The sequence below is a fragment of the Kogia breviceps genome, chromosome 7, assembly GCF_026419965.1.
Source record: "Kogia breviceps isolate mKogBre1 chromosome 7, mKogBre1 haplotype 1, whole genome shotgun sequence".
Taxonomy (NCBI): Eukaryota; Metazoa; Chordata; class Mammalia; order Artiodactyla; family Physeteridae; genus Kogia; species Kogia breviceps.
Window position 1 is genome coordinate 79,237,675 of NC_081316.1, and position 56,080 is coordinate 79,293,754.

At 51.2% G+C, this 56,080-nt stretch overlaps 3 protein-coding genes across 12 annotated transcripts; 2 read left to right on the forward strand and 1 right to left on the reverse strand.

The window, feature by feature from the left end:
• The first annotated feature begins 1,723 nt into the window (after positions 1–1,723).
• On the forward strand, positions 1,724–10,524 carry HPX (hemopexin). Its single transcript, XM_067038766.1, has 10 exons — positions 1,724–1,806; positions 1,955–2,019; positions 2,118–2,189; positions 2,368–2,489; positions 4,102–4,252; positions 4,917–5,129; positions 5,393–5,500; positions 9,690–9,820; positions 9,901–10,063; positions 10,200–10,524. The coding sequence occupies exons 1-10, from the start codon at positions 1,724–1,726 to the stop codon at positions 10,457–10,459; spliced, it is 1,368 nt and encodes a 455-aa protein (XP_066894867.1). The 3' UTR covers positions 10,460–10,524.
• A 4,737-nt stretch (positions 10,525–15,261) lies between these two features.
• APBB1 (amyloid beta precursor protein binding family B member 1) lies at positions 15,262–37,939 on the forward strand. 9 transcript variants are annotated; one of them, XM_059069540.2, is made up of 14 exons: positions 15,272–15,452; positions 22,802–23,533; positions 29,139–29,314; positions 29,410–29,466; positions 29,550–29,635; positions 29,750–29,813; positions 30,251–30,400; positions 30,776–30,903; positions 31,298–31,412; positions 31,561–31,645; positions 31,921–32,004; positions 36,833–36,948; positions 37,092–37,268; positions 37,353–37,939. In XM_059069540.2, the coding sequence occupies exons 2-14, from the start codon at positions 22,816–22,818 to the stop codon at positions 37,518–37,520; spliced, it is 2,124 nt and encodes a 707-aa protein (XP_058925523.1). In that variant the 5' UTR covers positions 15,272–15,452; positions 22,802–22,815; the 3' UTR covers positions 37,521–37,939. The 9 variants fall into 9 exon arrangements, with proteins under 9 accessions (XP_066894862.1, XP_066894861.1, XP_058925523.1 ...); XM_059069539.2 differs by having other exon boundaries at positions 15,273–15,502; XM_059069537.2 differs by lacking the exon at positions 15,272–15,452 and adding an exon at positions 15,784–15,907.
• Positions 37,940–38,071: 132 nt separating this feature from the next.
• On the reverse strand, positions 38,072–42,791 carry SMPD1 (sphingomyelin phosphodiesterase 1). Of its 2 annotated transcripts, none has more exons than XM_059069543.2 (6): positions 42,149–42,791; positions 40,449–41,221; positions 39,745–39,916; positions 39,361–39,437; positions 39,010–39,155; positions 38,072–38,838 (listed from the first exon to the last, which is right to left on the reverse strand). In XM_059069543.2, exons 1-6 carry the CDS (start codon positions 42,440–42,442, stop codon positions 38,429–38,431), a joined length of 1,872 nt encoding a protein of 623 aa, XP_058925526.1. In that variant the 5' UTR covers positions 42,443–42,791; the 3' UTR covers positions 38,072–38,428. The 2 variants fall into 2 exon arrangements, with proteins under 2 accessions (XP_058925526.1, XP_058925527.1); XM_059069544.2 differs by having other exon boundaries at positions 38,072–38,858; positions 42,149–42,722.
• Between the last annotated feature and the right edge of the window lie 13,289 nt (positions 42,792–56,080).

The following is a 56,080-nucleotide window of genomic DNA, read 5'->3' on the forward strand; positions in this document are numbered from 1 at the left end:
TTATTTATTTTATTTTTGGCTGAGTTGAGTCTTTTTTGCTGCACGCGGGCTTTCTCTAGTTGTGGCGAGCGGGGGCTACTCTTCGTTGTGGTGGGCGTGCTTCTCATTGCGGCGGCTTCTCTTGTTGCGGAGCACGGGCTCTAGGCATGTGGGCTTCAGTAGTTGTGGCACGAGGGCTCAGTAGTTGTGGCTCGCAGGCTCTGGAGCGCAGACTCAGTTGTTGTGGCGCACGGGCTTAGTTGCTCCACAGCATGTGGGATCTTCCCGGAACAGAGATTGAACCCGTGTCTCCTGCATTGGCAGGTAGATTCTTAACCACTGTGCCACCAGGGAAGTCCCATGTAAACATAACTTTTATATGCACTGGGAAACCAAAAAATTTGTGTGACTCACTTTATTGCAATATTCACTTTATTGCAAGGGTCTGGAACAAACCTGTGATATCTCTGAGGTATGCCTGTACATGCCAGGTACTAGATGGAGAAAATGTAATGGTACAGGGACTGCCCTGGTGGTCCAGTGGTTAAGACTCTGCCCTTCCGAGGCAAGTGGCACAGGTTCGATCCCTGATTGGGGAACTAAGGTCCCACATGCTGTGTGGTGTGGCAAAAGACCAAAAACATTTTTTAAAAAATGTAATGGTACATAAAACAGGCAAATCAAAACAAGCAAAGAAACAAAGCACAAGCATGCAGAAGCAGAAGCAAAAGCGAAAGCAGACAGACAAAATAATTTCAAGTTTTATTATACTTAATATAAATATATATATAGTATATATAAATAAATTGTATATATATTGTATATATAAATATATACAAAGGAAACAAGTGAGAGTCTGAAATAGCTAGATGGGGTGGTCAAGAAAGTTTTCATTGAGAAGATAACATTTAAGCAAGAATCAGCAGTAAATATTGTGAAACCCCAGTACAGTTCTATTTATTCTGTGATAGGTAAACAAAACACTTTCCCCTTAAGGTGGAAACTATGGAGAAAGTCTAATTACTAGTAGGTCTCTCTGGAAGAGAGACACCTCTTCCTGCACCATTACTTTCACCCCTTCCCTCCCAGGTGATTTTTGCAAAGCTCTGTCAATGGGGGTGGGGGCTAGGGTGGAACTTGGACTTTTGGCAAGTGAAGTATTATTGACCCATCAAGTGCAAAGCTAAAGAGGCTTGGGAATGCCCCCAAAAGGCCCTTGATGGAGCTTGGAAGAAGCTGTTCTCTGAGTATTCTAAGTGTGTTTGTATATGTGTGTGATTACTAAGTATATGTAAGTGTCAGTGTCTTTAGGGGTCTCAGAGCTGGGCATGGCACAGTACACAAAAATGTTACTTTCCTCTTCTCTCCTCCTGCATTGTTGAGGTAAATCCAACCACAGAAAGGTGGTCCTCGATCAATCTACCCCCTTCCCCGACCTTATGGGCACTCAGACCCATCACCAAGGTGAAGAGAGTCACAGTTGAACACCAGTGGGCTGGGCTACTCACTGCTCAAAAGTCACTGAAGGGGGGTGGGCCCTCCTGCTGGGAAGAGTTAGTCTTGGACTCAGATTTCTGTCCAGACCCTGACCTTATTTGCACAGATGGATGTAATCAGCCAATATTGGCATAGTCCTGAGAGATCTCATTCCCAGAAGGCTTGGAGGTGGGGTGGTGCTGCTGCCATGCCTATATAGGGGCTCAGCCAGGTGCCCAGAGCTGTCCGGTGGCCTCTCCAGCTCATCATGGCTCGGGCATGGGGGACACCAGTTGTACTGTGGCTGTTGGGCTTGTGTTGGTCTCTGGCTAACGCCCATCCTCTTTTTCTGTGAGTGAAGCGGGGGCTGGAGGAGGACCGGGCTCCAGATTAGAGTGGGCTAGGGTCAGTTTTTAGGTCTGGGGCAAGTCTGGGGTCAGGAGCTAAAGGAGAGGGATTGGACCCTGTGGAGCCAGACATCTCTGTGTCTTCTCTCTAGGGCTAATGTCCCTAGGCATGGAGCTGAAAGTGGGAATGCAACCAAGTTGGACCCAGATGTGATTGGTGAGACCCTGACTTCCAGAGTCTATCTGTCTAGCTGTGTCTCTGCACTGTATCATTTGACTGGTCTTTTATTTGCTATCTCCCCACCTCCTTCCCAGAACGCTGCTCGGATGGCTGGGGCTTTGATGCTACCATCCTGGATGAGCATGGGACTATGCTGTTTTTTAAAGGTAGGAGGGGCTGGGATTGGGGCATTTGGGACCTCAGACTTGGTCCCCTTCACCGAGGGTGTATCCATCTGCGGGAGATCGTAGGAATTATCTGAGAGTATCACCCATAGCTTCTTTGTAACTAGCTCAGTAGGCCAAACGTTTGTTCCGGGTCCTTCAGTGAGTGTGCGTTTTGCAGGGGAGTTCGTGTGGAAGGGTCAAAATTGGACTCGGGAGTTAATCTCAGAGAGGTGGAAGGATGTCCCCAGCCCCGTGGATGCTGCATTCCGCCATGGTCATGACAGAGTCTTTCTGATCAAGGTACGGCTGGACCAAGGTCAGGGCCAGGCCAGGAAGTGCTGGAATCAACACTAGAGGCCCTCCCCCAAGTGGCCCTGGCATGGAGCCCTTACCAACAGGTTCCAGGTTTCCTCCCCCTGTGCCTTCCTTTTCTGAGAAAGCTCAGACTAGGGGAGTTTGTGTGCATGCAGGCCTGGGAGGCACAACATCCAGTGGCTCTTCTTCAGTCCTAATCTGCATCCACACCTCTCTGCTACTCCTCAATCTGTCGACCACCCTTTCCTTCCGGGAAATTTCTTCCCTTGCTTCCATGACCCTGCATCAAGTCTTCTTCCTATGGTTGCCAGGTTGTTCACAACACGATGGTACCTGGCCGAGGGGCAAGTGGAGGATGAAATCCAGCCTAGTGTGCTCGTCAAGTCCCATGCCTTGGCCCAGCCTGTGTCTGCTCCTTCTGGCACCTTCTCCTGTGACTCGCACAAAGATGCTGTGTGGTCGGAGCGGCCCTCACTGCCAGCTTTGTTTTCCCTCCTGCCTCTTTTCCTGCTCTTTTCAGGCTTCTCATCCTGGGCCACTCCTTGAATGTTTCTTGGGGATACTCCCCAGCCCTTCTATACACCCTGCCTGGGTGATCTCAGCCACTGCCATGGCTCTGAGTTCTCTCCACGTTGTGGACCCCAGATCTGAATCTCTCCCCGGAGCTCCAGACATCTCTTTCCGATTTCTAGGCTGACATCTTCAACTTAGATGTTCTGTAGGCACCTCAGATTCAGCATCCCCCAAACGAAGCTCAATATCTTCTGTACAAATCCACCCCTCTTCCTGAGTTCTCTGTTTCAGCAGATGGCACCACCACATGCTGATTCCTGCAAGCCAGGTGCACATGGGTCTTGAGACCTGGACCTTGGTTATCTTTACAGGTTTATCTCCTCCTCCACCACATTCACTGTGTACCAGCCACATGAGCTTGCTGTGTACATGCTACTCCCTCTGCTGATAACGCCCAGTCCACACTTGTCTACCTGGAATATTCCTGCTCAGTTTTTAACTCTTGGCCCAAATGCCTCCTCCTCTGTGCAGCCTTCCAGGAATTCTCTAGGTTGACTTAGGTATTCCCCCTTTATTCCCAGTGCACTTCACATGCCTCCACCTTGGGGCTCACATGGCTAGGATTGTAGGATCCTTTCTGCTTTTGTACAGTGAACTCCTTGAAGGCAGAGACAGAGTCTTGTCACCCCTTTATCCCCAGTGCCTCTCACAATACCTGGCATACGGTAAGTCATTCAGCAACTGTTTCTTGAGTGAATAAATGAACAAATGAATGTATGAATGGATGGATGATTGCAGGATGACTATTCGTGGATGTGTTTGCCAAAACCAGTGGTATTGCAGACAATTGTGCCATGGGAGTATCTGGTTGTACATAGACAGTTGTGTGTGGTATAGTAACAGTGATGGGATTTGCACAAACTGAAGTTGTGCAAGGGGACAGCACATTGTTGTCCACAGATGGATTGAGAGTGTGTGGGACTGCAGAAGGATATTATGTAAGTGCAATAGATCAAAGATGTGTGGGACGGCAGAGTGGCAGTATCTGGCGTGCATACTAAAAATAGCATGTTTTTGCATGCAGGGGGACAGGGTCTGGGAATACCCTCCTGAGAAGAAGAAGGAATATCCAAAGTTGCTCCAAGAGGAGTTTCCTGGAATCCCATCCCCAGTGGATGCAGCTGTGGAATGTCACAGTGGAGAATGCCTCTTTGAGGGTGTCTTATTCTTCCAAGGTCAGTCCAGGCTGGAATAAGAGCCTGGCGTAGTGGTAGGTTGGTGGTGGTGGTGGAACCACTATATGGTTTCCTGAGGAAGGGAAGGAGTAGAGAAGCCAGTTATGGTCTAGAGGTCAAGTAGGGGAAGGAGGGGAAGTCATCCTGGAGAAGGTAACTGGGTGTAATTCTGCTAAAAGTCCCTCATTGTCCCCCATGACCCTTAGGACAAATCTATGTTCCTTAGTTTTACATACAAGGTTCTCCATGACCAAGTCCCTATTGACCCTCCAGCCTTGAGTCTCACCAAATCCTTACCTTGAATATGAAGCCCCAGAAACTCTGTGCTGTTCCCTGTACACCCAATTTGCTTCATGCTTTAGACTTTTGTTTCTGGAGTTACATCTCCCGCTCTTGTCTGCCTTGTAACTCCTCCTTCAGATTTTAGTTTAAGTATCACCTTCTCTGGGAAGTTTTCCCTGACTCGTCCCACCGCCCTTGCTGAGCTGATCTTGTGTACTTTGCTGCTCCATTTTATTGTATGATTACTTTCCTCAACTGTTTCCCTGCTGGGCTGTGAGCTCCACGTGATGGGGACCATATCTGGTCCATCCTGGGGCCAGTACAAGCACAAGGGAAGGCACTGCCTGGCCTCACTGAATGCTTGTTGGTTGATTGGACAAAGGCAACCACTCGTGGTTCTGGGACTACACTACAAAATCCATAAAGGAACGTTCCTGGCAGGCTGTTAGCAACTGCTCGTCTGCCATGCGATGGCTCAGCCGCTACTACTGCTTCCGGGGTAACCAATTCCTGCGCTTCAACCCTGTCACGGGAGAGGTGCTTCCTATATACCCTCTGGATGTCCGAGACTACTTTATGGTCTGCCCTGGCAGAGGTGAGAAAGCCCAAGCCCTGGGACCTCCTGGAATTTGTCCACCTTCCCTGAGTTCAGGGACCCCATATAACCCAGCTCCTACCTTCACCCTGTGGAAGAACACCTTGGCCCTTGCCCTAGCTCCACTTCCATTCGGGCTCTTCCCAGCTGTCCTCATATGGGGACAGCCTGCACCCCCAATAACCCCAGCCATCTCTTCCACCTCGGAACTCATTCTGACCTCTTGCCTTCCTGTGTTCCCCCTCACCTATTTCTCCCCCAAGGCCATGCACACAGGAATGTGAACCCCAGTGGGGCTAAACGCTGTAGCCCAGATCTAGTCTTGTCTGCACTGCTGTCTGACAAACATGGTGCCACCTATGCCTTCAGTGGTAAGAGATGCCCTCCAACTCCCCCATCTCTGCCCTCCATACCTCCCGTCTCTTTCATGTGTGTCTCGCATCTCTGGCACATTTCCTCCATTTTCATCACTGTGCCCCATATTTTGTCCCATCGGTCCCCATCCTTACACATTATTATGTCCCTTTTCACCCCTCATTTCTTCCGATGCATATGGTTCAACCTGCCTCTCATCGCTGAGGCCTCTAACTTCACCTGTGTGCCTCCCAGCACCATCCGTTCCCAGATCTGTGCCTTCTCTGGACCTCTTGGCCCCTATGACTCCTCATATTCTCTTTGCTCTTGCATGTCTTGCAGGGTCCTCTGGCCCTCCCCACCCTGAGCTTATCATCAGGAGCTCCATCTTGTTCCAGGTGCCTGGTTCCTATGTCCAGGCCTCTGGGCACAGCATTACCTGGGGATGAGATGTTCCCATTGCTGAGAACCAGCCAAGAAGTGTTCAGTCCCTTAGACCTTTAGGCAATAGTTTCAACAGCCTGAAGAGATTTCTCCTCTGAGTGACCAGGAGAAACCCCTCTCCCCAGACCTGCGCCATTAAAAAGCCATCTAATGATACCTAAGAATGTTCTAGGGCTAGTCAGACAGGTAGTGACAAGTCTTGATCTATACTTGAGGACCGCTCCAAGAGAAGGAGTGACCTACCGCCTTACACTCAGCCTAAGATATATGTATGATCAGACACAAATGTAAAATAGTGGTGAGAATACAGAAGAGTGAAAATCCTTTCTTGCTCCTAATCCCTGAATAAATTCTGGTCAGATATGACTACGAAGCTATAATGAAAAATACACAGCCACAAGGAGAGCATATCCCCACAGCAGGAATGCATGCTGTAACGAGAACATGCGTCTGTGATGAAACTCACACCTGTAGTGAAAAGGTAGACCTATGCTGAGAATATATGCCAGAGTAAGAACACATATGTATCAGGAGAACATGCAGCTATGGTGAGAGCAAGGCACCATGGGGAGGACACATACACAAAGTGAAATAGCAGTGGTTATAGAGATAGAGAGAGAAATAGACATAGAGAGATATGGAGATAGAGACACTAAGCAAATAGGGCCACGGGGACCACACAGAGATGTAGAGAAAACACCCAGCCATGGAGAGATTATGGAACCTCAAGACCATGTGTCCATAAATAGAATGCAGCTGAATTCCTAAATCAAGAGTATTAGAGATGTTCTATAGCTGTTGAGAGAATATTGTTATGTTAAAAATACGCAGCTGAGGTGGGAACTCACTATCTTGGTGAAAACACCAGTGTGACCCAGCCACTCAGCACAGTGCTGGTCCTCTCCTCTCCCTTATTGACAAATCTCTTGTCTCTACCTCATAGCCGCTAATCCATTCTTTCTGTTTTGTCACTACTTCAGCTCGCACAGACACCATCATGCCCTCTCTACTTTCTCTCTAGTCAGGATCTTTTAGCCTCAGATCCGACTGATAACTGCCTCGGCTCTCTTTTTCCTACTTGGATTTCCAGAGAGAGAATGGGACTGGCTCAGCCCATATTTTTATTCCAGACCACATTAAAGTGGCTGCTGGTCGGCCTCTTCATCGACTTCTAATGGATTGGGGGCTCAGCACTTACTTCCTCTGCACAAAATGCAGCGCAGCTCTGATTCTCAAAATAGGGACCACGAGCAGGGTAGTTTCAGCAGGAGGGGAAGGTGGATATGTAGTTACTGTGACTTGCCCAGTTAATACCCATAAAGAGAACTTGTGGCTGCATTGGGAATACCAGCTATTTTTCGGGCACCAAAAAATATCGAGCACCTGATAGGCACTGGGCATTTTTCTAGGCACTGAGATACAGTCATGAACATGGCAGATGAGACACCTGCCCTCAAGAGAGCCTGCTAGAGGGACACTAAAAAAGAGAAAATGAAAGAGAATACTTTCAGGCAGTGTTAATAGCTGTGATGTGTTCTGGGAACATCAGAATGCTTCTTATTCTCAAATACCATTTGAGGCTAGAATAAATGAATTTATGAGTCGTTGATGTTTTAAAATATAAAATAAAAAATGTTAAGTGTCCCCAAAAAGCTGTGAAGAAAATAAGACAGGATAATGGGATAGAGGTGAAGAGAATTAGGGGCCCCTTCTCTGAAGAGATGATTTTTGAGCTGAGATTTCAGTGATCAAAAGGAATTAGCCACGTAAAGCACTGGAGGAGAAGCATTTTAGGGAGGGTAGACAGCAAATACTTTGAGGGGTCAAGAAAGGAAGCCAGTGTGGCTGACACGTTGAGAAGGAGCAGGTAAGTGGCTTGAAAAGAGGGAGGCAGGGGCCAGATTACATGGGCCTGGTAAGGATTTTCAACTGCAAAAGGAAGCCAGGAAGGGTTCTTGATCAGAGCTGTGATATGTTCTGGCTTATTTTTTTTAAAGCATCTGTCTTTTTCTCTTTTTAAATTAATTAATTATTTGTTTAATTTATTTATGGCTGCATTGGGTCTTCATTGCTACGCTCTGGCTTTCTCTAGTTGCGGCGAGCGGGGGCTACTCTTCGTTGCGGTGCGCGGGCTTCTCATTGCGGTAGCTTCTCTTGTTGCGGAGCACGGGTCATAGGGTGCGCAGGCTTCAGTAGTTGTGGCACGCTGGCTTCAGTAGTTGTGGCTCGCGTGCTCTAGAGCGCAGGCTCAGTAGTCGTGGTGCACGGGCTTAGTTGCTCCGTGGCATGTGGGATCTCTTCCTGGACCAGGGCTTGAACCCATGTCCCCTGAATTGGCAGGTGGATTCTTAACCACTGCGCCACCAGGGAAGCCCATGGCTTATTTTTTTTAAAAGATCATCCTGGCTTCTTGTGGAATATAAGTCACAGAGGTACAATTGTGTAAGCAGGGAATCCAGCGAGGAGTTCTTGCAGCTGTCTGGATTAGAGGTGATGACAGCTTGGACTGTGATAACAGCAGCAGAGGTGGTGAGGAGTCATCACGATGTATTCTGGAAGTCGGGCCCACAGCATTTAACCAATTCCTTGGATATTGATCGGAGTGGGGAAGGGAAAAGAGAGGTTTCAAGAATGACTTGGCTTTTGGGGACTGGGAAACTAGGTGACTGGTGGTTCCTTTTTCTAAAATTGGAAAAGACTAGGGAAGGAGGTAGGGGTGTGTATGTGTGTGTGTGTGTGTGCATGTGCGTGCGTGCGTGTGTGTGTTTGGTGGGGGCAGAAGTAAGTTTGGACACATTAGGGTTTTGGTGTCTAATGGTCCCAAATGGACAGGTCAGGTAGGCAGCTGAGTTTGAGCCTGACACTCGAAGAAGCAGTCCATCAGATCCAAAGAGAACAGATCAAAAGTCATCAGTATATAGATGGTGTTTAAAGCTCTGGACTAGGTGAAATCACCAAGAGAGTGAGTGTAGATAGAGCAGAGGTCCAAACTGGGGGATTCCAATAATAGCTATCAGGCTGAAGAGGAGTCAGAAACATAAGAAGAACACTGGAAGAGTCTGGAATCTCAGAGCCAAGATCCAAAAAAGATATTTAAAGAAGGGAGCTGTGAGCAGTCAAATGCCACTGAGAGGTAGAGTAAGATGAAGACATTAGATTTGGCAAGTTAGAGGATACTGGTGACCTTGAAAAGAGAAATCTCAATGGAAGAGGGAAACAGGAATGTAAGTGAAGTGGGCTGAGGAAGAAAAGGTAAATGAGAGTTTAGACAATTCCTTTAATAAGTTGTTATGAAAAGGGGAGAGGAAAATTAGGGTGTTGGTCTGGTTACTCCCTCCATCTCCTACCATCTCAAGGGATTAGAGAACACAGCCAGCGTAAGAATGCCCAGTGGAAGCTTGCTGCGGTGCACTTCCCTTTTAACTTCTGGCCACTGTCTCATTGTAGCATCTCTGCACACAGACATCTGAGATGCATAAGGAGACCCCATTGAACACCATGACGTTGGCCTTACCTGGCAACTTGGCCACTCTTCTCCAAGCTCGCCCTTCGGTCAGGCCCCTACTGACTCCAGTTCCAATCAGGTCACAATGCCCAACTTTGCCGACCAAGTCTTGCTCAACTCCTCACATGGCCTCTTCCCTCTTGGCCTCTGGATGCATTCTTTCCTCCCTCTCGAGACTCACCCCTGCCTCTGTCACTTGCCTCTTCACTGCCTGGCCTTTTACCACCAGTACTAGAGGTACCTCTGCTACCCCACAGGATCCCACTACTGGCGTCTAGACACCAGCCGGGACGGGTGGCATAGCTGGCCCATTGAGCATCTGTGGCCCCAGGGTCCTTCAACAGTGGATGCTACCTTTTCCTGGGATGATAAGCTCTATCTGATCCAGGTGTGTGTTGGGAGAGACACTTGAGGTGGAGACTGGGAAAATACCCAGCTCTGTGCTGATTAATGTCCTTTGTCCTCCAGGGAACCCAGGTATATATCTTCCTGACAAAGGGAGGCTATACCCTAGTAGATGGTTATCCAAAGAGGCTGGAGAAGGAATTCGGGAGCCCTCATGGGATCAACCTTGATACTGTGGATGCAGCCTTTACCTGTCCTGGGTCTTCTCGGCTCCACGTCATGGCAGGTGAGGGGTGTCAGGTGCTGAGGGGTGGCTTGTTCTGCTACTTCCCCATGGCACAGATCCCCGTCAGGGCGTGAGAAGAGCCAGGTCAGGATCCCCATGATGTGGAAGCCATGTTATGTCCGGTGTCTCTTCCCAGGACGGCAACTGTGGTGGCGGGACCTGAAGTTAGGAGCTCAAGCCACGTGGACAGAGCTTCCTTGGCCCCATGAAAAGGTTGACGCAGCCCTGTGTACGGACAAGTCTCTGGGCCCCAACTCGTGTTCCGCCAGTGGTCTCGGCTTGTACCTCGTCCAAGGCCCCAATTTGTACTGCTACAGAGACGTGGAGAAATTGAATGTGGCCAAGGCCCTTCCCCAGCCCCAGAGAGTAAACAGCCTCCTGGGCTGCCTTCACTGACAGCACTGCTGATGTGAGTCCGGCCCAGCTCCTTCTCCTGGTTTTCCTTACAATAAAGCTGGAGTGCTTCCTCGCTTGAATCAAAGGGCCCTGGTTGTGGAACAATCCCACTTCTTTCTTTGAGTTGAGAAGCTTGTAACCTCTTTTTTGAGGCTCTTAAATAGGCTGTGGGAGACAAGGGAGGGGAGGGCTCAGGGACAGACCTCATTTCTACACAGGTGATTCCTGAACCCCGGTCATAAACTGACTTCTTCCAGACTACTGAGACAGAGAGGGAAACAGAGGAACAAAAGTAGAGAAAGGAACCCGTGTGTCTACCCAGCACGTGAGAGGCACAGCCGGGACTCTGCCCCCACCTGCTAATAACTGACCACAGCTTGGCCCCAGGACATTGGGAAAATAGGGCTGGAGGCAGCTACGTTTGTGCAAAGTGGGTTGGCTCGGTGCTGCCACGGAGGGCTGCGGGGGCCCTCAAATTGTAGGTCCAGGGGGTTCAGGGAGCATCACTCCAGAAGACAAGTCTTTGGTCGCTATGAGTTAGGCATAACAAGTGGAATGAAAACAGAGTGTTTTCCCTCACCTGAGGCAAGCTGGGGAAAGGGGAGACAGCCTGATTGGGGGAGCTGGCACCATGAAACACATTTGCAAAATGTCACACAGCCCTTTGGTGGGGGGGGGTCCTGCTGGCTAAGTCCCCTGGGTATCTGCACCATCTAGGCCAGTGAATGTCGTCTGGGTGGAGGTTGCAGTGGTTTGTTCTTTTCAGGTCATAAGCCGACCAAGGCTTTAGGCTCCAAACTTACTGACAACCATTTGACTGGGGACTGGTCTGGACTATAGGCAATTGGGTCTCAGGGGAGACCCTTTTCCTCCTCTACGTTTCCAACCCGCCTGAGCTTGAAAGTTTGTTTGTTTTAGGCTCAAAAAAATAGCCTCAGACTCTAGCAGGGGGCCCTTATTCTGAGCTTCCATATCTCAGCCTCAGTGACTTCTTCACTGGGTATAATACTAGACACCTCCCAGTGACAATGAGTATGGACTCAACCCATCTCTTGGATTCACTCTGGAAGGGGCCTGAGAGGATACCCACACTCTGGCCCATGGCCTCTCCTGGTTTAGGGTCAGCCCTTCCTGACCTGGTGGCCCCTTGCTCTGTGGGGCTTTCATGGGTAGAAGAGTAGATGGACAAGCTTTGCACTGGGAGGCCAGGCCACAGAGTGGCTCCCGATAGGCACGAGGTCCCTGCGGTTCAGTTGAACTGCCTCAGGTCCCTTCCCCAGCCTCAACAGCTAGGAAGGGAAGCGGGGGATGAACTTGAGCCCCTTAGATCAGGGTCCACCCAGCACTTGAGGTTCGCTGGGGCTGGGAACTAAGGTAGGGGCCGGGCACCAGGGCTGTGGGGTCCACTTCCAAGGAGTGTCTTGAGCTTTCTCTTCCAACCCAGAAGATGTCTGGATGATTCTCCTCATGGGATTGGCTGCCCCTCCTTCAGTCTGAGGGGTGAGGACAAGGCCACAGTCTCAGTTCTGGGCCTTATTCAGTCCATGTGTCACCTATGGGGCCATCCCTGCATCATGTCAGGGAGGCTAGAGGTGTCTAAACAGTTATCCAGCAACTCTGCTGGATACTCAAGTTTCACTTCCTCCTCTCTATTGAGAAAGGAGAACTTAAGTCTCCTCTTTCTTCTCTTCTCCCATCTGCTCTGTTGCAGGGAAGCCTCTAGCTTGTGTCCAAGGACTGCCAGAAAAGGTCCAACTCATGCTTCTTCCATCCGTGCATTTAGTACCTCCTATGTTCAGGGCAGTGGGTCAGGCAATGGATAAAAAGATGAATCGGACAGTCCCTGCCCCCAAGGCCTGCTACTTTACACAGTCAGGAGGGGGACGCAGACAAGGTATCAGCCAAAGGATACATTTTTGCCTTGACCTTGTTGGAAATCTTTGCTGCATTTGATGCTGTGGACCATGTCTTCCTCCTTGAGTCTTTCCTCCCTTGGATTTCCTGTATGACATTACTCTCTCCTGATCATCTCTTACTCTCTGTTTCTTCTCAGCTTTCCTCTTGGCCTTCTTTTCCTCTGCTGGCTTTGCCAAATGCTGGCATTCCCAGAGTTCAATCCTCCATCCTTTTCTTTTCTCATCCTATATGCTCTTCCTGGGAATGTATTAGAACACTCCTGTTGAAGAAGGGGGTTGAGGAAGTCCTTACCAGGACTAGCAACTGATTTATGAATTCCATTGCGATATAATATGTAGGAAGATTCTACTCCTTATGGACTTCCCAAATGATAACAACCACCCTGAAGAAAGAGGGTTTATTGGATCAACTACAAGAAAAATTATAATATCAGAGCAATATTTACATGTAGTGGTAGAAAAGGCTGCCTTGGCTCCAAAAGTGCCTTTGCTGCTAATTGAGTTGTAAGCTCTATTCTTCCCTACTGGTGATTTGGGTGCCAACTGCCTGGTAATGCAGTTGTCCACCAGGCTGATCTATCAAACCAAATAGCATAAAGCCAGTACTCTTGGTTAATGACTCTGGATGGATTTGCTTCTAATTCAAGTTTTCCCTGATAGGTCCAAGGTGATAATTTTAAAAGTTTGCTGCCTCAGAGGGACCCACATTGGTCAAAACGACACACAGCATCTGAGGTGGCTCATAGGCTATTGGTTGCTCTAGAAAGCATCAGAAGGGGGATGTGATACAATAGAGAAGGGATGGATGAAGGGCACAGGTTGACTCCCCACTGATCAGGAGGCTTTGCAGACCTAGGAGATCAGGGATTCAGGAAGATGGTGTGTGGGTCAAACTGCACTGTGTGCCAACTGTACACTTTACTTTTTTCATCTTAGCTAATCAGACTCCTCTCCCCATCCTCACCATCCTATCTGTGAACATCTGATTACCTGAAGAGACTTTCCTGGATACTGAAGCCATTCTGTTCAATGGGATTGGCAAGACAAGTATTCTGGTGGGCTGTTTGTAAATGAGTGACATTTCTGGATTCTGTTCATTTGCTCAAGCAGAAATCTGGAAGTCATCCTTTCCTTTATACTACCATAGCCAGTCAATCCATTGATCACCAGTTTGTGTGAATTCTACCTCCTGAACGTTTATTAAACCTATGCAATTTTTTCCATCTCTACTTCCACTACTACAGCCATCTCCTACCTAGACTATATCAATTGCTTTCTAACTGGTCCCCACCCTGCCAGTTTTGCTCTCCCCCTATCTATCCTCCACTTAGCAGCCAGAAGGGATCTAAAATGCAAGGGTGAACATGCCCCTCCCCTGCCTCAAAGTCTATGTTGATTTTCCATTGCCCTTAAAATAAAGTCCAAAACCCTAAGCCTAACATACAAGGCCCTCCTTGATTTGGCACCTGTCCACCTTTCCACCTCACCTTATGCCATTCTTCTCCACACCCATACTGGCCACCCATTATTGTCTTCCCCTTTGACTTGGAATCATTTTCTCCTTCACCTTCACCCCTTCCCTTCACATAAGAAAGCCTTCCCAAACCTCCCCAGACCAAATTTAGTCCATTCACATAGCATCATGTACATCTTCAAAATACTCATCACATTTCTAAGCATATGTTTAATATCTCTTTCCCCTGTTATTCAAGCTCCCTGAGGGCAAGGACTCAATCTTGTTTCTTTACAAGTTCCTAGCACCAAGGACAGTGCCTCCCACATGATAATGATTTGTTGAGAGAGAATGATCTAATGAATGAGGACACCTTTCTTCTTCTGGGTAACTCTTATCCATCTTTCAAGGACAAAGGTCACATGTTATACCCTCCAGGTTGGGTGACAGTCAAATCTGATTCATCTTTGGGTCCCTAGGACTTAGCTTGGGACTTGGTACATGGTTCATATATCATAGAAGTTTGTCAATTCATAATAAATTCTTGTCCAGGAGTTGATAATTTTTGAAGCTGAATGATGGGTATATGAGGGTTCATTATACTGTTCTGTCTCCTACTGTTATATATATTTGAAATTTTCCCTAACAAAAAGTTAAAACATTTATATTCACCTCAAATCAAGTGAAAGTGTAGTCAAAGATGATCTTGAGGCTTCTGGCTTAGGCAAGCAGTGAATGGTGGTACCACTCACTGGGATGGATAAAGTGGAGCTGCATCCAGTCGTGTGTGTGTGTGTGTGTGTATGTGTGTGTGTTCGTGTTCATGCACACATGCACTGGGGAGGGTTCTTTTTCACCCCAGTGAAACTTCTTAGAAGGTCAATAAAGGGGATGAGACAATGAATTTAGATTTGGACATTTTTAGTTTTAGGTACTTTGAGGGCATCTTGAGTCAGCTGCTCAGTAGTTAGTAGTTACAATAAATTAAAACGTCTGCCTTAGAGGAACGAGCCAGGAGAGGGTTTCTGGATGGTTATATTCCCCCTCACTTCTTTGAAAGCCTCTGTGCTGCTGACCTGACCACTGGGAACTATCTCACTATCCAGGGAGTCTGTGCAATATTGGGCCCCATCATTCCTTCCTTCACACTTTTCATCCACATTCCCCCTTCTTCCTTCCCTCCTGTGAATCTCCACCAGGGAGCGATTCATTCTTCACACCTGCAAGGCCTTGGTGTCACAGTTTCATGTTCAGCAGCAGTGGTAGGGTGTTAAGAAACATCTGGGTTCCAGTTTGTTTCCCCCACTTACCTGTGACTGCAGGCAAGTCGCTTTACCTTTCTGAACCTCAGCATCTGCCTCTGAAAACAGGATGATCATAGTGGCAACTTCACAGGGCTGACGTGAGGACGAATGCATATAACGGGTTTAACACAGAGCCTGGCACCGTGTAAGCGGCCACTAAATAAGAGCTATTATTATCACCAACGCTGTGCCCTCATCGCTTCTCCACCAGGACGTCACGGAGTGTTGCCGCAAGAGCAGAGCAGGCTGCCTCCTTGGAGCCCCTCCCCGCGCGGCCGCGGCCCTGGCACTGCCACAGCCGCTCCCGCTCCAACCCCTTGGTGAGTCGCCCCGCCGGGGTGCGGGGCCAGGGCCCTGTGGGCCGCACAGGGTGAGTCCAAGGCCTCGTGGTGGAGGGCGGTGCCGGGCTGGGCGGGGGTCGTTGGAGGCTGGGGCAGCGCTCTGGAACCCTGGGACCAGGGCGCAGGGATGGCGGCCGGCGAGGGGCTTTGGGCCGCTGGACTCATCGAGGCCCGAGGGTCCCGTAGGGAGGGGCCCTCCGCTCGGCTGCCACCAGTGACGCCCCCGAGGGGCTCCCGCTTCCCGGCCCGCGCCCGGCCCAAGATGGCGCCCCTCCCCCACCCCCTGCCCCGCGCGCGCCTCCGCTGCTCCGGGCGCGGCCCCGCGGCCCGCGCGCTCCTGGGCGGGGGATGTTGTGATGGAGAAGCCGCCGCGGAGCCCGAGCCCTGCAGCCTGAGCCACCTCCGCCACCTGGGCCTGGGGCCTCCCCGCGCAGGTAGGAGCTTCCCCTGCCGGGACCCAGCCCGGGCGGTCGGATCCCGGCCCCCAGTGGCCGGCGGACCCCGCAGCCCGAGCTCCGCGGCGGCCCGCGTCCCCCCGCCAGGCCCCATCTCCGCGCGCGGCCCTCCCACCGCGTATTCCGACTACCCCCTCCTGTTCTCCCCCTTACAAGGTCGGACTCTACTTAGGTCCTCACACCGTCCCCTCCCCGACCTTTAACTCCTGCCTCTCCGGGATGAATAGGGAGCGAGAAGAGGGGAAGGGAAGCGAGGGGCTGTGGGGGGGATGGGGCATGGGGACTAGGGGATGGGGGAGGGGAGGTCAAGGACTGGGAAGAGGACGTGTGGTGAGGTAAGCTCAGAGGCTGCACGGATTCCTGCAGGGTCCCAGGCCTGGAATCTGTCAAGCCGCATTCTGTTGCCTTCGGCGACCGAGGGGTGTGCCCTGGGGCCGGCTGTGTCCCTCCTCGGCCAGGAGGCCTAGCGCTGGCAGGAGCACCCATTAGGAGCAGCTTCCCCATTGCCAATTCAAAGGATATTTCGAACCTATTGAATCTGCCTGTGCGTTTCTTGCTTTCCCAGTACCTCAGAGTCCCAGCTCTCTCCACTCCTTAAAGCCAGAACCTCGTCTACACTTGATGTCTTTATTTCCTCACTTGCCATTCATTCACTTCACTCGGTGTTCTGTCTCTGGAACCCACGGAAACTGCTCGAGCCAAGGTCACTGGAGATGTCCATGTGGCCAACTCCAATGGATACTTTCCTATTACCCCCTTTCCATTTTCTAGTATTAGTGGTGTGTGTCAACTTTCCTTGAAACATTTTCCTGGTTTCTGTCCTGCAGCACTGTCTGCTTCTCAGTTTCATTTGCTACCTCCTTCCGCTCTTTTTAGATGCTGGTGGGGCTCTTGGGCCATCTTCACTCATTCTGCACTTTCTCCTCGGGTCCTTTATTCACTCTCAAGGCTTCAAATTTCATATATATATGTGTGTGTGTGTGTGTGTGTGTGTGTGTGTGTGTGTGTGATTCTCGGATTTATACATCTTGCCCAGATCTCTTTCCTGAACTCCAGACACAATATCCAACTGGCCTCATGACATCCCCTTGGAAATCCAACAGGAATTCCGGACTTACTGATCCCAAGCTGTATTATCTTTCCTATGTTCCCTCTCTAGCCCTTCTTTCAAATCTGTTCCTCCTTCAACTCTCAGAAATGGATACTTTCCAATCAGCTACCCAAGCTGGAATCCTGGGCAACATTCTAGATTAATCGCTCTCTCTCTCTCACTCTGTACATCTTATGTCACCAAGTTCTGTTACATCCACTACCTAAGTATTTTACAAATCCATTCATTTCACTCCATCTCACCCACTGCTGCCAAACTTAATCTGGGCCACACACCCCCTTTTTTCCTTGATTGCTCTGATAACATACCCTCTTGCCTACCTCTTCTTAATACTCTAACGTAGTGTTTTCCTTAAAAAAAAAAACAACTATCTGATCATTTATTCATTCAACAAGGGTGCTTTGAGCACCTAATATATACCAGGTACTGTCAGGCACTGGATATATAATTACGAGCAAAATAGACTGTGTCCTTGTCCCCATGGAGCTGACAGTCTAAGGGGAAAATCAGATAAGAATAAAATTACGAATGTAATAAATACCATGAAGGGAAAGGTGAATGGTGCCTTGAGAACACACAAGAGCACCAACTAAACCGGACTAGGAGGCAGGGAGAGAGGGTCAAGGAAGGCATCTCTGAGAACAGGACATTTGACCTAAGAGGCAAAGGAGTTAGACTGAGAGGGTAGGGGAAGGAGGGTCCAGGCAGAAGGGGAATCACGTGCAGACACCTTATGGAAAGAGAGAGCACGATGTCTTCGAGGACTCAAAAGAAGGCCAGTGATGCCTGTCAGCAGAGCGCCAAAGCTGGAGAGGAAGGCTGAGCCGGACAATTTAGGGCATGTTAAGAATTTTGATCTTAAAGTCTTTGTCCTTGGTGTGGACTGTTGACGGTAGTGGATGCTGAGAGTCAATCAAGTCCAAAAATTTTTCTTGGATAGAAAATCGTCAGTACTTGGGGATGGATTGAATGTGGGGAGTGAGGGAGAAGGTGGTATCAAGAATGGTATTGCTACTTCTGGTTTACAGAACAGAACTGATGGTCATGTCATTCCATGAGCCGGGATCCTGAAAGGACCAGTTAGGGTGTGGGAGAGAGAAACATGAGTGGATATGTTGGTTTGAGAGGCCTTTGAGACATCCAAGTGGAGTAGAAAGTTGAATGTATGTGTCTGGAGCTCAGATGAGAGGTCTGAAATGAAGGTGTACTTTTGGAAAGCATCAGTTTGTAGGGGGCACCTGAAGCTATGGGCATGAATGAATACCTGTGTCAAATATCGGGTGAGAAAGAGAAAAGGGCATAAGAACAAGCTGTGAGAAACTCCAGCGTGTAACGTCTGGCAGAGGATGAAGAGCCAGCAAAGGAGTGTAGAAACCACCAGGCAGTAATGAGTGTAGGAAGAAAACCAGGAGATGTAGTGTGTGGAAGCCATGGATTTTTGAAAGCTGGATGAGAGGCCCATGGTGTCAGATGCTGCTGAGAGTACAACCAGGATGAGGATTCCAAGTGTCTGTTGGATCACATGACACAGGGGTCCTGTTGACCTTGGTAGGAGCTGTTACTGAGGCATGTTGAGAGTGGGAAGCAGAACTGGGAAGAGTGGAAGAGTGAGACCCAGGTGAGGATATGGCAACCATGAGTAAAGATAGCTCTTTTAAGAAGTTTGTGGGTGTGGGGGAGAAAAGAGAGTAGCAGGTGGCACTGGAAGAATGTCAGGTCAAGAAAGATTCTGTGTTTAAGTTGGGGGATAGTGGATCCCACTGAGGAGTGGTTGATTAGGTAGAAGAAAAAAATGGATGAACAGTGGCATACAATTCCTGGAAAGGCATGAAAGGAAGGATTTAAATGACAGGTGAAGCAACTGGTTTTAGGAAAAAGGAGAGAAAAGAATTGGTGCTGAGTCAGTAAGTTTGTAGGTTTGAGGATGTTCTCTGGCTGATGGCTGCCATTTCCTCTGCGAACTGGGAGTGCGTCCGGGGTCGGGGGTCATCCTCTGAGAGGGAAGGATGATGAAGGGGGTGGTCCAAGGAGAGTCATGTTCTTGTCTCAGGCAGGCCTTCGCCAGTGTCTCGGTCAAAGTAAGCCTCGGGCTCCTATAATGCCCTGTTGCTTCCCCAGCAAAATAGTCAATCACTTATTCAACACGTAGGGGGTGCTTAGAGTACTAGATACTGCCATTACACTGCATTGTAATGAGTTGTTCAGTGACTGTTTCCCTGCTAGACTGTGAGCTCCTTCGGGGAAGAGTCATTTCTTTATTATTCATCACTCTCCCCCCATGCCCAGCACAGTGCCTGGCATATAGTAAGTGGTCAGGTTAGAAGACCCTTGACCTTGAGCAGGCCTCACCTGTCTGCCCGTGCGGTCTCCTATCAGCCCCTTCAGGCTTTAGTGGCCACTCTTTTAGCTCCTCCCCTGAGGGCTCCGCCCAGCTCCCTGCCTTGAGCCAGAATCGATTTGGCTCTTTCCATCCTTTGAGAGGCTCCAGGTATGGGTAGCGCCAGTGAGAGGGGAGAGGTTAGGTTGTGCCCCTTCTTGAAGGTATTGGGCAGCTGGTCATCCTTTGACCTTAAAAAGTGAGGTGAAGGAGAACGCACTGCTTTGGGCCAGGCGCTCAGGCTTTAGCAGTCTTCACACAGCAGAACTTCCCCCTTCCCTCTCCCGGTGCTTTCTGCCCCCATGACCAGATGGGCAGGCCTGCCCTGAACTCACCCTGGTTCTTCACTGTCCCAGCCTCACGGGGCATGTGCCCTGCCCAGACCACACTTCCAAATGCGAAGGAGGTTGGTCCTGGCCTGAGCACTGAGAAACCTGGCTCCATACGCTGCTGCTTCAGAGAAGGGCCTGGCATCCCTATGATGCTCTGAGTGTGGCAGAGTCATGGGGTCTTCCATCTCCTGAAACTCATGGAGATGCCACTCAAAGGAATAGCCTTTGAGCTAGGATATCGGTTTAAGCTAGCTCCCTCCCTCCCTCCCTTTTTTCCTAGATCTCGGGCCTCACCTGTCCAGGACCCCATCCTACTTCCTTCTCAGGGACCCTTCATCATTCTCCAGCACCCTCCCTGACGCTCCCATCCCCAGTCCATGAGGCCACACAAGCCTGTCTCAGCGTCTATTCCCAATTAGTTCTGGGCTCCTCAGTTCCTATTCCTCTCACTCCTCCAGCCTGACCAGGGGCCCACTCTGTGCAGACACACAGCACACTCTCTCTGGTAATGGGGTGCGAAGTTGAATGAGACAGGGTCTCAGGTGTTCGGACAGAATGCAGTACTGGGTATGGTGAGCCAAGGAGGCAATGGGCATGTGAGGATGGGGATAGGGGACTGAACAGAAAAGACTTACTGCTTAGGAGCTTTGACCGCTGAGCCAAGTAGTGAAACATGAGCAGAGGTCCTCACAAGGGGAGACAGGATTCCAAGGCGAGGGATCAGGGTAAACAAAGAGCCAGGGCCGTGTGAGTGTGACATGTTCTAGAATCCACCATACTTCCTGTGGCTGGAGCATAAGGTGGGAAGGAGGCAGGATGGGGAGGAGGCCCCAGAGGTCATAGGGATTGGCTCAAGGAGGCTCTTGGTGATCTGCTAACGAGTCAGACATTATCCTAAAGGCAGTCATGAGCCATCTAATTTTTTGAGCTGGAGAGTGACACAATCTGGTTTCCATTTCTGGAGGATTACTGTGGTTCTGGGTAGAGACAGAGCCGTCTGTCTTTCTCATTTATGCCGATGGCCACGAGCTTTCTCATTGCCGAGGTGTAGCCATACCGAGCAGACCGGCAGGTAGTTACATGTGAGGCAGACACGTGGACAGGGACCTTCTCACATTTATTTCACAGATGTGTGCATAGCATTGTGCTAGGGTCTGAGGGGCTAGGAGCGATGGAAAGGCGAGCTACGGCTCCTGCCCCAGGCCCCGGCACTGCACCCGAGAGACGGCAGAGTCTTGCGGGGCAGCCTAAACACCTCCGTGCAGTCTGTGCTCAGGGTTGAGAGCTGTGCTGTGGAGACAGAGAGCACTGGGGCCATGGGTTCAAGGAGAGAAAGAACTCAGGGCACACAGGCAGGTGCAGAGCGCTCAGGTAAGAAAATGAGGAGAAAGAGCTGTGCAGCGGGAGTCTGAGGGGAAGGTGTGCCTGGGGGGGGGGGGCATTCCATAGGGGAGAGTTGCATGTTGTGGGGACGTCAAGTAGGAAGAGAGAGCTCTGAGTGAGGGTATCAGGGAGGGAAGGATAGTGTCTAAGAGGGTCGGGCGGAGAGACAGGCGGATAATGGTTGGTCAGGGAGAATACACTGTGAGGGGGTGACCAGGGAGGGTCCAGGGAGTGAGCACATTATAGTGGGGGTCAGGGAAGGAGAGAAGCCTAGCAGTGGAAGGTCAGGGAGATGGGGAGGCTGGAATGAGGCTTTGAGGGTGAGATCAATCGTTAGGGCGATGGACTTGGCTGATAGGAGGAGAAGGTGATCCACGAAGCTCTTCTGAGGATGCAGGAGGGGGCCCGAGGGGATAGGACTGGTGAGCTTTCACTGTGGGACAGGAGAACCCCTCACCTGAAGGGCAGGTGGAGGTCTGGTTGGGGCATCATGAGCAATGGTTGAGACACAGTAACATGACCAGGGTATGTTTTCTGAAACTGGCAGAGGAGATGCTAAATGGGGCCTGGGGCAGATTCATACACTGATTCAACAATTATTTATTGAGTTCTTGCTCTGTGTCAGCACTGTGCTAAGCCCTAGGCATACTACATTGAAAAAAAAAACAAGAAAGACAAAATCCTCACCACCATGGAACTGAAATTAGAGTCATGAGCAGACAATCATTAAACAAAGTAAATAATAAATTAGCTTGTCGGATGGTGTTGGGTGCTGGGGAGAGTTTGGGGATTGCTGGGAGGGGCCATGGTGGCCTACAGATTTACAAAGGGAAGGCCTCACTGAAAAGGTGACATTTGGGAAAAGACCTGAAGGACTAGAGGGTCCAGATCAAAGACTCCTGCAGTGACCCAGGCATGGGGCATTATAGGGGCTGGCAGAGGAATTGGTACCCGAGGTGAGATACCTAATAGAAACAGTCACCAAAATGTTGCTTCAACTGGTCAGAGGAACCACGAACTGGAGCTGAAGGCCCTTCTGTTATGACCTGCCTTCCCAGGCCCTTGCCCTTGAGGGCTTGGTCTATGCTCATTCTCTCTTGTCCCCATGGTCCCTAGGATGGGGTGGGCTTGGGGGCTGATTGGACCTAGCGATTTATGATGATGGGAACAGAGCGTGGGGAGCTCACAGTGGTGGGGCTGTGCATAGCTGTGTGGCAGGAGGAAGGGGGCAGGCGGTGTCCAGTGTCCAGAACACACGAGCCAGTCCCTCACCAGCTGTGCCCCTGGCACAGCAAGCCCCAGTTGGATGAGCTGGGGGTGGGCATGCACAGAGAGCCATTGTGTGGAGTCTCTGCAATTGGGAGTGAGGGCAGAGCAGGGGCTGGCTGTGCTATCCCAGCAAGCTCGGGGCTGGGGATTTGGGGACGGGGTGGAGTGTGGGCCTGGTCCTGGTCAGTGGGGGTGGGGTTTGAGGCGGTGGTGGTGGTGATGGCGGACAGAAGTCGAGCCCAGTTATTCTCCTGGGAAAATAGCTCAGCAGACACAACGGTGTGTGCTGGCCTGCTGAGCGTAGGGAGATGAGGAGGTGCAGGGCACAGGCCTGGGACAGAAGCATGGGTGCTGCTATCCTGACCTGGAGGCTCAACGTGGTCTCCCCTCCCCGCCTGCAGGATCTGCCAAGGCCATGTCTGTTCCATCATCCCTGAGCCAGTCGGCCATTAATGCCAACAGCCACGGAGGCCCCGCGCTGAGCCTGCCCCTGCCCCTGCACGCTGCCCACAACCAACTGCTCAACGCCAAGCTGCAGGCCACGGCCGTGGGACCCAAGGACCTGCGCAGCGCCATGGGGGAGGGTGGGGGGCCCGAGCCAGGCCCCGCCAATGCCAAGTGGCTAAAGGAGGGCCAGAACCAGCTCCGGCGGGCCGCCACAGCCCACCGTGACCAGAATCGCAACGTGACCTTGACCCTGGCTGAGGAAGCCAGCCAGGAGCCCGAGATGGCACCCTTGGGCCCCAAAGGCCTGATGCACCTGTACTCTGAGCTGGAGCTCTCCGCCCATAATGCGGCCAACAGAGGGCTCCGAGGACCCGGCCTGATCATCAGCACCCAAGAGCAGGGCCCAGATGAGGGAGAGGAGAAGGCGGCAGGGGAGGCCGAGGAGGATGACGAGGAAGAGGAGGAAGAGGAGGAGGAGGACTTGTCTTCTCCCCCAGGGCTGCCGGAGCCCCTGGAGAGCGCAGAGGTGCCCCCTGGACCCCAGGCCCTTGCAGACGGCCCCCGAGAGCATAGCAAGAGTGCCAGCCTTCTGTTTGGCATGCGGAACAGCGCAGCCAGTGACGAGGACTCGAGCTGGGCCACCTTATCCCAGGGCAGCCCCTCCTATGGCTCCCCGGAGGACACAGGTACCTTGTGGAGCTTGATGTGGGGAATGTGGGAGGGCAAGAGGGCAGAGGGTGGGTCCCTCCATACAGAGGGTCAGCCTGGGCGTGAGTCACAGAGCCTGTATCCTCAAGTCCTCAGCAGGCCATGCCCAGGTTTTCCTGAAGGAAATTGTCCCTACATTCAGAGAGTGCTTGAACAAGTTGATAGACGCATCCATCCCACACTCCCGATGGATGGTGGACTAGGTCTGTTTATGAGGCACTTACCTGGTACTGGCACTGTGCTCAGCATTATCGTATGGAATCCTCACTATAACGTGAGGTAGATACCATAATTATGCCCATACTACAGGTGACAAAAAAGAGGCCTGGAGAGGTTTAGTCCTTTCCCAGGGTCACAGACAGTCTGAGATCACAGTAGAACTGAGATCTAAACCAAGTCCAAGTGCAGACCCGAGCTCTTGGCCCTTATGCTGTCACTGATGCCTACAGCACGATGAGTCCAGGTGCACTCCAGGCTGTTTTCTAGAGGCAGCTCCTCCCCACAGAGATCTATTTGGAAAGACTGGGGTATTGTCTGCAGAGCACCACGCTGGACGTTGCAAGAGTACTGTTTAGTCAGGAATAAGATATTGACTAAAAGTTAGGAAACAAAGGAAGAATAAACATATGCATTGTTGGGGTGGGGGGTATAGATATTAGGACTCCAAGGATTGACCATTAAATGTGTCCCATGTAAATAAGTTGAGTCCCTGCATTTGCTAGTGTCACATAGAGATGCAGACAGCTGAGGAGCAAAGGGCAAAGATGATGGGCTGCAGCCACAAGCCTGGGCTGGATGTTAGTGTAAGGAAAGACTCCTCCCATACCAGGCAGCAGGCACCTTACCCAGACCCCAAACTGAGGGACCTTTGCAGGGAGCATGCAGTTCAGATGAGCCAAGGGCATCATGTCATCCCCTTTCAAAGAACTTACTATGGACATTTTCAGACATATACAAAAATAATAGAATAACGAGCCTGATTTACCCATGACCCAGTCTCAACAATTAGCAACACGTGGCCAGCCTTGCTGCATCTATACCCCCACCTACTCCTGGGCCCCAGCCTAGGTTATTTTGAAGCAAATACATCCGTAAATGTTTACTCATGCTTTTTTTTTGGCTGCACCGTGTGACATGCGAGATCTTAGTTCCCCAACCAGGGATCGAACCCACGCCCCCTGCAGTGGAAGCTCGGAGTCTTAACCGCTGGACCACCAGGGAAGTCCCCACTCATTCATGCCTTTCTGAAAGATAAAACTCTTTTGAAAAAATATCCACAATATCAATATCATGCCTACGGATATTTAGCAATAATTCCTTAATATCATTGAATATCCAGTCAATGTTTACATTTCCCAGTTGTCTGATAAACGTCCTCCCCACTCTTTTTAAAAAGTTTTGATTCATTGCATCAATATCCAAATAGGAACAGACCTTTTGATAGTCAATATGTCAAGGTTTCTTTTGATCTATACATTGTTCCTCCATCTCTCTATTTTTGCTCGAAGTTTTGTTGCTGTTGTTTTAATTGAAGCCACTGTGTTGTTTGCCCTGGGCTTTCCGTGGTCTGGATTTGCAGACTCTCCCTGTGTGGTGTTGAACATGTTCCTCTTCCCCTGGATTTCCTGTAAATTGGCAGTGAATTCTAGAGCCTTGATCAGACTCGGATTTGAGTTTTTTTTGTGTTTTGCTTTTGTAAGAACACTTCACAGGTGGTATTGAGTAATTCTACCAAAGACAAAGTCTGATTGCCTGTCTTTAAGGGTATGTTAGCGGGCAGTCGTTGGTCATCACCTGGATCCCTTTTGCAGAGAACAGCTACTACTCCACTCCAGCTGGTTATTTATAGGGTTAGGTGGGGGGAAATGTTGTCTCAATGGAGCCAGTTAATGTAACTTTTCAAGGGAAACTGAAAATTAGATATCGATGTGAAACATCCCAATTTCTAAATGTTAGCAACCACGTCTGTTTTTTAAAAAAGCACCATGCAGGCCAAACAAAATCTATCTGAGGTTTACATCAGACTGCAGGCTGCTTATTTGCAACCTCTGCCTTAGGGGGTGTGAATCTGGGGCCAAATAATGGAGAGCCTGGCTGCTCTGGGGCCCCTGAATGGTCACTGTAGTGGCCACTCCTATGAGCTTTCTGGGAGTAGGAGGACAGAACTGCTGAAGAGCTGCTTCTCAGCTGGGTGTGGGCAGTGACCTCAGCAAGGGAGCTGGTGTGGCGAGAAGATGGGCAAGGATCAAGCTCTGCTGGAGGCTGTGTTAACTGAGGGTAGCAGAAGGGGCTGCGTCACTGCCTCTTTTGTAACTGTGTTGCTATGACCAGGAAGGCCACAGAGGAGGTCTGGGCTCCTGTAGGCATGTGGTAGAATTGAGCAAACATGATTTTCTCCTTCCCACCCTAGGATCTCCACAAAGTTGTTGATTGCATGCATAAGTATATGGATGAATGAATGATGACCAAATGATGAATGATGAATGAATGAACTTTCTTACCTGTGTTGGGTTCATACTGGGAACCCACTGTGTTGGGTTCATACTCAGTGCCAGGCCTTGTCCTAAATGCTAAGAATACATACTGCGGCAGACAGATGTTCCTGCCCTCAACAGCACTCACAGTCTAGGGTGGAGACAGAAGTAAACAGGTAGTTTGGGCCCTGGGGTGGGGGAGGTGCAGGAGGGACATCACGCACCCTGCCTGTGTGCATGGTCGGGGAGAGCGGGTGGGTCAGTTTTGAGAAGCGACCTTTACACTGATGCTGGAAGGAGGAGTGGCTGGTGCCAGGTGAAGATTGAGGGGAGGGAGGCTGGGCTCAGGGAGGATAAGGGGCGTGTCCCAGGCAGGGAGAGAGAGACCAGAGGTACGGAGGGTGATCAGAGGTGAGGCTGAGAGGCAGGCGATTAGGGGCTCATAACAGCAAACAAACTTTGTTGAGGAATTTGGGTTCTATCCTGAGGGCAAGGAGAAAACAATTAGAGTATTCACCTGGAGAGAAGGTTAGCATTTTGGAACAGTCATTTGGGATGCAGCATGCAGCTCAGACTGGAGGAGACTAAACAGGAAGAGGGAGACCCTCCGTGAGGCTGTTGCATTGACCCGGGTAGAAGATACTAGTAGTCTGGACTATGGGCGTGCATGGGGGTGGGGAAAGGAGAGCGTTCCTGACTCCTGAGCAAATGACTACATCTGGCTTAGCCTGGGAGGCATGCGTGGGTGAATGAATGATACATGAACCTCTGAGTGCCTGGAGGAGTCCCGGAATGAATTGGTGCAGGAGTGAAAGTGTACATTCCTGAATAAATGCGTGCTTGTGGAAGCAAAGGCCGGGGTGGGACTGTGCTTGGAAGGAGACGTGCCAAGCTCCAGAAGGGCCTCCCAGATGGTCGAGGGGGGGAGAGCGGCCCCTCCAGGACAAATCGGAAGGATGAAGCTCTTTGAAGCAGGAAGGTGCAGGCTGACAGGGATGGCAGATGGATTGGTGTGTGTGACTCAGTCAGAAGATGGTGAACCGGTCCGCAGATTCAAGGGGTCTGTGACCCTTCAGGAAGAAAGGTGTGGTTCTGGGGGGCGCGGCTGCCCTGGGTGTGGGGTTCCTGGAATGTTTGGCGGGAGAGCCCTGAAGACGATGGAGGGTCTCTGGGGAAAAGCGGGCATTCTAATTCCCTAGGGCCTGAGAGGAGGGGCGGGTGGGGGGGGGAGAGGCAGTAATGGGTACCTAGAGGCTGGATGGGCAAGAAGAGCCCCTCCTCTGTGGGCCCACCTCATTTGGAAGCTGAGGGCAGTGAGGCAGCTCACCCCAGTGACTCTCGCATCAGGTATGCAGCCACCTTGGGATAACCACGCCCACTCCCAGCCCTCCGTGCCTGTTTGCCCAGCAGCCTGGGTCTGGGGATTGCCTGTCCCTCAGTGCTGCCTCTTGGACCAGTCAGGATTCCTGGTTTCCCTGGTAACGGGAAGCACGTCAGCAGTCTGGGCGCTCCCAGCCGGTCCTGGTGCTGCGGTTGCCGAGGAGACGCTGCAGCCTAGCTGGGCCCTGGCAGGTGAGGGGGGTTGGTGCTGGGAAGCCCCAAGCCCGGCCTCAAGCTTGCTGGGGCCCAGCCCCTGAAGCCCACTCTCCGCTCGAACTGCTGGGCAGGTTCTGGGCAGGGGAGGGATCCCTGGGAGCCTTGAAGCCACACCCTGTTTGTACTGAGAGCTCTAGGCTTTGCAGGGCCCCAGGTAGCTGGGGTATTCCCGAAGGGCTGAGCCTCCTGGTGTCCCTAAGACTGGGCTTGACTGTGGCACGGAGGTGACCGCTTGGGGGTGGGATGGAGATTCAGGATTGGGGGGAGGGGACGCAGGATTAGAAAGAAGAGATGTGAGCAGGGAAGGCTGGGGTCTCATGAGCCCTACCCCACATCCCCACCCCAATGGGGTCCCCTTCCCTGGTGGTCCTGGCCCCTCCCTAGTGAGCTCCAGGCGGGGGAGGATCTTGCCTGGCAGGCGCTCTGCCCTGGTGAGAAGGGGGCGGGATGAGCTTTTCTCTGCAGCCCAGCACCAGGCTGTGAGCCCAGCTGGCTGGGCTGGAGGGGCTGTGAGGAGGGAGGGTGGAGGCAGGAGGGGCTGGGAGCAAGCGCCATGTTCTCCCAGGACTTCTTCCTGGCCATCGTCCTGCAGGACAGTAGCCCAGGTGAGGGGCAGCACGGGCCCGGGCATGATGTGGGGCGGGGCTGGCAGGGAGCACAGAAGTGGTGGAGGCCTGAGCTGGGCTCCAGGGCTGGAGTGGTGTGGCTCTGAGGGGGGAGGAGGGGCTATGTCACAGGTGCGTGGTGTGTGTGCATGTGCATGAAATGTTTGCCTGCATTCGTGTGTGGCAAGGGTTAGGTTGTGGGTGTCTGCGGTATCTGCACACATGTGGCAGAGGTTGACATATGTTGTGTGTCTGAATGTGCATTCACTGTCTGTGTGGTACCCACACATGTTTTGGGGGTCATTGTGGGTGTGGTCTCTGCACACACGTGTGGCAGGGGCTGGACTATATTGCTGTGTGTGCGCACTCCTGTGTATGGTGGCCGCATCAGTGGATGGCTGGAGTTGGTGTGTGTGTGTCTGCCCCTGCACATGTGCGTGCACCCGTATGCAATACCTGCTGTCTGTGCAGGAATCTCCTGTGTGTGCACACCCTTGGGTTTGTGGTGGCTGCACAGGTATGTAGTAGGGCTTGTATATGTTGTATGTCTGTGTGCACCTGTGTGTGCAGGAGCTGCTAAGTGTGTGCACCTGGGATCCGGGTATGTATGACAGGAGGTCATTTGGGGTCACTCAACCTCCTTCCCTTCTCTTTGCCTCCCTCCTTCCCTCTGTGTGGCCATATTAGCCAGGAGCAGAGCCCAGGAGGAGACCTGAGTCACGTCTCATGCTGGGGGCCCCCCATGCTGTGACTCCAGACTTCAGGCTCTAGGAGGAAGCAGTAACCTTGTGCTGGAGCCCTTCCCCTGCCCTTCCTGCACCATGGGGTCTTGGGAGGGGACTGGGCATAGCACCCACGATTTGCTTGTTGGGTGGGCAGACCCTCACCGAGACGCCCCCACCTGGCAGATTCCTTTTGGAACCCGAACGCCTTCGAGACGGATTCCGACCTGCCAGCTGGATGGATGAGGGTCCAGGACACCTCAGGGACCTACTACTGGCACATCCCAACAGGGACCACTCAGTGGGAGCCCCCGGGCCAGGCCTCCCCGTCACAGGGGAGCAGCCCCCGAGAGGAGTCCCAGGTGAGGCTCGCGGGCCTGATGGTTTTGACCTGGGGGGGAGGGTGGCGCTGCTGTTGCTAGATGAGCCACCCACCCCTGGCTCCCACCCCTCATAGCTCACCTGGACCGGCTTTGCGCATGGAGAAGGCTTCGAGGATGGAGAATTTTGGAAGGTGAGTGAGGGGCCCTCCTTCACAATGGAGGAGCTGGAGAAGGGGCATCATTTTGGTCCTGATTCCTCTCTCCCCTTCCCAAGGATGAGCCCAGTGAGGAGGCCCCGATGGATTTGGGACTGAAGGACCCTGAGGAGGGGACGTTGCCTTTCCCAGCTCAGAGCCTCAGGTAAGTGGGAAGGCATGACACAGTGGGCTGACAGTGGGATGGGTCTGTCTGGAAGGGACCTTGGGACAGCTCCCCGTTTGTGGGCCTGTAACAAGTGTTACCATCTGCCTCTAGCCCAGAGCCGCTGCCCCAAGAGGAAGAGAAGCTGCCCCCACGGAATGCCAACCCAGGGATCAAGGTTTGTTCAAGACCAATGCCCGTTCCCACGTTGGGCCCCCCTGTGTACAGGAATGCCCCTTGGGTCATGTTCTGCGGGCCTCTCTGGTCTCAGTACAGCTTCCCAGGTCCTGAGCTCTTGAGGTCTCAGCACAGACCCCTGTGTCTGAGCGGGAGGCACTTCAGTTTTTAACTCAACCAGTCCCGTGGCCTGGCAGGAGGCTGTTCCAGGCTTGGCTCAGATGCTTCCTTGACTGGCAGGGGTCTCCTCTGAGACCAGCAGCCCTCCTGAACCTATATCCTGTTTATAGAGCCTCTTAGTCTTATACCCTCCCACCCGCCGTGTTCTGAGTCAGGAGCTCCTCTGGCCTCAGCAAACCTCCCTGCGTGCTGGGCTGGGGCCTCTTCCGATTTTAGCTCAGAGCCTCTATCTCCCACCCCCTGTTTTGTGTCTGGCAGTGTTTCGCCGTGCGCTCCCTTGGCTGGGTGGAGATGACGGAGGAGGAGCTGGCCCCTGGCCGCAGCAGTGTGGCAGTCAACAATTGCATCCGTCAGCTCTCCTACCACAAAAACAATCTGCACGACCCCATGTCTGGGGGCTGGGGGGAGGTGAGGGCCTGAGCTGGCAGGGTGGCCGGGCAACGGAGAAGTGAAGGGAACTGGGAGAGCTGGGAGAGCCCAGCTGCCGCCACAAGGGCTGGGGAGGGAGGTGTACACCCACCAGGTGGCAGCCTGTGAGATGGACGTGTGACTCCACGTTGGGACCTTGGGAGATGGTTGTTTAACGGCGATGGGGATGATAGAAGGAGTCTCGTTAGAGATGACAGGTGTGACCTTTACTAGAGTGAGGCTGCAGGGTGGCTGGTCCGACACCAAAGCAAGGGCCCTCGAGCTGTGGCTCACCCTCCCTCAAGCTGGAAGTGGCAAAGATCAGCCACCTTCCCAGCTGGGGCACCGCTGAGCGTCTGCTTCCTGGGCCTGCAGGGAAAGGATCTGCTGCTACAGCTGGAGGATGAGACGCTAAAGCTGGTGGAGCCGCACAGTCAGGCCCTGCTGCACGCCCAGCCCATCGTCAGCATTCGCGTGTGGGGCGTCGGGCGGGACAGCGGAAGGTGGGAGCAGGGCCAGGGATCGGGGGGCGGGGGGCAGCCAGACTGGGGCCCTCCTCCCTAACTCTGCTCTTTGCCTCTCTTGTGCTGCCGGACCCAGAGAGAGGTACTATGTCTAATTTGCCTTGACCGTTCCTCTTCCCACACCTGGACCAGATGCCACTGAAGCACCCAAGTTCCCCTATTCTGCCCTGCCCCTTCCTGCCCGCTGTGCTCACCCATTGTCCTCGACCTCAGCATGCTTGCCTGTCTACCCTCTGGCCAGAAGGCAGCGCCCGCAGGACCCCATCCCGGGGGCAGACGCCCTGGAGGAGCTGCGATGGACGGGGAGGGCGTGTGGGTGGGCTGGAATGAGGCTCAGCACTGGGAGACGCTGAGGTGCCCCTCCCCCCAACAGGGACTTTGCCTACGTGGCTCGCGATAAGCTGACCCAGATGCTCAAGTGCCACGTGTTTCGCTGTGAGGCACCTGCCAAGAACATCGCCACCAGCCTGCATGAGATCTGCTCTAAGGCACGGCCCCCTTCGCACCCTGGACTAGCTGCCACCTTTGCCCTACAAGGATATGGGTGGGGTCACTGAGTCGGCCTGGGGGGCTCCAGGGCTGTGAAGCCTAACACACCCTCCCTCGCTCTTCCCCTCCCCCTTTCCCCTTCCGCAGATCATGGCCGAACGGCGCAATGCCCGCTGCTTGGTAAATGGACTCTCCCTGGACCACTCTAAACTTGTGGATGTCCCTTTCCAAGGTCAGTGTCACCACCCTGCCAGGTCTGTCTCAGCTTTGTTGGCAAAGGTGGGGTGACCCAAGAAGAGGCACGAGCTACTGGACCGAGTGACAGAAAAATGGAGACTCAATTCTTTGGGTCAAATAAGTGGAGGGACTTTGGTTAAAGGGAGGCAGGGGGAGGGGGTGGAGGTAGGGCCTTGGCTGGGTGAATGTCCAGCTTATACCCGGGTCGTGGGGACTGGGAGTGAGCAAGATCTGCCACTATGATTGATCCTCTTCTTTTTTCCCCCGCAGTGGAATTCCCAGCGCCTAAGAATGAGTTGGTACAAAAGTTCCAAGTCTATTACCTGGGGAATGTGCCTGTTGCCAAACCTGTTGGTACGTGTGTCCTTTTTCACGCAGGGACCACCTCCTTGATCCCCAAACTCTGCTCCCACCCTCTGCCTCCTCCTTCTACCGGACCTTCCTCATGCTGATGTCTCCCTGCCCTTCAGATGCGTCCCACCTCCTGTACTTCTGTCCCCACTGCACTCTGTGCCCTGCCTTCGCTCACTGTGAACCAGTGAACCAGGCATATAGGGAGACCCACTCCTGGATCCCGCAGAAAAGCTTTGGTTAGGTTGGGAGGCGGGTCTTCGATGACTGGAGACGCTGGAGCAGCCGGGAGCTGGGTTTGGTGTGGGCCGTGAGCATCTAGAGAGGAAGCAGTGAGCATATTGGTCAATGGGCTTTATTGTTTGTAAAGTACTCCCTTATACGTCATTTAATTCTCGAGGATCCTGTGAGGTTGGGATTATGATGATACCCATTTTATAGATAAAGAAACCGAGGGTAGAGACTATTAGGTCCACTCTTATATTTCTAGTGCTTTTACAGTACCTGTTACTCACTTGTTCATTCACTTAGCAAATACCTATGAAGCCTACCATGTACCAGGTCCTGGGAGAACAGTGGCCACAGCCCCGCTTTCATGGAGGTTACAGGAGATTACAGTAGAAAAAAAGAGGAATAAGTCAAATAATCACACAAATAAATGTAAAATTACAAGTTGAGTCATTCGCTGAAAGAAAGTAGCAAGATGCTATGAAACTGTGTAAGAGGAGCCTCATTTAGTCTAGCGAGTCCAAAAAGACTTGAGAAAGTGACATTTGAACTGAGATTTAAAAAATCAGTAGGATCTAATGTGGCCAAGTGGAATGGAGACAGGAGTAAAGTGGGAAAGATCACCCCAGGCAGAGTGAACGGTGTGAGGACCCATCATGGGAGGCACCTTGGTACTTCAAGGGCATTGAGAGAAGGCCAGCCGCGCCAGATGAGGCTGGGAGCTCGGCAGCAGTCAGGTCCTGCGGGACCTCATAGGCCATGTTAGTGATTTGTTCTTCATCCTAAGGGCGGCAGGGTGTTATAAGAGGATTTCTCTGGAGTGCACTAGCCGTGACCATTTGAGTGTTGTCATGCTCACCTTGGCTATACCAGTGGAGAAGGCTGCTCAGCAGGTGGAGGGGGACGTGGGAACCCAGGAGGATCTTGCAGTAGTCGTGGCCAGTAATGAGAACATCTTGGACTGTGCTGGGGCTGAAGAGGAGTTGTGTGGACTCAAGAGATGATTAGACAATTAAAGTCAGCAGGCCTTGGTGATTGGTTGGATGCGGGGTGAGGGACAGAGGCACTAAGGCTGAGCCCCGACTTCCTGGCTTTTGGAGCTAACCAGATGGTGGTGCCATTCTCTAAAGCTGGTAAGCATTGGAAGAGGCCAATTTTGGTTTGGAGATTTGAGTTCAGTTTTCAGGCATGCTGAGTTTGATATGCCTTCAGGAAGGTGAGTGGCAAACTCAAATTGGCATCTGGATTCAGATGAGGGGGAGGGGTCTGGGCTGGAGATACAGATGTGGGCATCACCGGGTTAGAGAGGTAATCAAAGCCACGAGTGTGAAGAAGATCGAGCCCGGAAAGTGGGCAGCCACTGCGAGAAGGCAAATGAGCCTAGGCCTGGCGGTGAGCCCCTCCGACATTTAATGGACGGTGGAGGAGCGAGGTCAGAGGGGAAAAAAAAGAGACGGCTTTAAGAAATGTCTGGGTGTCATGTCCAAAGACACTTAGGACGAACTTGACAGTGTTGGGTGAATGGATTAACAAACACACAAATGAAAGAATGCCTCAGATGACATAGCCCAGGAGATGGTAGACCAAGGACTCTAACCCTGGTCATCTTCAGTTCTCTGCTCTTCCTCTCAAACCATGCTGACTAATGACCAGCACCTTACATTCAGTGAGGGAACCTTCTTAGAGAGAGGGTGGGGATTTAGCTGGGGCTTGAAGGAAGGCCTGGATGTGCAGAGAGGAGTGGATTGGATTCCGTGGCATTTCCGCAGATGAGAAGCTGCAGGTGAGAAAATCCTGCTGGGGGAGCAGGAAGGAGGCGTGGCTGAGCCCTTCACCTTTGTGCTAGTTTCCTCCTCCCACTCACTCGCCCTCAACTTCACGCCTCTTCCAGTTACTCCCCTACTCCCCTATCCACCTGCCACTCACATAAGTTCTCACCACATTAAAGCAACTGTCTGTAGCCCTTGATGGCCCCTCTGCCGTCCATCAGCTCAGTGGGTCTGCTCTGTTGAAGCCACGGCTTTCACACAGTAGTCCCTAAACTCACTTCATGCTTTATTTTTGTTTTTTTTTTATAAATTTATTTTTGGCTGCATTGGGTCTTCGTTGCTGCGTGCGGGCTTTCTCTAGCTGCGGAGAGCAGTGTCTCCTCTTCGTTGCGGTGCGTGGGCTCTAGGCGCACAGGCTCAGTAGTTGTGGCTCGCGAGCTCTAGAGCGCAGGCTCAGTAGTTGTGGCGCACAGGCTTCGTTGCTCCGCGGCATGTGGGATCTTCTCGGACCAGGGCTCGAACTGTGTCCCCTGCATTGGCAGGCGGATTCTTAACCACTGCGCCACCAGGGAAGTCCCACTTCATGCTTTATTTATGCTCCCCGTTTAACCTCCGTGAGTTTAACATTGGTCCCTCCCGAAGCTGCAATATTCACTCATTAATCATTCATTCATCAACAAGGAGTGCCTGATTTGCGCCAGGCACTACTCTAGGTTCTTGGTATATGTTAATGAGCAAAACTGACCAAGATTCCTGCCTTCAAGTCGCTACCATTCTATTCAGGATAGATAAAATAAGTAAATTATATAGTATGTTAGAAGGCTACAACTGAGATGGAAAAAAAATAAGCATAAGGGGGATTGGGAGCTTGGGGCTGGGGTCAGGGTGTAGGTTTCAGTCCTGAGCTGTTACCAAATAGACTTTTTCCAGGCCACCTAGTTCCACTGCACCCCCACCTACACGCTGCTTCTCGCCACCCTGGGGCCACAGGTGCTGCCCGCACGGCTCCGTCTGCTTATTAAGCAGTGTGACTTTGATGTACGGTCTACACTCATGACCTCTGAGCTTTTCCATTGACTCACATCAGTGTCATTCACATCTGGGCCCTGTGCAGGCTGCCCTGGCCCACCCACTCCTGCCTGTGCTGTCACCCTTCTGTGGCTCCTGGGTTGCTTGCTTATACCGGTTGGGGTGCATTTGCCCATGTTGCCTCGAGGGTGACTTGCTCAAGCATCTGGAATTCCTTCAGTTAGATAAGCCCTGTGCTAGGACTGGGGACACAGACATGAATTAAACTTGGTTTCTGTCCTTGAGATGACCACAGCCCAGCGTGGAGAAAGGTTTCCCAGCAGTTACAACATGTGCTGAGACGTGTCCCAGCAACACCCCCTCTGCCCTACGGCAGGGAAGGCCTCCCAGGTGGGCCCTGGGTGAACTCTGAAGCGTGAGAATTGGGAGTTTCGCAGACAGTCAAGAGGGGAAGGGCCCTCTAGACAGAGGCTTTTCCCTCAGTTACAGTCTGTCCCTCAAGGGCATCCGCTTCTCTTACTTTGTATTCCCCATCTGCCTAGCTGGGCATTCGCCAAGATTAGATGTTAATGATGCTACATAAATCGTTTGAAGCTCAGGGAGCAGTAAAATATGATCTGACAGATCAGATGAGGCCAGTTTTTGGAGTACCTCATGCTTAGGGGAGGAGTTTGGCTTTGATCCAGCCAGAGGTAAGACTAGCAAGGCCAAGATGAGGGAGGACTTTCGAGGAAGATCTGTCTTCTGCCCTCAAAGCGTCCATGTGTTCTGCTCCTAGTGGGAGCCCAGAGGCACTGAAAGGGGCAAGAGGGCCCAAGAGCAGACCACAGAGGTGTGTGCTTTTGCATTGGCATCGTTCACTCTAAATTCTTCACTGTGATGGTATCCAGATGACAGCCAGCTCACGAGTAGTGCAGGGAACAGAACCCATGCCAGTGTGCTCCTGCCTTGGTTCTCTGCTGAGTACAGCAAAAGTGGGATGCATGGGTGGAAATGTTTAACAGCGGTTTGAAGTAGAGGAGATATTGTTACAAGGGAAAGTTGATTGATCTAAAAGCCAGGAGCCTTGGGTTCCTTGGCTTTTGAGCAAGTCATAGAAATTACTGAGTACAACTAAGATTTTGACAGCACTCTGGTTCTGAAACTAGGACTACAGGCAAGGGGCAGGGGAAAGGCCTGGTTAAGAACCCAGGCTCTGGAATCAGACTGCTTGCCTTCACATCCCCATTTCTTAGTGTGACCTAAGGTTTATTACCTGATTTCTATCAGCTTCAGTTTCCTTATCTGTAAAATGGAGATAAAGGGATCTTTTGTGAGATCGTAAATGACATAGTGCACTGTAATGACTTAGCAGGGTATGACACAAGAGTAATAAACATTCTCAAATGGAAATCTTTAAAACAAAAATGAAGGTTGGGTCTTGAGGACCGGATAGGACTGGCCTATAGGGGCTGATTTGGAAGGGATTGTGGTGTGAAGCACTGGAATGTCTGAATGTGGAGAGCGAGGTATGGAGAGGATAGAGCTTTGGGGGGGTCAGTCTGCTTAGGAGGCTGGAGAAAGAGAGTCAGTGAAGCAAACCAAGCTTAGGATTCAAGGTGGAAGAGGCTAGAAAAGTGCCAGTCACCGAAGCCAAGCAGAGTACCAAGGAAGGGATACAGCATCATCCAGTGCTGTAGGCTAGTGAAGTGGGGATGGAGCAAAGGCCCTGGGCTCCACTGGGCAGAGCTGGAAAGTCTAGTGTAGAGTGGGGGGTATCCTCTCTCCACCACCGGCAGTGCCATGTTCATATCGTTATCTTTCAGGGGTAGATGTGATAAATGGGGCCCTGGAATCGGTCCTGTCCTCCAGTAGCCGTGAGCAGTGGACCCCAAGTCACGTCAGCGTGGCCCCTGCCACCCTCACCATCTTGCACCAGCAGGTAAAGACCTGGGTGGAGAAGGTATGGAGGGGCCTTGCCACGGAGGGGAGACTGGGAATGAGGGGTAGGGCCGTCAGTAAGATGGACGCACCCAGTGTAAGAGGCGCGGGCTACTCCTTTCCAACTGGCTCCCCTCCCCGCAGACGGAGGCAGTGCTGGGGGAGTGCCGAGTGCGCTTCCTGTCCTTCCTGGCCGTGGGCAGAGATGTCCACACGTTTGCATTCATCATGGCTGCCGGCCCAGCCTCCTTCTGCTGCCACATGTTCTGGTGCGAGCCCAATGCTGCCAGCCTCTCCGAGGCCGTGCAGGCTGCGTGCATGGTAAGCGGGTAGGGTGGTGGAGCGGTGGCACCCGGCCCACACGGGGCAGGCTGGAGCGTGACTGCCCCTCCCGCCTCTCTGCAGCTCCGCTACCAGAAGTGTCTGGATGCCCGCTCCCAGGCCTCCACCTCCTGCCTCCCGGCACCCCCAGCTGAGTCTGTTGCGCGGCGCGTAGGGTGGACCGTCCGCAGGGGCGTTCAGTCGCTGTGGGGCTCCCTTAAGCCCAAACGGCTGGGGACCCACACGCCCTGAAGCCCTCAGTGCTCCCTCCACCTGCTTGCATTGGGCCCCAGGGAACTCAAGGGCATGGGGCAGGGAGGGGCCCTACAGGTTATTCTTAGACTTCAGGCCGCCCCCCCCCCCCGCCCCACCAGAGCTGCCCCTCCCCAGTAGCTGGGGTGCCCTGCCTAGGGGCTGGGGAGGGAGATCTAATCCTGTAAGGAAGTGACAATACTGGGTTGATGAGAAGAGGAGCAGGAAGCAAGGCCAGCCCCAGGCTCTCCATCGCCACGTTTCCGGTGGAGCAGGGGGAACAGGTCTAGGCCAGGCCCCATCTTCGTAGGGTCCTGCAGGGACAGAAGGAGGGGACTGGTCCCGGCATGGGTCCCCTTCCCTTTGCTCCATGGGCGCCTCTGCTGTACTGATATCACTAATAAAGTCTGCCCTGCTGAGCTGTGTGCCTTCCTGTGCCTGTACCACACCATCACTCCTGGTACCCAGATCCCTCAGTTAGGCTCTTACTTCCAGGGCCCGCTTGACCTTCCTGCCTCAAAAGAAGAAACTGGGACAGTCACAGCAGGGTCTGGAGTCCAAGTCCCTTGTTTTTATTTTAACAGCCTGGCAAGCAGGCAGCAGCAGCAGTACAGGGTTCCTGGCCTGGCCAGCACAGGCCTGGGGTGACAACTTCTGACTGGTCTTCCCAGGGCACTGCCAACTTAGACCTCTGCTCCACGGCCACGAAAGGATGGCAGCCTCAGAGCAGCCAGCCCCGCTCCCATATTTTGCTAAACCAGATCCAGGAAAGGAGGTCTTGTTTCCGAGGTGTGCTTGGGCCCAGGGATAAGCTCTTCCACCAGACATTCTTCTCACCACAGTGGCCTTCCGGGGTTTTAGCTCCTTTTCTAAGACGAGCACCTTCCCACCTCTGGGCCCTGGGGGTGTTAGCATAATGGTGGCCTTGGCCGCAGGCTCTGGACAGGAGGGAGGTTTGCGTCCGGCACCAGGTGGCGACACAGAGCAGGGCTGTCTGACCGGGCGGAGAGCTGGGCGCACAGAGTAGCGAGGCGGCAGGGTGTGCCACAGGGCTCTGAGGGCGGGTGGCCCTTATGGTAGAGAAACCAGAAGGTCTGGAAAAGCTGTGTGTCACCCCGCATGCGGTACACCAGGTCGTGCCAGGCGGCGGGCAGCACATTGGGCAGCCCATAGGTTTCCCGAGCCCTATAGAGGAGCTGCCAGTGCGGTGTGGCTCCAGGCTCATTCGCCTGCGTCAGGTTCAGGATGTAGGTCTCGTGGTCCAGGACCAGGTGAGAGCTCCCGGAGTAGTTGCCATCTATTTGGTAGACACGGTACCCTGCAAGGAGGGAGGGCTGACTGGAGAGGGAAAGGGCAAAGGCAAGACCAGTGGGGAGGCAGAGCTCGCCCCTGGGCGGCCCTGGCTCCAACCCTCCTTCCTCTACCCCAACAACTTCCTCCCTCTCATCAGCTTCCTCTGTCCCCAACAACTTGCTTCCACCTCACTCACCAGGATTGAGGCTGATGTAGGTGGTGGCACTGGGCGCCAGGAAGGCTACAGATAGCGGCCGGCTTAGGGTCTCCTCGTCATAGAAGACCTCAAACTCATCCACGTGGGTGTGGCCAAAGAACTGACCAGCCAAGGTGTTCTCATACCTGGCCAGAAGACACTAATCATATTCAGAAGTTTCAAGCAATGGGGAGGAGGAGATCTGGGGAGGATTGGATGCTTTCTTTCTCCATCCTGTTCAAGGAAGTAGCGTCCCCACCCCAGTGGGGCAGCAGGGATGGTGAGATGCTCGAGGGAATTTCTGACCTTTAGACTCTTCACCCCCTCACCCCCAACACACCTCCCTCCTACCTCTCCACAATTCGGTAATAATTCCAGCTCCAGCTCTTCAGGCAGTGCCCTGGGGGGATGTGGCCAATTATATGCACCTGTGGGGAGAGTTAAGGAAGGTGATCAGGGCAAGAGGGGTCCAGGAAGCCCTGGCCAGGCTAGTTGGTATTCATCTTTCCTACAATGGCTGGCATTCCTGGCCAGAGAGAGGGGGAGCAAATGAAAGGGCTTTCTAAGGGTGACCGTGAGCTGAAACCCCAAGGAACACTGTTGGGAGTGCCAGAAAATCAAGTTTCCCTGCTCACAGGCGCCCCAGATCCAGAGAGAAGTCTATTTGTGAAGGGCCTGCTTTTCCTCCCACCCTACCGGCACCTGCCCCACTGGGTTCCCACCACTCTCCCTCACTTTGTCTCCTCGGTCCTCAGAGGCCTGAAGCTCCCCCACCAGCCACTGGAGCTGTCCAGCAGGATCTGTGGAGTTGATCAAGAGCCAGAAGTTCTCACGGGAACAAAAATTCATATTGAGAGAGATGAGGCGGAGGCCGGGGCGTGGGGAAAGTGCATAGAACCCCCCAGTTCTGAAACAAAGTGAACACGGGTCAGCACGCATTCATGATCCTAGCCCTGCGCGCCCAGTCCTGTGCAGGGAATCTGGGTGGAGGGCACCTAGGACATCATCCCTACCCTCAAGCCCACGTTCTCACTGAAGATCAGACAGCACTGATAATAGCGCCCGTGTGATTGAAGCAAGTGGCTCAGAGGACGAAAGGCTCTAGGCGTTCAGAGGAGACAACATAAAAGTGAGCTAGAAGAGGTAAAGGCCATCCAGAGGGAGGAGGACCTAGGCCTGGGAAAGTTGGGAAAAGCTGGGAGGTTAGAGAGGGGAAGGCATTTTAGAGACGACCAGCATGAGCAAAGACACAGACCACCATGGAGAAGGTATGCTGCTAGCCCTTCACCCTGTGAAGGAGGGTGGCTGGAGATCAGGGTGGAAATGGAAAGTGGGGTCCGATTTGGAGGGCCTAGTCACACATAATGCTAGGTTCCATGCTCCATTCACTTTCACCCATCTTTCTCCTCCCTTCCTGGGTTTCTGTGGGCCTCAAGTACCTGAGGGTGCGAAGGGCTTCAGCAGGCAGCCAGGGCTCCCAGGCCTTGGCCATCGCCTCATAGAGCCAGTGCGAAGACTGGTTGCCCTCTATGAAGGGGGGAGGGAAGCCATTGACGGGTGTGCTCTCGTGGTTGCCCACAGCAGGGTACACAGGCACCGGCCCCAAGAACTTCTTCACAAGGTCGGTGATGGTGGTCAGGGCCCACAGCTGGTCCCGACGAGACTGCTGCCAGATGTTGTGGGCAGGGATATCACCCGTCCAGTACACCATATCAAAAGGGCCGGCGGGGCCCAGGCCACTCAACAGGCTCTCCAGGGTCCGCAGGGGTAGGTCGCACTTGCTGTACTCGCCCCAGTATCCAGCACCCGGCCGGGAGGCAGGCGGTGGGCCAGAACCCTGGCGGCAGCACAGTGGGTTCTCACAGTTGGGGTCTGTGCCCTCCAGGTAGGCATGATCCCAGTGCAGGTCAGTGAGGAAGAGGACGCGGCTGACAGGGGAGCCTGGGGCGGGGGGCACGGGCGGCTGGGGGGATGGCTTTGGCACAGCCGGCAAAGAGATGTTCCAAGATGAGAAGATGTCCCAGTGTCCACAGGAGGAGCCCAGGAGCAGACCACAGGCCTCAGACGGGCTCAGCACCGAGCGCGTCCACACCTCCACCATGTCGTCCTGAAAGAGCTGGACAGCTGACTGGCACACGGCAGGCGGTGCTATTTTCAGCAGCGTGCACATCTTGATGGCCATGGAGCCCACCTGGGCCACACTGGCCTCGTTCTGTGGTGGGAAGAACCAGTGGTGAGAAGTCAGAAACAGAGCACGGGGACCAGGCCGACACCTGGATACGACCCGTGGGCCCCCATATACACGCTGGGGCTAGAATGGGCTCAGTACCACGTGGTGAAGAGATGTCAGTTCACCCCTGCCTCTCACAGACATTGCCCTGACTCAGGCATCACCAGGCTGGGACTTCCTTTTTAGCTCAGTGGCATTTCAAGCCTTTGCTTGTGCAGCTGGCTTTCTCAGGCACTTTCGGCTGAGTGCTCTGAAATTTGGGCTGGGCGGAATGACAGACTGACCAGGGTTTGGGGACACACACGAGGAGAGAGAGGGCCCTGATTCCCCAAGGAGCCCCACAAAGCACACCTACCAACCAGCTCTCCTCATAACCCCATCGGGGTCAGTCAAGGCAGCCCAGCCCCAACCAATCCCACATCTCTGGATATTCCTTAATTCAGGTCCCCTTTGAGTGAGTGGCTGGTCCCAGGCATGGTGCTCCGGGCTGGAGGTGCTATAGGTGTAAGGTGGAGGGGATTCAGTCAGGCTCGCCAGGGTGGGAGTCCAGCCCACCCACCAGCAGCCGGCCCCTCCTACAAGTGACTTCAGCTCCGGGGCTTCTATTCATTTGGAAAACGGAGCTAACCACAGGAATGAAACCACCTTGCAGGCTAGATTTAGCCAGTATAAAAGGGTTGGCACGGTACCCAGCATATATCTTGCGCTCTTTCTTTACTTCACAAGGTCACAGTGGAGGTAGTGATGGTGGTGGTGTGCAGCCGCGGGGCCCCCAAAGGGGGGCAAATTCAGTAAAGGCTTGTGGATGACAGCCTCTCCATCAGGGATGCTCCTGGGGACCCCGGAGCGCCGGCCTTAGCCCCAGCCGCCACCGTCAGCCCTCCCTTCCGCGGCCCCTTTAGCGCTCACCCGCAGCCTGATGTCGATGGCGGTGAACAGTCCTTTGCAGGCGGGGCAGGTAAGGTTCCACCAGCTAAAGGCTTCCCGGAGCTGGGGCGCTAGGCGAAAGAACTTGGCGGGATGGCCTTGGGCGGGAAGAGGATGGGCCGCGGCAGGGGTCCAGAGAACCTGGGAGTCGGGCAGGGCCAGCACCAAGCCCATCCACAGGAGCCTCAGGCTGGGGGCCCCCAAGGACCTGTCCAGTGTCTGCTCCCGGCCCGACCTGGGGCGGCCCTGGCCGGAAGACACTCCGTGGCGGGGCATCGCCCGGCTTCCTAGACCAGGCAGGTTCGCCCACCCGGCTCCGGATGGCGTAGGCCCTGGTTGGCTCTCAGGACCCCTGGCGGTGCCAGGGACACCGATTAGTCCCCCGCTGCAGTCAGCTGACAGCTCGGAGACAAGCCACAAAGCAGCTCCGCCCCTTCCTCTTCCTCGGTTCCGCCGCAGCTGATCGCGGTGGCTGGACGCCTGGGCAAGGCTGGGGAGGCGGAGGTGCAGGCGGAGTGGGCCGGCCGCGCCTGGGACCCGCGCAGGGTCCCGCCTGCGATTCCGCCCAGGCTCTGCCAGCTGTGCGAGGCCGCTGTAGCCGCCCAGCTCTTGCTGGAGCCGATCCTGTGTGGCTGGTGAGAGGCCCCTCCTCTCTCCAAACCTGCACTCAAATTCCTGGAATAGCTAACTGCCAGGCCCACCGGGCTTTAAACTGGGGAAGTGGAGAGGGCATGGAGGGTGTTGGTGGCCGGGAACACATCAGGGACGGAGATTCTCACACTGTTACCTCTCCGGCCCAGAGGGCTCCGACCCTCAATTTCTTAGGTTCTGCCACTGCTATCCACACCCTTGAGTGGCCCTGACTGATAATCTTTTTGACTCAGACTTCTCCAGATATGGAAGGGGCCCTGGGCTCATGCGGGGACACCCATACCTTCATTATATGGATGAGGAAACAGACTCAAAAATGGTGAAGTGGCCAAGAAAGGGTAAAGACCATACAGACAGGAACATGGATTAGAACTTGGGTCTCCCACCTTCCTGTAACCATGATGGTGAAAGCTGTCATTTACTGAGCTCTACAGGATGCCTCAGGCGCTGAAACAGGCACTTTATAATGGCTAATCCTCAGTTCTAACAGCAACCCTAAGAAGTAAGTATAATACTATTATTACCTCCATTTTACAGATGGGGAAACTGAAGCATAGGAAAGTTAAGTGGCAGAATAGCACTTAAAACCTAAACTGTGTAACTCAGTGCTTCTCCAGGATCCACAGATCTACCAAGTCCTGTCAGTTCTTGCCTTTGAGAATGTTTTTCAAGTGACTCCCCGCCCCTCCCGCTCTGTCATCATATCAGATAGAGTAATTATGGTATAATAGAAAATATATTTGGTCTTCTCTCCAGTTTCTGGCACTAAGCTCCTAAAACCTTTTGAATTTCCTGAGTGATAAGAGTGTCTTTTGTTATTTATACAAGCCCCTTTCAATCACACTTGAATTTATGCTAATAAGGTGAGTTAAGGTGGGACCCCTAAATAGCCTCAGGATGGGGTTGGTCACCAGAAAGAACTGATCAGAGAGTGAGATGTTTCAGTCTCACCCCCAGTCTTCTGGTTGGGGAAGGGGGTTGGAGACTGAGCTCTTTAAAAACTCTCGCAGAGGGCTTCCCTGGTGGCGCAGTGGTTGAGAATCCGCCTGCCAATGCAGGGGACATGGGTTCGAGCCCTGGTCTGGGAAGATCCCACATGCCGCAGAGCAACTGGGCCCATGAGCCACAATTACTGAGCCTGCGTGTCTGGAGCCCGTGCCCTGCAACAAGAGAGGCCACGATAGTGAGAGGCCCACGCACAGCGATGAAGAGCGGCCCCCGCTTGCCACAACTAGAGAAAGCCCTTGCACAGAGACGAAGACCCAACACAGCCATAAATAAATAAAATTTATTTAAAAAATAAATAAATAAAAATAAAAACTCTCGCAGAGCTTCTGGGTTGGTGAACATATCAAGGTGTTGGGAGGGGGGGTATACCTGCAGAGGGCATGGAAGTTCTGTGACATTTCCCCACGCATGCTTTGCCCTATGCATCTCTTTCATCTGGCTATTCCTGAATTGTACCCTTTGTATTAATCAGGACATGTAAGTAAGGTGTTTTCCTGAGTTCTGTGAGCTGTTCTAAGCAAATTATTAAACCGAAGTAGAGGGTCATAGAACCCTAGAATTTACAGCTGGTTGGTCAGAAGTCTAGGTGGCAACCTGGGACATTTTGTAAGCAGACAGGTTAGGGTGTCCCCAGAGGAAAAGAATCAGATATAGCTTTTTTTTTTTTTTTTTTTTTTTTTTTTTTTTGGTGGTACGCGGGCCTCTCTCTGTTGTGGCCTCTCCCGTTGTGGAGCACAGGCTCCGGACGGACAGGCTCAGTGGTCATGGCTCACGGGCCCAGCCGCTCCGCGGCATGTGGGATCTTCCCGGACCAGGGCACGAACCTGTGTCCCCTGCATTGGCAGGCAGATTCTCAACCACTGTGCCACCAGGGAAGCCCCAGATATAGCTTTTTGACATAAGAGAAGCCATTTTAGGCCTAAGCCATTTTGTGATCTAAGCCTGGCACAATGCCTGCCCTTCAAGAGGCCTCAGTAATAAAGATCTTAAGGGGAAAAAAAAGAACTAGACTGTTATCAGGCAAGAGAAGTAACCATAGCAAAGAGACAATAAATCAGTTGTAAAGACTCCCAGTTCTGTTTCAATGGTAAAGATTAGCCTGAAGCACTTTCTTGAGCTGTTGTTCAGAATTTAAACCCCTACTGTGAGTGAACACCCAATTACCAGAGCCACTGGAACCTAAGGGATGATAATGTTGACCTTTTCTGACTTCAGTCAACTAAAGCTGGGACTCTATTGACCTTTGCCTCAATTCTATGCAGAATTCCCCTGCTCAGGCCCCTTCGTGAATATGTATGCGCCCTTTGCTTAAAACTTCCCCAATCATGCTGTTCAGGGAGATACTGCTTTGGGAAAGATTCCTGGTGTTCACCTTACTTGCTACAAGTGATAAACCCTTCCTTCTCCTAATCTCTGGCTCATTTGTGTCTTTTGGCTTGACACCCACTGAGAAGTTAACCCAATTTTCTGGTAACATTGTGACTGGCCTCTGGAGTGGGGACCATCTTGTGGGACTGAACCCTTTAATTTGTGGAATCTGATGCTAACTCCAGGTAGATAGTATCAGAATTTAATTGAATTGTTGTAAAATTAGTTGGTGTTGGAGAATTGGTTGGTGTCAAAGAAAGCACCCGCAGAACTGGTGTCAGAAGTAGGATTTGCTAGCTTGGCCCTAGCTCATGGAAACAAGTGGTTTGGGAAGAGATAGGATGAAAGGGCAGAGGACGAGGAACCTTTGATTCCTGGGTGGCCACATAGGCACCCATGGTATGAAGCAGCAGATGTGCTGTAATCAATTACCAGAGGTAAATTTTACCAGTGGAATTTAGAGATGGATCCAGTTCTTGGGGCATTGGTTCACTAGGTACTTGAGGACATGGAAACTAATAAGAAAAAAGCAAACTATGTAATCTCTTGGTTATTGCTATCTGTAGTAGCCAAAATAAAAGTAAGAGAGAGTGCTGGCTTGGACCTTGATTGGTCTGAGCTTCGGCTACTAGCCTCAGAGCCACCTGCGCAGGGAAAAAATTATGTGGGGACGACAGCAGGTACCTCTAAGACTCTGGTCACCTAGAAGGTAGTACATGTTGGGAGAAGACAAAACCAAGAAACTACTAAAACAGGGGGATATAATGTGAAGGAGTTGTTTTATTTTATAGATTAGTATCATCAACTTCCTAAATAATCTTCACTGAAATGGATTGTGAGAATGATTAATTTGGGGGCAGTATCTTTGCTTTTAAATGCTACAGAATGGAAGAGCATGTTTGGGTTGATACAGGACCCATAGCTTACTATGGAACAATTACAGATGGTTGTATGATCCAGATACACAGCAGGTTGTTCCTGAGGCAATGGCCAGGCTGTTGGATTGGATAGAATCCACTGTAAGGTCTGTTTACCCTGATAAGGGTAATTATTCAGCAACCGTCATAAATGTCAAGTGGAACACCTCAGATAAAGCAGCTGATCTGCTTCATATGGAACTGGCTTTATGATGACCTGGATATTCTCTCACTGACTATACCCATTACCCAGGACATGGTAAATGCTGTGGTTAAGCAGGCTCCTTTTGCATGGGCATCACTTTTGCATTGACACCTCATGTAACTTTACTGCTACATAATGGAGCACCAGTCCAAAAGGTCATATTGAATTTGTTATCTTCCCCTTATGCGTCTTACAGATGCTAATAAAAACATTATATTAATTAACAAGAGAATGGGGAGACATGGATGGGAGAATCAAGGGACTCATCCCAACAGGGTGGATATCTTTAGATGGTTATTAAGAAAGGGATTTCAAGGAGCCCCATTTCTCCTCAACTGCTACTGCTCTGCGTCTCTGTCCTTCCTCATGTAGGACACTGATGACCCTCAGGGCCCACATTCTATCCGTTCTCCAAGACCTTATCTTCCAAAGTCTCATAAACAAAAAATGTTGCATATCACTCCAGTTCTACAAGGCTCAAGCACTGCAGTTGCCTAGATAGTTAAGATGCCTGTTTAAAGAATAACTTCAGGGACTTCCATGGTGGTCCATTTTGTTGACTCTGCACTCCCAGTGCAGGAAGCACAGACCTGATCCCTGGTCAGGGAACTAAGATCCCATGTGCCGCATGGCATGGCCAAAAAAAAAAAAAAAAAAAGAATAACTTCAATGAACCAAGATTCTTGCATCTTCCCATACATGTAAAAGAACTAAAATAATTAACTTGAGATGCCTGTTCTTTGTGATTAACAGCAATCTTTTGATGTTCAACTATATGTTTGTTTGTTTTCCCAGCAAAAACCTCATATATATCCTGGCTCCTCCCTTACTTCTTTGGAGCAATTCCTCAGAGCTATCCTAGAGGCTGTCTCCTGGGCTATAGTCCCAAAGGAAGGTCTTAACTCACAAATTTACATTGCGTGTTTTTCTTTCAGTCGACAGTCTTATCCTTCACTCGTATCCCATCTCCTTAATAACACCATTCTTTTTAAAAAATTAATTAGTTAATTAATTTATTTTTTGTCTGCATTGGGTCTTTGTTGCTGTGCTCGGGCTTTCTCTAGTTGCGGTGAGCGGGGGCTACTCTTCGTTGCAGTGCGTGGGCTTCTCATTGCAGTGGCTTCTCTTGTTGCAGAGCACGGGCTCTAGGCACGCGGGCTTCAGTAATTGTGGTGCAGGGGCTTAGTTGCTCTGCAGCATGTGGGGTCTTCCCGGACCAGGGCTTGAACCTGTGTCCCCTGCATTGGCAGGCGGATTCTTAACCACTGTGCCACCAGGGAAGCCCTCATTCTTTTTTAAGACTGAGCAATTCCCTTATCCTTACAGTTACTATTTCCCTCCTGTTTCTCAAAAGGCTGATGCATTTCTTGCCACCAGTGGACCATCCCAGTTCAATAGGGTCTCTCCAGGCTCCACCTGCCCAGTGACAGGGTCCTCGTTGTCAGCTGGGTGGTGAGCAATCCAGCTGATCCCAAATTCCATCCCAGCATGTGCTTTTTCAGAGACCCCTGGTACCAACTGTTACGGGTTGAGTTACCCAAGAATCAGACCCTAGGATGGAGATGAACTTGCAGCAGGTGTATTAGGGAGTGGTCTCAGAGTCACCCCCTGTGGCAGAAAGGAAGAAAGTAGGACTGGGCAGAGAGAGAGGACTAGCTTTGGTGCATTCCCTATAGAGGCCGCAGCTGACCCTACAGTGAACTCTGAAGCTGAGATGACTCTTCAGGATTGTTCCAAGCTGAGGCAAGGGGATTGGACTTTTTTCTCCTCCAAGACAGATCAATCATAGGATGAGGGCTGCCCCAGAAAGCGGGTATAGCCTTGGGTGAGTTGGCCGTCCTAGGAGGGGGCTCCTATAGTGCCTCATCCTTGAGGGCCATGTTCCAGCAGCACCCCAGCAGCTGGAGGAGTGAGCCCTTCATACCTGAAGGGGAACCTGGGGTCATAACACCACGTCCACCACACTCTTATTCCCAATGTCTGTCTTAGGATAGGGCACAGAGACAACTTGGATACACTGTGGCTTAAGAGTCCTTATGAGTGGGGCCCTGCAGGGCTGGTAGTGAGAGTGGTCAAGGACAACTTTATTCTTGATTTTCTCCAGCCTTTAGAAACACTGAAACTTATTTTTGAGGCTCCCAGTCTCCTGGACAATGGGGAGAACTTGGGGAAGGGAAGGGTGGCCCAGTGTTTAAAGATCTAAGGCTCACACAGCCCCTGCCACCACTGCAAACTGGGTTCCAGTCTAGGACAGTGCTTGGCAGAAGGATAATATGGGCTGCCTGGTTGGGACTGTGAACTTTCTAGTTAATTTGGGTTAATTTGATCTCATTTAGGGTACCTAATGTTCCATTTTGTCAGGAAACCTGTTCAAATTCTATACAGGTAACCAGTCGATTCTTGGGCTGCTCGCGAAACTTGCAAATTAGATCCGTAATTCATCAGCAGCCAAGCACTGATGGCGAAAGGTGTCCCTCTTGTGGAATTTTTAGGGAGTACCAGAGACCCTGATGAAATGGTTTCTTCTGACAGGCAGTTCCAACGCAGTGTGTACAAAACCCGCTGTGGCAGGGCAGTGTCTATGGGTGTGGCTTTAGAATCAGGCTCCTGGGTTAGAATCCTGGCTCTGCCACTTGCTGGTCACACAAGCCTGCAAAGCATGTCACTTTCTGAACTTCAGTTTCTTCCAGTGTGACGTGGAGATAATAGTACAGGGTTGTGGTGAAGATTCAGTGAGCTAAAGAGTACTTAGAGCAATACACAGCAATACAGTGTCTGCACCCGCCATCTGTATCGACGATCATTGATTTCATGTAATGAGGTCCAACTCCCAGCCCTCCCCGGCTTCCCACCTCCCATTCACGGTGTCCACGGTCAGGGGAGAGGAACTCTGGCTGCAGTGAGGTGAAGACCAAAGGAAGGACAGTGGGAAACTTTGAAAAATTGTCCCCCCCTCATCCCCCCTCCTCACCGTCCACCTAAGATGTAGGGAACATTTATTTAACAGCCAGTAACAGCTCCTTTGATAGCCAGGAAGTCATGCATTCATTCACTCAAAACACAGACACACACAGACGTACACACATACACACTGATTTGTCAAAACAAAACCCTCATTGAATTCAGTGTCCCTAAAAAAAGCCCTACTGTATAGTCACCTATTGTTATTCATGCAGCCTTCCGGGGCCTCAATCTCCCCACCCCTAAACTTCTCATCAAAGGATTCATTCAATACAAACAATTCTCTGAAAGGAGAGGGAAGAATTCTGCATCTAAGAAAAATATAATTAGAAATTTCTCTATATTGTTATACAGTTGACCATCGGTATCCATGGGGATTGGTTCCAGGAGCTCGGGAGATACCAAAATCCACTAGAAGCTCAAGTCCCCTGTATAAAATGGCATCGTACAATGAGTACAGTAGGCCCTCCATATCCGCGTGTTTGGCACCCGTGGAGTTAACCAACCGCTCAGACGGTTGAATCCGTGAATGCCAAACTCGTGGATACTGAGGACCAATCGTGCTAGTAACTGAGCAATTCTAATCAGTCGGATGAGTGCTTTACCGGTTGAAGTGAGAGGAGTTGTGGGAGCAGAGAGGAGGAGCGTCCGCTGCAACTGAGGGCCCTCGCGGAGGTTTCCAGAGGAAGAGATTTGTGTGCATAGATGTTGGAGGACTGATGCTCCGGCACAGGGAACCTCTCGCACCGTCCTCTGGCGGGGGAGGGCTGGGCAGGTTCGGGAACTGGGAAAGACGATGGGAGCCCTGAGAGGGAGTCGGACTTGGAAAGGGCCAAGAGCTGAGGCTGGAGAGGCTGGCACCGGCTGAATTAGGAGGACCGCGTTAAAGAGTTTAGTCTTAATCCTCAAAGGAATGGGTGTATTTATTATTAATTTTATTCCTTCCTTCATCTGGCCAGCTGGCCATTCAGATGACAAACACTTTGTGTTTGTGCCCCGTTGTTGTGCCAGGGAGCACGAGACATAGAGATGACTAAGACGAATGGATAAAGAAGATGTGGCACAGATATACAATGGAGTATTACTCAGCCATACAAAGAAATGAAATTGAGTTATTTGTAGTGAGGTGGATGGACCTAGAGTCTGTCACACAGAGTGAAGGAAGTCAGAAAGAGAAAAGCAAATACCGTATGCTAACACATATATATGGAATCTAAAAAACAAACAAAAAATGGTCATGAAGAGCCTAGGGGCAAGACAGGAATAAAGACGCAGACCTACTAGAGCATGGCCTTGAGGATACGGGTAGGGGGAAGGGTAAGCTGTGACGAAGTGAGAGAGTGGCATGGACGTATATACACTACCAAACGTAAAATAGATAGCTAGTGGGAAGCAGCCACATAGCACGGGGAGATCAGCTCGGTGCTTTGTGACCACCTACAGGGGTGGGATAGGGAGGGTGGGAGGGAGTGAGACGCAAGAGGGAGGAGATATGGGGATGTATGTATATGTATAGCTGATTCACTTTGTTATAAAGCAGAAACTAACACACCATTGTAAAGCAATTATACTCCAATAGAGATGTTAAAAAAAAAAAAAAAAAAGAAAGCACAGAAATACAATAAAGGTCTCTCCGTGGGGGCTTCCCTGGTGGCGCAGTGGTTAAGAGTCCGCCAGCCAGTATAGAGGACATGGGTTTGAGCCCTGGGCCGGGAAGATCCCACATGCCGATCAATTAAGCCCATGCGACACAACTACTGAGCCCGTGCTCCACAGCAAGAGAAGCCACCTCAATGAGAAGCCCGCGCACCACAATGAAGAGTAGCTCCCGCTCGCCGCAACTAGACAAAGCCCGCGTGCAGCAACGAAGACCCAACACAGCCAAAAATAAATAAATTTATTAGAAAAAAAGAAAAGAAAAGAATGGTTGTTGAAATAAATTAGACTTGAGAGTATAAGTAAAGGACAAAAGGCATGAAATATTATGCAACAAGGGGAAATTTTTGAAAGTTTAGATGAAGGGTACTTTTGAGAGGAGATGCAAGAGAGGTGGGTGGCCAGGGACCAGATCTTGAAGAGTTTAGCTACAATCTGGACAAGTGAGTCACTAAGAGATCCTCTAATCAGGGGTTTGTCCCCATAAGCTATGGAGTTGCAATGAGGAAGGGCCAGAAGATCAGCTGGTAAAGAATGGTGATAAGTCAAGTTAGAGATGATGAATTTTGAAAAGTGGCATTGAAGAGGGGCTTTCTGCAGGGCGTACAGATAGAAGAGATATTTGAAAGCATCCTCCAAAGAACCAACTGGACACTGTGAGGAGGGAACTCTTGATACCTTCCAAGCAGCCACATCAGATCCATAGGTAAATAAGTGAAAACAGTGAACACTCGAGTTAAAGACAGCAGGGTTTCTGGCTTGGAAGATATAGGCAGATGGGGCACACGTGTAAGTGTCGGACCGGGACAAGGCAAGAGACACAGCTTCCCCGAGGCTCAAGGTGCTGTACTTCAGCCTTGTGTAGGCGTGGAGACAGAAAGTGAAGGGATTTCAAAGTCCCTGTAGCCTGCAGCGGGTAGGAGTGTGAGGCCGCACAGGCCTTGGTCTGTACTGCCTTCTCCCTCATCTAACATGGTATCCTTCAAGGCTCAGCTCAGCCACTCGGTCACTCACAGGGTGCGTCTCCACACAACACGCACATCAGGCGCCCAGCCTGAGACAGTTACCCAATTACCAGATGTCTGCGAGGGCGTAGCTTCAGTGTCACCGCTCTGTCCCCACTTCCTGGAATGGCGCTCACTGTTTATTTGTTTCTGAGAAAGGAGTGAGGCTGAGGTGAGGGTTCTGGAGGAGAATGTTGACAGTACAGAGATAGCAGAAGGACAAAGAATTTAAGGAGAAACAACCAACCTTATTGACAAGTGTGCCTGGAAATCCAGGTCAAAAGGTACAAACTTCCAATCATAAGATAAACAAGTACTGGGGATGTCAAGTACAACATGATGACTGTAGTTAACCCTGCTATATGGTATATTTGGAAGTAGTTAAGAGAGTTGATGCTAAGAGTTCTCATTGCAAGGGGGATAAATGCATTTTATTCTTTTTCTTTTTTGGTATCTATGTGAGATGATGGATGTTAACTAAACTTATTGTGGTAATCATTTCACAATATATGTAAGTCAAGTCATTATGCTGTACACCTTAAACTTACACAGAGATATATGTCAAATATATCTCAACAAAACTGAAAAAAAAAAAAAGACTGGGAATCCAGATACTAGAAACAGGGAAAAAAAAGATCCAAAACCTGAGAAAAGATGAACTCTTATGCTATTTCCTGGATGGTAAAGTTGAAACACTTGGATAGACTAAATGGAAAAGAACTTTGTTGTTTGATCTGATTGATCCGGTTAACAGTCCCTTTTAGAAAGTTAGAATTTAACCCTCTCAGTTGCCCATTACTCTTGTGATGAGTCTAATGATCTTTAACCAAACATATTTTTCTTGCATCTTATCTAATAATTTTATCTACCTACTCCTTTTTCCTCCAAAGAAAAATGTTTTCACCTGGGTTTCTTGGAACCCTAGGTCCCTTGAGGGATGGCTTAAAATAAAACTTTAGCTCTTGATTAAAGCAACTTCTCTGAGAAGTTGCTTTAACAAGGCCATTGGGCTTCCCTGGTGGCGCAGTGGTTGAGAATCCGCCTGCCAATGCAGGAGACACGGGTTCGTGCCCTGGTCCGGGAAGATCCCACATGCCGCGGAGCAACTAAGCCCGTGAGCCATGGCCGCTGAGCCTGTGCTCCGCAACGGGAGAGGCCACAACAGTGAGAGGCCCGCATACCGCAAAAAAAAAAAAAAACCAAAAAAAAAACAAGGCCATTGCTTGGTGTTGTGTGAGTAATACCACCCACACTTTTCTGTTACACCTGTGTAGGCACCATACCCCAGTAAGGTGTTTCAGAGACCATCTTGGAGATGGGAGAATGAACAGGGAAGATTTCAATGTTTTTAATGGCCAGTTTTCTTAAAATTGAAAAAGTAATATATACACATGTTAAAAATTGTTTTTAAGTACTTTAATGGGTATACTTTAAATAGAGGATGCCTTCTTCCTACCCCAAACTCCTGAGCCTTTCTCTGGAGAGAACCATGACTACTTCTCTGGGTGTTTGTAGAATGCTCCTGCCATAATGTGTGTGTGTGTGTACATCTGTGTAACAGAATGTTGAATGGGACTCTTTTTTAAAATAAATTTATTTTATTAGTTAATTTTATTTATTTATTTTTATTATTTATTTATTTATTTTGGCTGCATTGCGTCTTCATTGCTGCCCCCGGGGGTTTTCTCTGGTTGTGGCGAGTGGGGGCTACTCTTTGTTGCGGTGCGCGGGCTTCTCATTGCGGTGGCTTCTCTTGTTGCGGAGCATGGGCTCTAGGCGTGTGGGCTCAGTAGTTGTGGCACATGGGCTCAGTAGTTGTGGCGCACAGGCTTAGTTGCTCTGCAGCATGCAGGGTCTTCCCGGACCAGGGCTTGAACCTGTGTCCCCTGCATTGGCAGGCAGATTCTTAACCACTGTGCAAACAAGGAAGCCTGAATGAGACTTCTGATATCTAAATATTTTGACAAACGCTCTAGCCTTAGGCAATACACATACCCAAAGGATTACTTAAGAGTTGGCTGAATAGATCCTTTGACCTTCACCCTAACATCCACCTTCAGTCTATATAAAATAAGTCTGAAATTCTATGAAAGTTAAAGCATAAGGGGCAAGTGCTTTGGTTTTCTGAGTATGTTTGTGTATGCGTGTGTGTCAGATGCGGGGAGGGGCGCGGTGTTCCAAGAAAACCACTCACAGTGATTGGGAACCTGGAAACTTTCTTGGGGAGAAAGTCTTGGGAGAGTTGCAGAAACATATACCCAGTGCAATCTCAGTGATGCTACTAGGGCAAAGTGTGGTGAGAGAGTTCTTGGAAGAGCTGAAATGTGACACAGAATCTGCTGCCTTCTTTCCAGCTATGTCTTTCAAGTAAACTCATGTACAAACATGCTCTGGGGACTCTGGCGGAGCCAGCTGTGGGAGGTGGATGGAGAATGAAAGAACTATTCACATCTTCTTTCATCACTACAAGTCCCCAGGCCACAGAACTGGCCTGAGCTGGAAGTGCAAGGTTAACGGGGGAAATTCTGAATTGGAAATGTCTTGAATTTTGATTTGGGCAGAACAGAATCATTTCAATACCTCGAAGTGAGTTTCGTTTTATTTTATTTTATTTATTATTTTGGCTGCACTGTGCGACCTCTGGGATCTTAGTTCCCTGACCATGGATGGAACCTGTAGAGGAAGCATGGAGTCTTAACCACTGGACCACCAGGGAAATCCTGAGTTTAGTTTTAATTACCAATGGGAGACTCTTTCCATCTGAAAGTGACCAGAAATCTATGAGATCTACTTGAGACATCATGGGAAGGGTGGTGTGAAAGGGCATTCAATGCAGCCTGTGTGAAGGCTGTGGTAGGAAAGAAAGCTGGGACATGATTGTAGTTCACTGAGTTCAGTTCATTCAATATTCCATTGCATGTGTATTTATAGGCAACAATACAAAATACACAAAGGAAAAAAGGTACATTGTTTCACTTAGCAAAATATCTTTTTTTTTTTTTATGTGGTACGCGGGCCTCTCACTGTTGTGGCCTCTCCCGCTGCGGAGCACAGGCTCCGGACGCCCAGGCCCAGCGGCCATGGCTCACGGGCCCAACCGCTCCGCGGCATGCGGGACCCTCCCGGACCGGGGCACGAACCCGCGTTGCCTGCATAGGCAGGCGGACTCTCAACCACTGCGCCACCAGGGAAGCCCCAGCAAAGTATCTTTTTATGTCAACATATAGAGAGCTAACTTTGGGGTGGTTCCAGGGAGCCAGTTAATCACACGGGTCCTCACGGGATTCTGAATGGAGGGTAAATGCCCAGAGGCGGATGGGGATGGAGGGGCGCCATCTGCTTCAACCCGGTGCTGTGCTGGAGGAGGATGCTGAGGCTGGAGGCCAGCGTGAGACTTCCTAGGAATCTTCTCCTGAAGCCACCCTTCAGCAAGATTCAGACTTTGGGACAATCTGTGGGGAAAATTCAGGCTATAGAACAGTTCTTTACTCAGCTAGAAGCACAGAGGATCACAGCCTGGCCCACAGCCCATCTACTGGGAGAGAGCAACACACTTTTTTACTTGCAAATTCCTATGAATAGATGACTTTTGAGTACTCATTCTCATATATTCATTCATTTACAAATAACTACATATAAATTTACTGTTGCATTATTTTTCTTTAAAAATTATTAAAATATAAATGTAAGAGAATGAAATAAAAATAAAAATAAATACCTCTTCTAATAGTCTGATATTTTATCCTCGCATCTCAGTGGATTGACTGCTGCCCTGCCTGGGATGTGTATACTCTGCTGCTCTAGAAGGAGGAGAACAAGAGTGGACAAAGAATGTGCTCCGTGTGGGCCTGCAAGTCCCATTTGAGAACCAGAGCCAGAAGACTGGGCTGTGGTTTAGCAGCCACTTGCCTCATTTCACCAACTGAGTCACGAGTTTGGTGAGAGGAGAAAGAGACCTGAAGTATTCTTTCAGTAGAGTTCTCTTGTGGAGAATGTGTTACCCCAAAACTGGATTCACCTCTTGGTGGGTGTCGAGCTAAAAGATACAACCAAGGCAAAGATTGGGAGAAGGAAGGATTTATTACCTGAAGCAAGTAAGGAGAACCAGGGATCTCTGGGAAAGACTAGGGATCTTTCCCAAAGC

Coding starts and splice junctions, on each gene's coding strand:
- HPX (XM_067038766.1), top strand. CDS start 1,724: ATGGCTCGGGCATGGGGGACACCAGTTGTACTGTGGCTGTTGGGCTTG. Junction 1,807..1,954: donor AACGCCCATCCTCTTTTTCT/GTGAGTGAAGCG, acceptor TCTTCTCTCTAG/GGCTAATGTCCCTAGGCATG. Junction 10,064..10,199: donor TCGGCTCCACGTCATGGCAG/GTGAGGGGTGTC, acceptor GTCTCTTCCCAG/GACGGCAACTGTGGTGGCGG.
- SMPD1 (XM_059069543.2), bottom strand. CDS start 42,442: ATGCCCCGCCACGGAGTGTCTTCCGGCCAGGGCCGCCCCAGGTCGGGC. Junction 39,438..39,744: donor CTGAGGACCGAGGAGACAAA/GTGAGGGAGAGT, acceptor CTCTCCCCACAG/GTGCATATAATTGGCCACAT. Junction 39,156..39,360: donor TATTACCGAATTGTGGAGAG/GTAGGAGGGAGG, acceptor TCTTCTGGCCAG/GTATGAGAACACCTTGGCTG.
- APBB1 (XM_059069540.2), top strand. CDS start 22,816: ATGTCTGTTCCATCATCCCTGAGCCAGTCGGCCATTAATGCCAACAGC. Junction 23,534..29,138: donor TGGCTCCCCGGAGGACACAG/GTACCTTGTGGA, acceptor CCCACCTGGCAG/ATTCCTTTTGGAACCCGAAC. Junction 29,636..29,749: donor TTCCCAGCTCAGAGCCTCAG/GTAAGTGGGAAG, acceptor ATCTGCCTCTAG/CCCAGAGCCGCTGCCCCAAG.